General features: G+C 39.7%; 3 protein-coding genes, 2 long non-coding RNA genes and 2 pseudogenes across 5 annotated transcripts; 6 read left to right on the plus strand and 1 right to left on the minus strand.

Annotated features, from left to right (window-relative positions):
• The first annotated feature begins 11,711 nt into the window (after positions 1 to 11,711).
• Positions 11,712 to 13,892, plus strand: LOC126587767 (protein JINGUBANG-like). Its single transcript, XM_050252838.1, has one exon. It carries the CDS (start codon positions 11,850 to 11,852, stop codon positions 13,290 to 13,292), a length of 1,443 nt encoding a protein of 480 aa, XP_050108795.1. The 5' UTR covers positions 11,712 to 11,849; the 3' UTR covers positions 13,293 to 13,892.
• Positions 13,893 to 16,552: 2,660 nt separating this feature from the next.
• On the plus strand, positions 16,553 to 22,392 carry LOC126587765 (extra-large guanine nucleotide-binding protein 1-like). The gene is made up of 8 exons (XM_050252837.1): positions 16,553 to 18,128; positions 18,237 to 18,374; positions 18,464 to 18,568; positions 18,663 to 18,830; positions 19,423 to 19,606; positions 20,484 to 20,725; positions 20,953 to 21,116; positions 21,620 to 22,392. Exons 1-8 carry the CDS (start codon positions 16,980 to 16,982, stop codon positions 22,197 to 22,199), a joined length of 2,730 nt encoding a protein of 909 aa, XP_050108794.1. The 5' UTR covers positions 16,553 to 16,979; the 3' UTR covers positions 22,200 to 22,392.
• A 5,400-nt stretch (positions 22,393 to 27,792) lies between these two features.
• On the minus strand, positions 27,793 to 27,899 carry LOC126588101 (small nucleolar RNA R71; annotated as a pseudogene).
• A 3,917-nt stretch (positions 27,900 to 31,816) lies between these two features.
• Positions 31,817 to 32,816, plus strand: LOC126587774 (uncharacterized). The gene is made up of 3 exons (XR_007611221.1): positions 31,817 to 32,054; positions 32,139 to 32,236; positions 32,412 to 32,816. It is a non-coding gene; the product is annotated as an uncharacterized LOC126587774 (long non-coding RNA).
• A 1,891-nt stretch (positions 32,817 to 34,707) lies between these two features.
• Positions 34,708 to 35,897, plus strand: LOC126587768 (uncharacterized). Its single transcript, XM_050252839.1, has 2 exons — positions 34,708 to 35,023; positions 35,104 to 35,897. The coding sequence occupies exons 1-2, from the start codon at positions 34,796 to 34,798 to the stop codon at positions 35,755 to 35,757; spliced, it is 882 nt and encodes a 293-aa protein (XP_050108796.1). The 5' UTR covers positions 34,708 to 34,795; the 3' UTR covers positions 35,758 to 35,897.
• A 10,146-nt stretch (positions 35,898 to 46,043) lies between these two features.
• LOC126587773 (uncharacterized) lies at positions 46,044 to 47,063 on the plus strand. Its single transcript, XR_007611220.1, has 3 exons — positions 46,044 to 46,301; positions 46,386 to 46,483; positions 46,659 to 47,063. It is a non-coding gene; the product is annotated as an uncharacterized LOC126587773 (long non-coding RNA).
• Positions 47,064 to 47,783: 720 nt separating this feature from the next.
• LOC126587766 (uncharacterized) lies at positions 47,784 to 50,142 on the plus strand (annotated as a pseudogene).
• Positions 50,143 to 71,609: the final 21,467 nt, after the last annotated feature.

Below are 71,609 nucleotides of genomic sequence, written 5' to 3' on the forward strand. Positions count from 1 at the left end.
CTATTCAATTCATATCACAAAGACCAATAGACTGTTGAAGATCTTCGTACCTTCGATTATCTAGGGCTTTAATGAAGATGTTAGCTAGCTATTTTTTCAGATGGCACAAAGGTTAAGGTAAGAATTTTACCTTCCACAAGATCTCTAATGAAATGATGCCTTATATCAATATGTTTGGTTCTTGAATGTTGGACAGAGTTCTTGGAAATATCAATAACACTCATATTGTCACAATAAACAAGAAAGGTGGATTGAGAGATACCATAGTCATTGAGCATTTGCTTAATCCACATTAATTGAGTGCAACATCTTCCAGCATCAACATATTCAGCCTCAGCTGTGGACAAGGAAACACAATTTTGCTTCTTGATGTGCCAAGCTACTAGATTGTTCCCGACATAGAAAGCTCCCCCAGAGGTGCTCTTTCGATCATCAATGCATCCAGCCTAATCAGCATCACTGTATCCCACCAAGTTGGTGTTGGTGTCATGCATATATTATAGCCCAAAATCAATAGTTCCACCCACATATTTGATAATCCTCTTAACTACCAATAGGTGAGACTCCTTAGGACAACTTTGAAACCGAGCACACACCCCAACTGCAAAAGCAATATCCGGCCTACTTGTAGTCAAATAGAGTAGGCTTCCAATCATGCTTCTATACAAAGTTTGGTCAACATCCTTGCCACTTGAGTCCTTGTGAATTTTGGCAGAAGTACTCATTGGTGATCTAGCAGCTTTTGATCCTTTGAGACCAAATTTCTTCACTAAATTCTTGGCATATTTACTTGAGAGATGAAAATGCCATCCTTTCTTGTTTGACTTGAAGTCCAAGAAAGTAATTTAGTTCACCAACAAGGCTCATTTCAAATTCACTAGTCATCATAGCGTCCGTGATGCAAAAATGCCTTTCGCATGCGCATGAGCGCGTGCAAAAATGCTAGTTTTAAATAAAGAGAGAAACCTCTAATTCAACCATTTTCAATACAATCAAACACAAAAGAACTTCTAGCAATAGCGGGTAAGGACCTATCCCAAATATAAATGTCTTGGATCGAATGACCAATACTAGCAATGGCATCGGCAAGAAAATTTGTCTCGTGAAAGGCATGAGACCAAGAAATAAACAAAAAGGAACTGGCCAAAGATTTGATTTTGTCCATGATTGTCCTCAATTGCCAAGATGTATTACACTTGTCCAAAATGGCATCAATGATAAGCTTGGTATTTCCTTCAACACACACCTCCTTAAAAGCCTTGGCATCAACATACTGCGTCTTCTTGTCCATCCACACGTTCAAATTTTTTTTCTTTTTTCGTGGCTTCTCTTCTAATCTCTATTTGTTTTATTTACTTATCATCTTGTCGTCAATATTTGAATTTATTTATTTTTTCAATCATGAATGTGAGTCACCCGTATCATGCATCAAATGCATTGAACTTTTTCTCTCGCATATATTGCATGTTTACTACCCGTATTCAAAACTGAATACAAATTTGAATTCCGATTATAAGATACTCATGTTTATTAAGCATTGTAATTCAAAAGGCAAGTGAGGCCCATACGAATACCGCAAACATCTAACTCCTCATTTTAGAGGAATTTGACTTCTATTGGAGAAGAAGACATTCTGAATCCGGAGTGACGTGGGGTAAATTCAAGAGTACACTTTTGTGGCCTGTAATTCTTGTCTGGTGGAACGACTCATCATCTACAATTGTACACCCAAATATATTATTGTACCAAATAATTGTACACCTGACAGTACTGTTTTGGCAGTGACACTTTGGTAGACTTTGGGTGCTGAGCAATTAATTGTCATAAACCTATCCGTTGACATTGATCACTAGGCCCCAATGTCTATTTTCTCCAGATAAACTACCAGATATGAATTTGAATTTTTGCCTCCTGTTTAGACGTTGATGTGAAATGCAAGTTTCCAACATGTCCCTACTTTTGTCTTGCATTTCTAGTTATCAAATAATCGAAAGGCACCAGCCCTATCAAGAATTATTGTAGCTTCTTTCTCACAGTGGGAAAAAGTTGGTGAGAAAAAGAAAAGAGAAGAAAAAGATTGGGGAAGGCAAATAGATTTATCTACCTTTGTTTAAAACAAAAATCAAGGAAAATGAAATTTGGAAACCAATAAGGAGAAGGAAGGAGCTTTTTAAATTTACTTTGTCATTTTGTTTTCCATGGAACCCCAAAGAGTTAGATCAGTGGCATATGTGTCCATCCGGTCGAAGGCAACATGTTTTTTCGATCACTGAATCACACCAGCCTTTTATGTTTAATGTTAATATAATTGGACGTGATTGACTGTTAATTTTTGAGTCGTGAGTTACATGCTTTTATTTATTAAGCGTTAGAAATAGTCTTAGAAATCATTAGAGTGCATCATTGTGTTCACTTATCACTTTAGCTTGGCTTAATATAAGTTCAACTAATTATGCGAAGGATCCTACATCAAAAGAGTACAAAATAATTTATAATATATATGATCCACTTCTAATTACATCGAAACTTTTTAAGATAAAAGTTGGACTTAATATAAATCACTCAATCCATTACATCTACAGGTATAAGGCATGCTGAAGGGCTAGTTTTTCTATCACATTTTCTAATATTAACAAAAAGAAAAATACCACAATATTTGTGGACGCTAATTTCCAACAAAAACCTGCAAAAAAGACATCAAGGTCAATGGAGAAGATCATGCGGTGTTAGCAAAGGCCTCATATATCCAAGTCAAAGATATTTTCCGAGAAATATGAGAGAGAACTTTGAGAGTTGTGAATTATCCAATTCTGACTTTGGCTACTTGTTAAGGTCGTGATCTGTATATCTTCCTCCAGTCCTATCTCTCAGGTATCGTTTGGTATACTAATGGGACGGGACGGAATGGAATGAAACGGGACAAGACAAGACGGCACGAAATGAAGAGGGAGCAAAGATGTCCTCGAATGAAACAAAGAAGAAGAAGAATGGTACAAAGAGGCTATAATTTTGTGTTCCACGGGTGTAGAACAAGTCGTTCCAGGATGAGGCAGAACAAAAATTCACCGAAAACTCATCCCGTAGAACAGCGCGTTCCACTCGTTTTAAGTGCACCAAATGTGAGACGGAACGCCTCGACCCACTCTTCCATACCGTCTCATGTACCAAACGGTACCCCAAGCCACCAACCTCGAACCCTTCGCTCTTGCCACGCCACGGCCACAATCCACACGCTCCATGCTATCACGACCCTCACAGCCGCCGAGGAGGTGGAGATGGATCATGGAGGTGAAGTGGATAATGCCAAGTCATAAAAAACAGTTCTATCTAGTCCTGCTGTCGAATTTGTTACACTTGTATTAATTTATAATTAGTTACACTAGTTAGGGCCTCAATTGCAAATTGAAGAATAGCACAAATTTAGCTATATACACCAGATTTGTTGTAGTTATTCATTCATATTCATCATTGAATCAAAGAGGAAATCTTACAGAAAACTTTCTTCAGTTTCTATCTTTTTGCAGTGAACCAAGTCTGCTATCTTTTTCGATCTACTAACCCCGTTTTCTACCTGTCCCCAATGGTTCCGACCTCTCTCGATCCTACAATTTCACTGGTCTGCACCTGTTTCTTTCCACCACGTTTCGCGGAAGGTGTGTAGAGCTATTAAGCTCGAGTGTTCACACCACCTCCTTCCAGTTGTGTGCCGATCTGTGGGATGTATTTCCTACCGACTTCCTTTCTCTGATGGCGGTGGAGGGTGGAACTTTCTTCTTTTCCGTTTCGGAGGCTCTGTTTGGTTGAAGTTTTGGTGGCTGCAGGAGATGTTCGTTCAAGGTCGGCGGATCTAACGGCCACAGAGATACTAGGGCTTTTTGTTTTCTTGAGTTTTTGTTTTGTTTGTGCTATAATTGTAATTGGGCTTCTGTTTATGTTGTATGTTGTGTGCTTTGTTGGTAATGAATTACCTTTGTCCAAAAAACAGAGAAAAAAGAAACGACCCATAAACCCACAACAAGCACTAGTTCCGCCACCGGAAGCAGCATAAATATTTGTTAATTTGTTGAGGATTAATGTATTATTATTATTAATTAATGTAACGATCTTCACCATGGTAAGGCTAACGTTTGGGATAAAATTACTTCCAGAGGCATGATTATGTTGCAGCAACGAAAGGCCAAATGATTTCTTTTGTCAATATCTAATCAACGGTTGCATGCTCCCTTTTCTGAATCGAGATCAGATTGGCGTAAGAATTTCGTATCGTGACCTGGGAAGTGCGAACGTGTTTGATGGTTAGCAAACACCACCAAATCTAGCTACTTAATTTAAGAAAACTTTCAGTAATTAAAAAACAAAACTAATTGTTTCTATGACTTTATCAGTGTCGTATAAATATAGAAAGAGTCATCGTCAATTCTTGCATGCCCAGCTGGTTCTGCACTATCAATTTTTAATCCTGTTGCTTATAAAACCTGATGACCTGAAGAATTGAGGCAAAGGACTTTGTTCATCGTTTTGCAAACGTGTTTGATGATTTGGACGCAAAGAGTTGATCAAAGTAAGATTAAGGATTAACTAGTTTACTAATGAACTTCCACTTTCACGACGATTTTTTAAATAACTAGGAAGAGCTGCCTGAGTTCTGCAAACATTTGACTGCCATTGCTAATTAATTAATTTAATCTTCGATGTTGAAGGATTTTTGTTCTTTCTAGTTTTAGTGTCGTGAGATTATCAGACCACATACCCCTAAGTTTAGAAAGTTTAGATGCAAAGAATATCTATATTATAAACAAGTTAATCCAAATTAACTTTAATTTGACTTGTTCTTTCTTTCATTCTTCCTTTGTTTATTCGTACTTTTTTCAAAGTAACATAAAAATCCCCAACGTGGCAATTTAGAAACTCCAAGTTTACACGAAAGAGATCCTCTCCTAATCTCCAGATCTTTACCATCTAGATCATCGGATTAAGTGATTTGGATTTTTCAAATTTCATTCAACGACCCACCTGTTTTGATTCTTTAAAAACTGTGATAATTTTTTGTCATTGGATAAAATTTGAAAGGTCTGGATCACTAGATCCGATAGCTTTGATGGAAAAGATCCGAAGATGATCTCTTTCCAAATTTACACGCACTTTGAGACAAGTGTCAAGGATTGTACGTATCTGAGTGAGAAATAATCTAATCCCCGACATTAGCCATGATATGATTATCATAACCCCTTTGAATAGTCGACACGTTTATTTTTCAGTTGAATTTTTCCAATTGGTTGTGCCCCAACCTCAAAATAAATAAATAATTTACGAATTAATTGTGGAAGGAATACATCTTTAATGGAGAAACGCAAATTTGAGATGTAAAAACTATATTTATATCTTACTTTACATTTCCGAGAGTCTAAATGTTAGTTCTACTTTAATGGGAGAGATGTAAATTTGGAACTTGATTCAGTGTTCTCTTTTGATTGGCGCGACCCACTTCCTAAAAATGTAAAAGAACATGCAAATATACATTTTTATTTACATCTTTCAGCAAAAATAAATATTTTGCATCTCAACATTAGAGTGTTTTTCAACCAACTAAAAATGTAAAATTTCAATTGAAGACATTTTTGCATCTTTCGTTAGATATGCTCTAAATAAATAATTTATGGAAATGGAAGTTTGGATCATGAATGATCTTTACATGTGAAGGCCATGGGTGGGTATAAACAAAAAGGTAAAGAAAATTTTACAAAGAAAGAGCAAAAATAATATTGAAATTCAGAAGCAAGATTGGCAGCAACAGTCCAGGTTCCAACAACACAACCACTTACTATGTTTCTCTTTTTTCTTAGTGATACGATGAAATTTTTGTTTCGGATCGATGTTCACGTTGAATGATATATTTTGAATAAAACATCTATTCCAACAACAAATCACATAACATCATTCTTCTCAATAATACAAGACGAGTAACCAATAATGTACAAAACCTGTCAAATTATATTCACGAATAAACAATATTTACAATTGTAAAATCTAATATAAGGGAGAGTTGCATTTTCGTGGGATCAATTCATCAACCAAACAAGCATACTTTAAATTCACTGTACCCATGCTGAGTGTGCTCTCAAGACGAGTGATAAAGTTTAAAATAGGGCCCTAATCAATTGCTTTTCTCATATAATTGAGATTCATGTTAGAGATAATGTTAGGGAGATTAAATTTGCAAATCAAATTATGTGTCACCAATAGGAAATAAGCACGTTAATCGATATGTTAGTCTTCCCGATGAGGTGCTATCAATTTTTTTTCCACACTAAAAAGTATTGTGCATTTGACATTGTAACGAAAGATTTTTCCATTTAGTCAGAATATAAGTCGATACATATTCACATGTTATAATATAAGTAGAAGAGGGATAGACTTTTCAATATTTTTATTCACTTGTATTATGACACGTGATGTATAATCTCGTTTCACGTAGAAAAATCTCTTCACTGCAACAGGTTGATGAGGTATTCAATAATATTACAATGTATATAATATCTAGAGTCTAAACATTTCACGAAAATTGAATAAGTGAAATATTGCACCGTTTGCTGGGCCTAAAAGAAGTTACGTGTATATATTATTACGTCCATGCAGCCGACCTTAAATGCCGTTTTGGGACTTTTGGATGATTGCCCTAGAAAGTCAGCAGTGAAGTAAAATTATTGCTCAATTATTCAAAAAACGAATTTCTGGTCTATATTTCACACAGCACGTCCTGGATTTGATTCCTAGCGCTGTTGAATCGTACGATGGAGACCAAGGGAAGGTTAAAAATGCCTCTTTGAGTTTTTCCGGCTCCCGAAAAGGTGAACTATCGTAACGAAGCCACTAACTAGTCCCTTTTTTTTTAAAAAAAAAAAAACATATATATTCTTAGACCATCTCCAAATGAGATGTCAAATATGCCAAATAGGATTAAAAGACATTTAGGTGTTCTCCAATGGATATGTCATATATGATGTGGCATGTGAGTCATTTGACTCCTTACTTTCTAACTGCCTTTTTCCACAGCAAACAAAGAAGGAGTCAAATATATTTAATTGAATTTTTTAATACATGGGTCTCATTAACAACCAATAAAATAAAAACTACAATTAATTTTGATTATTTTTTAATAGTTAATGTAACTCTAGGCCCAATAAAATAATAAAATAAATATTTGGCACATGCATTGGACAAGAAGAGAATTTAGCACTTGTATTCAATTTGCCACATCAGCCATCAAATAAAATTTTAACATATTATATTTGACATCTCCTTTGGAGATGCTCTTACTTGCTATCCATTGTAAAATTCATTGAACAAAGACAAGCAACGAGTCCTCGTTTCTTTTCCCACCAAGCACCAAACTCTATGTGTACATTACTTGAGCAATAAAAGTTAAAACTTAAGATTTTGGTGACGCAGTGAGTATGTTTTGCTTGTATCAGCTCACTCTGGTGACTAAACCTACAACACAAATGAGGAAACTCTAAATTATTAACTAGATATTTTTTCTTCCCAACATTTAATACAATATATAGTTTTGTATGTGGATCGAACTATAATGTCGCTTTTATTGGAAGCAATTATTATGATATTTGTCTTGCAATATCATACAACTTAATTAATTATCTTGGATGTATATGTAAGATATATGCATACATACCATGTCATAGATCATAGAGATGCTATTGAACCACAATCATCAAGAACAGATTGTATATGCAGAGATGAGATAGAACACATACCTGTAGCACCAGATGAAGATGATGAAGCCATTAAAAAATCCTTGAAACAGTTAACCTTCTCCTCTTTAGCAATTTTCTAGTGCTCTCAAAGAATAGGGCTTCTAATCAAATTGAGCCGTACATTGCAAGAGCAATGATTAGCGTTTATATACCGAGCCAATCCTCACTGATCTCCTATTAGAATCAGTGTAGGACTCAACTATCCAATGCATACCAAAACATATGAATAATCACAATCCCAGTACTACTTTAAGTGCTATACCATAACTACCAATCTCATAAGGATTATGGCTACTAAAAGTTTATTAACAAGACTTTTCCATATCCAATTCTCACACTATAACCGGACCTAATGTTATATTCATACTCATATACTAACAGTATAATCTCAATGTTTGAATAAAAAATAACGCATGTTATCACGACATGTATGTAATTAGACTTTATAAAAATTGTGCACCAAAATGAAGTTTTATGTAATTAATTAGTGTAGTTCTTTCAACAATGGATTCTTCGTCTCTTTCAACCCGGTCCTGTGACATTCGTAATTATTATTTTGTAGTTTCAAATCTTTGTTTATTCAACCGGTCCTGTGACATTCGTAAAATTATTTTGTAGTTTCAAACCTTTGTTTACACCTATCTTCCTCTTGTAATATAATTTATGTTCTTCAAATGTATGAATTTAATTTCCTTTTCGTAAATGAAACATGTTATTCCCTTAAACAAAACAAAAAGAAAATTAAAGTATTATCAATATTGTTTCTGATTGATTGATTGAGTGGCTCGACCTATATATGTAAAGGTAAACGATACAATTGGAATCCCACCTAAATTTTACAAAGTAACTATGATAGTAGAACCTTCTTTCGTGGCAAACTACACCTAGTTGACATTTGGCTTCTACAATCCATCATGCTTATAAACCATGACCTAATACCACGGACTCGTGTCGCCCTAAAAATTAGACCAATTGGCACTTTATCTTTTACTAATTACGTGGAAATACACGACAAATAATTCTAGTTTATTTTAGGTGCAACGTTTTTGGTCTTTGGGTGTGCTGATTAACTGTTACGTGGCCGCTAGCCGATAGCTTTATTGGGGTCCCGTCGCTGTCACCCTTACCTATATTTCGGTTAACAGGTGGCGGCCCATTTTCATGGAGCTGTTGACTAATCGCTGTAAAGGGTAACCATGAGCGGTTTTGGTGCGCTACGGTTCTGTAAATGTAGAGTGAGTGAGGCCAAAACGCAATTAGGGTTTTGAAGCTTTAGAACCAAATATGTAAATTGTTCACCAACCTGTATGACTTCAAACAAAACAAACAAAAATTGTGTATTATTCGTCATGTGCTTTATTAGGTTTCTGTTTTTTTTTTTTTTCTTTATTCGAAGCTTAGAGATATAGAAAGTTTAGAATGTCAAATAAGAATTTTGAAATATCAATAACAATTTATTTTTAAATTAATAAAAAAATAATATTTATATTCTCTCTCCTACAATACCCAAACAAAGAAGGCTCCCACTCTCTAGAAATATTTTTCAGTATGACCAGTACACAAAGTGGTACATCATATGTCACTATACAAATAGTAGGATATGTGTGTTAAAAAGTTAATAACTTAAAAAATAAAATTTTCCACCACTTATATAAAAACACGTAATGTACCCCATGTTCCGGTTACAATGAAAAATTCCTACTCACTCTCCTCGCTGCAAAACCCAAACAAAGGATAAGGCAAAGCTTCCCCTTTTGGTCAGTCTAGAAGAAGCCTTTGGGTTGCCAGAAGAAGAAGAAAAACGCAACAAAAAACACGGAATCGCGACTTCGTCGCCCTTGCGAATTGTCGCCAGAGCTGGAGCCCGATCCCTTCGAAGACTGTGATCGATCGAGGTAGGGAAGCGGTGATTCGTTGGTGACGACAGCGGAGTGGAAAAAGATGCTGGTGCTGACTCCGTTATCGACGTTGAGGGCACGTGCCGGGCAGGGAAAGAACAAAGTGTCGGGTTAGAAATTTTGCCTAAGCTTGCTCGTTCGAGCCAACCCTCCGTCACCCCCTACGTCTCTGGAAGAAAATTGGACAATTGTTGGCTAATGTCAACATGATGTCAGATCGATCTCAGGCACAGGGTCGGGCAACAATTGCCTGATTGGGTAGTTCGGCACAAATGAACACATCGATTGCCTTACTATTAGGGCTGGGCTGGAGCATCTTTTTTCAATTTGTGGGCAATAATTGCCCAATTGCATTGGTAGTTAGGGTTGGGCTGGAGCTGCGCTTAGGAACTCTCTTTTTCTCACATTTTTTATCGTTTTATTGGGAGTGAATTGATAATTATTTTGTTTTACGTTTATACTTTTTGTTCATTTTATTGGAAACTATAATAACTTTTGGTAATTGTTTTCCGTTTTTAGTTTTCAAAAAAGTTAGTTTTGCGGTCTGAGCATGGTTTCTTTTGTATGAGGACGCTCCAAACATTACTTAATTAGGGAACTCTTCTCAATAATTATTTCTTTGTTTTTTATTCAATAACATTATTACATCGCTTTCTCTAAACATAACACAGTGGAAATTGAGTGCCATAAAATTGGAAGCTTCTACTAGCTTTGCTATTGTTGTACTACGAGACAAGTAATTTGAGAACAAAGCATATATATAAGAATTCATACTTTAACACAGAATTTGACCCCAAACTCTAAAAATTAAACGTGAAATATATCGAACCACAATAAAATGTTTGCGTTTACTTAATTTGCACAGTAGACTCAATATATAAAATGAAACGCAGCTAACAGATCTTTATACTTTGGGACACGATCTTTTGAAGTTGTTTTCACTAATTTCTTGTTTGCCACTAAATCGCCTTTGGCCATCCAAGTGAAGGAAGCAATAATTAAGCATCTGATCGCAGTGGAAATTGGCACAAGTTGTGAACATATAAAACACTAAACCCTACACTAATTTTAGCGAATATTCAAACTTAATTAACCCCATTTACTGTTAAGAAAATTCAATTCTTTTATTATCCATAATATATGAAAAACAATTTGCATGTGCATGCAGAGAACTTAAAAGCCTCCACTTACGAAACATAAAGGAAACGGTGTCGTGTTAACCCAAGAAACGTAAATCCTTGACCAACTCGAAAGTCAAATTAAACGTTGGATATGTGCAGTAAAACCTCCGAGCATGAAAACGCTTTCACATCGGCATACAAATTGTAATAACAATCCACACGCATGCTAAAAAAACCCGTGTCGTGTTTCCCCCAATAAAAAAGTGTGAACATTATTCTCCATTACGAGAAAATCATAGCAATTGCTCCAAAAATTGTAATTCAATTGGAGTAATGGTTTTAGACTAAATTTATGACGATTGGTCTCGTAGCTTATTAAAACATCCAGATATATATAATCTTGTACGTTAACTTCATCAAAATTATGTCAAAATGAGTCATGTTAGATTGACCATTGCTACATTTGGTTAAGTTGAGAGACTATTACTCCAATTAGATTAAAGTTGATGAATTATATTTCTCATTTGGTTTTTTATATTGGCCCCTTAATCAGCCTCATTTGCGTGACACATGACTCATTTTGAAGAAAATTATAACATAGTTGACGCAATGAACTATAATTGTACGTTTTGATAAGTTAATGAATCAATGATCATAAATTTTTAGTTAAGAAGACATTGCTTGAACTGTGTTGAACTTGAAGGGATAATTCCTGCAATTTTCCCGTCCATTAATCTCCAATCCATCCAGCGATTCAACCAAATTCAGCTTTTTCGTTTTAAATTACCGGCACACCCGGTTTCCCGGTACAAAACAACCACGTATCATCCCAACACGTGGCACCAACCCTACCCACCAATCTTTCCTTTCCCTTCGTATTTATATATGCTCCCTTACTCCTCTCCCACCTTTCCAAATCACTATTAACAAAAACTTTCCATCATTCTGTTAATTTCATCAAGAATTTTCCGTCAAAATCCTCTCAATTTTCTCGCACTCAATCCATATTCAAATTCCATTTTGTTCTTTTTCTTCACGTTTTCTCATTAGAATTGTAAATGAGAAACGAAAGAGGAGGAGGCACCATGGTAGCAGAACGCAATGTCCCCCACCACCACAGGCCGAAATTCGGAGCCCTTTTGCATTCCTCCGACCCGTCCTTGACGTCTCCGACAAGCACCAACGAGACCAACAATAACTACAACAGCCACCATAATGATTACTCAACACGGCGTAGCAGTGCCTCGGCGACAAGTCCTCGGTACTACGACAATAGTACCCAAGGCGGCAGCAGCACCGAGGGTTCACCCTATGTCATGTCCCCATGGAACCCTGCGACGGCGTCACCCTACAATAAGTCCCCGTGGATAACGCCGTCGTCGTTGAATCCGCTGGACGAGAACTTCCCTTTAAACGGACTCATTGGATCATTAGTCCGGGAAGAAGGCCACATATATTCGCTGGCTGTCAAAGGAGACTTGCTCTATACCGGGTCGGATAGCAGGAACATTCGTGTCTGGAAGAACTTGAAGGATTTTACGGGTTTCAAATCGAAGAGCGGGTTGATCAAAGCCATCGTAACTTCCGGCGAGAGGATATTCACCGGTCATCAGGATGGTAAGATCCGAGTCTGGAAGCTTTCCGAGAAAAATCCAAGCAATTACAGACGGGTTGGGAGCTTGCCAACTATGAAAGATTTTATTCGGAGTTCCATGAAGCCGAAAAACTACGTGGAGGTCCGGAGACACCGCAGCGTTGTTCGAATCAGACACTTCGATGCAGTGTCTTGCATGAGCATGAACGAAGAACAAGGGCTTCTTTATTCAGGGTCGTGGGATAAGTCTTTCAAGGTTTGGAGAATTGCTGATTCCAAATGCTTGGAGTCGGTCGCAGCTCACGAGGACGCAGTAAACAGTGTCGTCGTGGGTTTCGAGTCATTGGTGTTCACCGGCTCGGCGGACGGGACTGTGAAGGTGTGGAGGAGGGAGTTGCAAGGGAAGGGAACTTCGCATGTGTTGGTTCAGACGTTGTTGAAGCAAGAGAACGCGGTGACGGCATTGGCAGTGAACAAGGAGGCCGCGGTTGTCTATTGTGGATCATCAAATGGGTTGGTCAATTATTGGGAGCGCGCGAAGCACTTGTCCCATGGCGGAGTTTTGCGCGGCCATAAACTTGCCGTGCTGTGCTTGTCCTCAGCGGGAAACTTGGTTTTCAGCGGATCCGCGGACAAGAACATTTGCATATGGAGGAGGGAAGAAGGTGGGGCGCACACCTGCTTGTCTGTCTTGACAGGCCACACAGGACCCGTCAAATGCTTAACCGTGGTGGAAGATCACGGCTCCGAGAACAAGGCAGGTCAGGGTTGGGTGTTGTACAGTGGCAGCCTTGACCGGTCCGTAAAGGTGTGGCGCGTGTCCGAGGACGCTCCGGACTTGAGGCAAATACGGGCGTCGGTGAAGGACGCTTCGATAAGGCAGGAAGCCGCTCGGCTCCACTATTGACAAATCCGGAGAGTCTTGGGAAGAAAATATCGTAGAGTTTGCTCTAACACGACGGTCCTTGAACGAGCGTGTAGCACACGCGCAGTCTGTTCTGGTGGTAGTCTCGCCGACAAAGCGCCAAAACGTCTAGATGAATTAAGCGGGAGGGCACCGTCCAGACCAGGCGGACCACCAGATTTTGCTTTCAAACGAAGCCTTGGAAAAAAGGGTTTTGCAAGTAAATGCAAGATACTATGAATGTGAGAGTCTGAGATAATATGTAGATATCGTTCATGCCAAAAAAAAAAAAAACCAGCATGTATAAGGTCCCAAAGGCTATGTATTATTTGCATGGCCTAATGCAGTTTTATGAAAGCACATGCAGATGGACCGACTATAAACTCCTTAGCATATTATTCTGGGAGATTAGTTAGCTAGCTTTGTTGCCACAATTATAGGGCTTTTTCCCTATTATTAATTTGGCCAGATACAACTCTATATATACACGAGTATGACTACAGAGTAAATGTATTTACGTTCTCATGTATTTACGTTTGTAAATTCAATCTTTTGACTTGAATTATAAGCTACCAAAAGCTAGCCAGCAATTTGAATTAACAAGTCCTTGATTGGTGCTCATTTCAAAAGTCATAACTACAGTCTACATATCACATTGTCACATAAATCTTATTTCAAAACATAAAAATATATTTGTCTTTCAATTATTACATACCCCAAAATAAGAAGCTAGTGAAAAAAAAAACACATTAGGACTACAAATATCAAATGTTTAAGGATATGCAAAATGAAGGAAGTTTTTTTTTCAAGGTTGTGGAGCCATTGTTTAAGTGACGATGTAGCCAGGAGGGTTCAGAGGATTTTAAAAATCTAAACAACGATGTAAGTATTGTCTAAGTGTAGAGGATGCAATCATGAGCGTTTATATATTCTTTCACCTTTTTCAACTTGTACATTAATCATAATGTACTTTTGTTTATTTTGAAATCCCCTAAAAACACTGTTCATAGGGTTTGTAGGTTTTTAAAATTCAAACTACGATATACTCATTGCCACATCGTAGAGAATGCAATCACAAGCGTTTACATATTTTTTTTTCACATTTTTCATACTTGTAATGAATTATTATGAATTTCTAAATGTGCTTTGGTATTTTTAATGTGATCGGAAATTTTTAATCCCTTATGTGAGATTAAGTACTATGGCTATTGTGGTAACTTGTAAGTTTTTTTCTTGTAAGGTTTTTTTTTAGTAGTTTAAAATTATCAAACATCTGAACGGGTTGAAACGAGTTACCTGCGTGTAAACCCGTTAAGAAACCATTATTAACGATGGGTGACTTGATAATAACCAATCGTGGTAACCCGAAACTCATTATTTTCCTATCATTTTTGTGTCATGTTAACGAGTCGTGTGAGAAATTATCAGGTATAGTACTAAAGAATCAGGTGGTGTTTGGGCTTATTTTAGACCAAGAGGAGCAAGAGATGTTGGGCTATGGGGGCCTGCTTTAAAGATGATGGATTGGACTTTTAGGCTATAATTAGAACATAATCTTGAATGCGCATGATAAAAGCATGCATGCACCCAAATCCAAACCCAATGAAAAAAAATCTCTTGCACGTACTGATAAAAATAGAAAAGTAATGCTAGGTAAATCAATTTTTAGACTGTATTTGTAAATTATGTGATATATCACAAATAAAAAAATAAGTTCGTTAATTAATGTTTTAATAATAATCCAATCATCGACAGCCACGTCATATGATTTCCAAAATTTATTCTAAATAATTGGTCTCTCTAGCATTACCCAAAACAGAAATGGTTTGCTCATTGTAAGACTTAGCCCATGCCCCTATCCCTTGGTGTAGATACTATCGTTTATTAAAAAAAAAAAATAGAAATGGTCACCTACGCATTTGTGATGTGCGCATGGTTTGCACATGATCCATGTTGACGACATATCTCTATTTTATTGACAATATAATGACGAGACACTATGTATGTGCTATAAAAATGATGAGATATGTTGTCAATACACTATCTACCTGTGTCATATGCAAACTATGCACAACCCATGAGTACGGGTGAGCAAACCTCACGATAAATATATTGAACTAGAAAAAAAACATAAAAGCCCACTAACTGTAGGCAGATTTAGATTTTATAAGTCGAGAGAAATTTAAATGTGCTTATCTACCCGGTTTCCTTCAAAATTTTCTTCTAGGTGCTTGCATGATACAATAATACTCATTAAAAAGGTGAAGAATGTGTAAGAATCATACGATGTAATAATGGTATGACCTCATTAAAACTTTGCATGAACTTTTAACCCCGCAAAAATGTTGTTTCAAGTGTTAAGTGAGTAATCAAAATTTCAGGTGCATTAGAAGCTCTCTATTCAAATTCCCACTAGATAATCTATAGATTTTCTTGACTCTCCACCGACCAATTGAAAACTTTGAGAGTCCAAAGAAAATTTCTGGATGCTCCTCTCCTCCTATGACTGATTATTAGAAGATTAATTCAACAAACAACTTAATTATTAAACCACGTTATTATTTTTGTTGGGAATTTTAGGTATTAAATTTATTGAGTGGTCTCTCACCCATTTTGTCTGTCTCCTTTATTAAGCCACAAATCAAACATTCCTTCCTTGGTGCACTAAGGTTGGTTTGACATTGCTGAAATTATTTTAAAAGTAGCTTTTTGAAAAAGCTAGAGTTAAAATTGTGTTTGGTAAATGAAAAAAGAGTTCTTTTTGTCAAAATCAAAGTTCCAAAACAACAAAAAGCAGAAGCAGCTTTACTCATACTTTTGAAAACAACGTTTTTCTTCACTTCACCTCAACCCCAAAATATGCATTTCTTTTTTCCATAAAAAGAATTGTTCTTCCTAATCCTAATGGGGGCATAAAATTATAGAAAAAAATATTAACAACTAGATATTACTTAATGATATTTGTTAAATTTTATAAAGTTAGATTAGTTAGTAAAAGGAAAATTTAGCACATTAAACGGGTACGCGTTTCTAAGTTGACCGACAAAATTGCAGCTCCGCCGGAGCTCACCGCGTCAATAATTATTCCATCATTCCATGCACCAATAAGGGACAGAAAGTGATCGTACGGACATATCAGAGGGACGAAAATACCCCTTCCACAACCAGAAAGATGTCGTTTTCGACGAAAACAAGGGAGGACTAGATTTACTTGTGTATATGTAATTGCAGGGAACCACACCCTCTCAGTTTGAAGACTCGGCCTTCCATTTGTTGTTGTGTAGTGTGGCGATTTGCTTCTCTTGTTGTTTCTGTGAGAAATTCTTAGCAATTTCGTGGCATCCGTGACATCACCGCGTGGAGAAAAATGGCAAGTCAACGATTAAGTCTTCCTCCAAGTCTGCATCTCTATACTTGCGACTTCCATCAGAGAGTTTCTGTGTTTTTTGTTATTTTGCTTCTTTGTTTTGGGCAGCGTGAGGAGGTTGTTGGAGGGTTTTACCTCAAATTTCCAGACCTTTCCTTTGATGGGTTTGTGAAAATTTTGAATTTTGCTTCCTGGGTTTTGTTTATTCCTCGTTTGGCTTCGTGGGTTTTCGAATTAAAGGGTTAAGATGGTGGGTTTTTGATATTTGTTTGTTATGTTGTTGGAATTGCTGGTTTTTTGGTGAATTTTTTTTTACCTCTGGTATGGCGTGTGTGATGAGAAAATTGAGTTCTGCTATGGCCGCTTCTGGTGGGGGCGGCGGCGTCGATCCCGTAGATTTTAGCACGGAGTTGGAGTTTTCGTTTGCCGATGAATACAAGGGTCCTCCGGTAGGTTATGTTATCCCAAATGCAGTTCCGGTTGATATTCACCACATCCCAACTGCTGCTCCGGTTTCTTCAGGCTCTCTCTTGAACAATTCGTCCCTCCCTGTTATTCAACCGATTGCGAAATCTAACAAGAAACCGAAAAAAGAGTCGAAACTTGCAATTGAAGCAAAGTTTGGAAAGGAAATTGTTTCTTCCGATTCAGTAACTCCTGCTGAATTGGAAATTAGCAAAGGCGAAAAGGGTGTGTCGACTTTATCAGATAAAGTCGAAAGCTCTGGGGATTTGGCGTTTTCTGGCAGTCTGTCTGGAAGTTCAAAGGGTGTGCTTGAACTACCTGATGATGGTCCAGAAGCTCAAGGTTTTCAGAATGATATGAGCCCCGGTGATTGGGGTTCATCAGAGTCTGGTTCGAGTTCACAGAGTCTTTCCTCTGAGGTTTTTTCTGGTAGAGAGGAAGCTGATGCGGATGAAATTCCTCACCATGTCAAAAGACCATCAGCTGTGACATTCCGTGATCCTGACTCGAATGACATTGTTCAGGAAGAAGAGTATGATCTTTCTGATGGGGAAGAAGATGTGCAAGTGAGGCCTACAGTTGAGAGAAATGGGAAGAAAGGGTCGTGCTATCGATGTGGGAAAGGAAACAGACTCACGGAGAAGGAGGTTTGCATTGTTTGTGGTGCTAAGTATTGCTATAATTGTGTGCTGAGAGCAATGGGGTCAATGCCGGAAGGAAGAAAATGTATTACTTGCATTAGTTTTGAAATTGACGAGTCAAGGCGAAGGAAGCTGGGCAAGTGTTCTAGGATGCTCAAGCGGCTTCTCACTAAATCGGAAGTTGAACTGATAATGAAAGCCGAGATATCTTGCCAAGCAAATCAACTGCCAGGCAATCTTATTTTTGTGAACGACGAACATCTATCGCAGGAAGAGCTGGTTCGATTGCAAAGTTGCCGAAACCCGCCAAAAAAGTTAAAACCAGGATGCTATTGGTATGATAAAGTATCTGGTTTTTGGGGAAAGGTAAAAATTGAATTCAGCTCAACTTTTAAATCAGCTTGTTAATAATAGAACTCTATATTGTTGTAACTTGCACTACAATGTGATGATGTTTCTGCTTGAAATGAACAGGAAGGGCATAGGCCTTGCCAAATAATTAGCCCTCACTTGAATGTGCGAGGTCACATAAGGCAAAATGCTAGTAACGGGGATACAAATATATTGATAAACGGTCGGGAGATCACTAAGTTAGAGGCCTTCATGCTGAAGGTTTTTATACTGGACTCATTCAAGTTCATTGGTCTATTATAAGCTTTGAAAAAACACATCGTTTGATGTTTTTTGTTGGAATTATGCAGTTGGCTGGAGTGCCATGTGAAGGAAATCTTCACTACTGGGTGAGTGCAGATGGGTCGTATCAGGAAGAAGGAATGAAGCAAGTAAAAGGAAAGATATGGGACAAGGTTTGTACGCATGTGATATGCAATAAGTTGAGTGCCTTTCCTAATCAATCTTATGCGTCAAGCATCCCTTAACTGTGAAGTTACTTCTCTACAGACTACAATAAAGCTGGTTTGTAACATCTTGTCTTTGCCAATTCCTTCTGATTCTGCAAATCTTTCGACAGAAGAAGTGAACACCCAGAATACCTTTGAAGAGAAAATGCTTAACAAAATTGTTCTAGTTGGACATCATAAATCTGGTACAAGCACTATATTTAAACAGGTAAGACATTTTGAGGAGGGAATGACCCAATTACCGATTTCTTAATATCATTAAGCTCATAACCTAATTGGTGCATTTCCTATTTCATAGCTTCAGGGTCAGTAAAAATTATTAATTCTACAAAGCTTTAGATGATAGTAATCATTGGTGAAACTTGACAGATGAACTAGAATTGACAGAACTTGAAGTTTTCAAAAAACATTTCCTGATTTATTTTGTATATTTATACCTGTAAAAAGTTGACTCTGCATGCACATCGGAAATGTGTAACCATATATATATGTTTGTATATTTCTGAATGCACTACCGCGTAATGTGCATGTAATTATGTATGGTGCATCCTCTCAGCAGCAGTGTTCTATTGAATAATCAACAAGTGCAAACATGCACACAGATAACTAAACATGACTCGTTCTTCTTTTACCGCAAGTGACTCATTGTTTTCTTTTTCCCATCCATATCAGTAATAGGAACCAATGTTCTATTTCGGTAAAGTTTTCGACTGAGTTCAATAAACTGTTTGAAGGAACTGCGATATTTATTCCAAATGATGCGTGCATTTCTTCTGACAATAAGTACTTACTTATTTTAGGCCAAGATTTTGTACAATGTTCCTTTCTCTGAAGATGAACGGCAAAGTATTAAGTTGATGATACAGAGCAGATTGTACAGTTATCTCGGTATACTGCTTGAAGGACGTGAGTGGTTTGAAGAAGAAAGTTTGATTGAGAAGAGAAAAGGAAAAGGACACCTTCTGGATGAACCAGGCCCGTCAGGTACAAATAAATTGATTCCTTGTTTTCTCCACTCCATATGCTTATGATCTGGCCTTTTTAAATCAATTTGTAATTATTTTTTGGTTTGGATAAGAAACACAATTTGTATTACATAAAGAGGAAGATGGTTACCCAGCATGTGGAAAAAGGCTAACATCAATTTTTCCGTCTTCACATAATTATAGCCCTATAAAAAATTATTTTTAAATGACTAGTGTTAGGCCATACTCATATACCATCTCTAACAAAGGGGGTTAAACATAGCCCTCTCAATAGTTTATTAGTTTTAAGTTTATACTTTAAATTTATTGGATAATTTAGGTAAAATTACCGTAAGATGTTTTCAAATCTAGCCATTGAGTTTGAAGCAATGATTGCAACTAAGAAGCTGGGTCCCAAAAAAGGGGCTTAGTGAGGGGCTACATTTAGGCAGCCTGATGCCTCTTTGGCTAAATAATGGCCGGGTGGACTCTATAGAATTATAGCCTAGACATTGGTTGGAGATGAATTTTTGGACACATCAGGTCATCTTTTTGCTCTTGGACGTTTAGCCCTCTCCATTGGGGACAGCCTTATTATCGGAGGTAGTGCTTTCTAGATGTTGGTTTTACAAACTGAAACATTTGCTTGGTATTTACACCTCAATATTTATTGGAATAACAGATCGTTCCTTTTAGATAACATTTTGTGCTTTTCTCGTGGATTACTCTCTTAATTTCCTGTCAAGTTGATGTATCTTTCTATTATTTGATTGTATTATTGGTTGGGTTATAAGTAACATATTAAACATCAAGTTATATGCTTGCCTTTTGTATGAATTTGTTGCTATCAGTATTGTCATGATGGAGTCGTGCCTGAAGTTATTCAGTTTACACAGGAAATACAAGCCAGCTTGACGATAAAACGAAATATTCCATTGGTCCAAGACTGAAAGCTTTTTCTGATTGGCTCCTCAAATCTATGGTATCTGGTAATCTGGAAGCCATATTTCCAGCAGCTACTCGTGAATATGCACCATTTGTTGAGGATTTGTGGAAGGATCCTGCTATTCAAGCCACATACGACCGGAGGAATGAAATACAAACGCTGCCCAGACCAGCTGCATATTTTCTTAATCGGGTGAGATCATGCTCTGTGTTCCTTGCCCTTTAGTTTTAGCCAATTCACACTCTCAAAGTGCTTCTGCTCTTTTGGTTTTGAGTTTTCAATTACTTGATGGGCCAGATGCTCAGAATGTTTCTTTAGATCTTGTGGATAAATTTGGATATTAACATGGAACGTGGATAATACGCTATCTCTAAATTTTATGCGTGTTACTCGATTCTAATGCTTATTCTTCTGAGCAGGCCGTTGAGATTTCAAGGACAGATTATGAGCCCTCAGACATGGACATCTTGTATGCTGAGGGAATCACCTCATCCAATAGCCTTACGAGCATGGAATTTTCGATTCCCCCATCAGCAGGAAACAGCAATCTGGACCCTCCTTATCAGCATGACCCTTCGTTAAGGTTAGGTTTCGTGATTCATGCTTGAGCAACAATTGCATTAATCTTTCTTCATTGAGTTAGCCAATATCTTGCTTAATATTGCTGATTAAATTTAGTGTCGACATGCTTTGCCCAATGGATAGAAATTGGTATGCAGTTTTATATTAGTTATAACTAGGAGAAGTCGTTAAGATGAAACTTTTATAATACATACACCATAATCAGTGGAATTTTATGAAGGGAAACAAAGGTAAGGAATATAACTGTTTGAGGCTAAACGAGCGATAAGTTACTTGAAAATTAATTTCATTTCCAAGATATGATCTTGAATTCGAAGTTTTAAGCCGGTCCTTTTTTGTTTCAGTTTCTTAATTGCTGAAACGTTGACTAGTATTATGACTATATTAAAAAGGAAAACTTGAGCAATTTTATTTCATGTTTTGGGAAACAGGGTATCAAAGTATCATAAGGGGCAGTGTGATAATTCAGTGTTTTAAAAAGCATTGGCATCGGTTTCTTCGCAGGTACCAACTAATTAGAGTGCATCAGAGCAGCCTTGGAGGAAACTGCAAGTTGGTCGAGATGTTTGAAGATGTTAATATGGTCGCATTTTGTGTTTCATTGACAGACTACGATGAGTTTTATACAGATGTTAATGGGGTTTCCATAAACAAGATGATGGCAAGTAAGCAGCTATTTGAAAATATTGTTACTCATCGGGCCTTTGACCAAAAAAACTTCCTTCTGATACTCAACAAGTTTGATCTTCTGGAAGAAAAGATTGACGAAGTCCCTCTCACTCGATGCGAATGGTTTAATGATTTCAATCCAGTACCCAGCCAGAATCCCAGCAGTAGCCACAATAACAGCAATAACCCCACGTTGGCTCACCGAGCCTTTCAGTATATTGCAGTGAAGTTCAAAAGGCTCTTTCATTCTCTAACAGATAGGAAGTTGTTTGTTTCACTGGTTACAGCGCTAGAGTCTGATACTGTAGATGAAGCTCTTAGATATGCTAGTGAGATTCTAAAATTGGAAGAAGAGGTACCCAGATTAATTAACGAGTTCTCTTCTGCTAGCATCGAGGCCAGTTCTTCTGCTTAAATGTCTTTTTGTAAATGCAACCATTTCTGTTGTGCAAATTGTTCATATTTTTGCACTCGGGAACACAGATACATAGTGAGAGAATAGAGATCATATTCTTTTCAATTTTTGTATTTTATTACTCCTCGTAACATATGTAGAAGTTGTGGCCATGGAAGATTTAATGAAGCAAAACAAAGTAATTTCTTTCCTATTTGTGTTTTTATGTGTTATATATTGTCTTATTTATTTCGTTTTTTGTTATTTTGCAATACTATCAAGTTGATGTATTTTTTTATTTAGTTTTCGGTTATATTATTGAAGAAAAGTAAGCAGCAAAGTACATAGAAAAAACTGAAAGCAACAAAAATTGAGGGTGACGAAGGATTACGTGAGCTAAACTACACGTAAAGGCTTGGTCATTTGCTTAGCAAAGCAAGTCAAAACTGCGCGCTGCATATCTGCGTGCATGCACCACCCAGAAAAGATGAACCACGAAGACCGATAAGACTGCAATACAAGAAACGCCATACCAAAGCAACGAGCGGAAGCACCAGTAAAGAACCATTCACCAAAACTCAGCAAGAAGCAAAGATAGTGAGAAAAAAAGTCTTGCATCTTCCAAAATCTGAATCTTCACAGCTGATGCCCTTAGTAGTCAGTGCTGATTTGATGGTCTTGATCACTGTTAGAGTAGTGGTAGCAGAAGTAGTCAACTTTCGAGAAGAAACAACACAAACATTGGGAGGGTATTGTTGAATTAACCCCAAAGCAAAAAACCACAGCACGGCGACATTAATCAATAGAGTACTTGTAGTGGGTGCAATGGAAGTGGCAAATACACACATCTGAAAGGATATTATTCTCAGGACTTCCTCATCTTTGTAGCACAAGTAGCCATCTTCTTCAAACACTTCCAATACTGCTTTCTTCATCTTTACCTCCAATGGCGTGATACCTTCCCCAGACCTTGATGAGCAGCCAGCATCTTCATCAGCCAATACCTCCGTATAGACTTTTGGTATATCTTCACTGCTGCCATCCAGTGGCATTACCAGGTGGACTCCGCAGCTTTTATAGCGGGTAATCATTTACCAAGAAGGTCAAAATTGAAATGCACTCTGCACGTAAGAGGTGGCTGTGTTGGACGCTTCACTTCCTTCAGCTCCGTTAACACTTGACACAACGGAAAATAGTACAACCACACCAGCTGACTCTAACTCAGTTGGACAAGTCCATCCAAATAAACATTTATGCGTCTCCATGTTCCAAAATGTTTGGCAATTTTGAAATTCTTGCCAAGGATACGCAATCACTGACATCTACATGTCCTACCTTCAGTGGAAGTTTTGGAATTTCCTCAAGCCTGTTGCATCCATGCAAGCTTAGAATCCTCAAGCTGACAAATTTGATAATGCATTCGGGAAGACTTAACAAAATTACTTCCCGATACATCAAGTTTGAATAACGTAGACACACAATCAAGAGTAGCAAGGAAATTCATTTTTGATAAACTGCCTCCCTGGACGTTTAATTGCTCAAGATTGGGAAGCGCTTTATGTAACTGTCATGTGAAATCCTTGTGCTAGTCGGACGCACCAAAGGAAGTGGTTGTACACTACATGAAACTTCAGACTTCACCTTATTTGGTAATGTAACGAGTTTCGGGCATCCACATAAATGAAGACCTTTTCGATGTTGCAACACATAAATGCTTAATGGCAGATCTGTAAGGTTTTCACACTCACTTAAACACAACTGTTCAAGACTACTGAGATATCCAATTGATGATGGCAACTCTTTTATGTCAGTGCAGGATAGGTCCAAGCATGTTTAGAGTTCCATCTTTTCCACAATTTCCGGGAAAGTCTCGAGCCTTCCACAATCAGTAGCATCCCTTAAGACTCAAGTGGACAAGCTTTCCGAGGAATCCAACGGAAGAATGAACCTCAACTAACCTTGTATAGAAGTCTAGATTCAAGTCCTCTAAGTTTCCAGAGAAATTTGGGATTTTTGTTAGGAATTTGCACCTCTCCAAGTTGATAGATGTCAGATTTTTATAAACCCTATGATACAAACGATAAAAAGAAGATCAAACAAGATAACCATATAAAAAAATACTAACCAAGCCTAATTAGTTAAAAAAAAAAAAAACTCTTGAAAATAAGACGAAAAATAATTTTAAATACCATGAATCCCCCTCCAAGTTCTGACAAGCAACTACGAGGCATAGACATTTGAACAAGTTTCTTGGGGTTAAAATTGGATGGCAAAGCTTGTAACGGACATTCAGGCCACCGTAGGAACCTCAACTCATTGGGGAGAGAATCCAAGTAATCTCCAGAAAGGAACCGAATCCCCTCTGGGCCCAAAGGAACTGAGCCCACTCATCAAATGATCCGAGCCATTGAAATTTGATCCAACAGTTACAAACAAGGGGGCCCTCTAAAAGTTATAATAATTGTAGCCGTTTACCAAGCTCTGATATTGGAGTTGATCCTTGAGCTCAGTTCCTTTGGGTCCAGAGGGGATCCGATTCCCTCCAGAAAATCTTGTATTCGAACTCATGAAAATGTTATGATGCCAAATGGCATCATCAAAATGTGCCAAGTGTATGGCTGAGATGGATAGTTTCTAAGTTTGTTAGTCAGTTGTTATAGGTTTCTTAGTTAGCAAGTTAGACAGTTAGCATAAATAGGAATGAACAGTAAGAGAAAGATTGTTGTGTAATCATAACTTTAAGGTTCTCGCGCTAAGGTTGCTGATGGTGATTTTTACCACTTGTAAAACAAGGGTTAAACCATAGAAAATTCTTGCAAGAGAACAAATGTTTATAGTATAGAATGGCTCAAGCAAGGTCGATCTCCTCAGTGACTGATATAAACAATTTACGAGTTTTTGTGTATTTAACTTATTTAACTCTAAGAACTACACTAATTTGACGAAACTAAATACTACTGGATGTGACTTAAACAAATATCTAAAATGGGAATTGGCTTATAGGAATAGTGATCCAACTAAACAAAACAAGTAAATATATAAACTCAAGATAAGATAAATGATTGAAGAAAAATAGATTGACAATATGCTAGAGTTCAACCTTTTACCAACAACACTCCTACGTAGCTCGTCCAATTGCTTAAGTAATCGAAAACATATATGCTTTGAAGGTTGGGTTTTCCTTGTGTATATTTTACTTGTGACATTCAAGTTAAAACGCATACCACTACATGCAATTTATCCATGACATTTGGATTAAATATAAACATGAATGATTCATTAATCTTGATGAAAATCCTTTTGTTAAACCATGTAATCCCTAAGAGTATGATATTTACCTTAGGAGAAATTACAATCCTCAATCACAAGAAGCATAACCAATTTTAACGTGACATTCGTTCAAAATTGCATCCAATGACTTTTCTAAGCATCCTAATGGTGATCAATCATCAAGACACATAGATAGTTTAATTTAGAGATTGAAAATATCAAGGCAAGCATGTAACAACACTTAAGCAGTTGAAAGAGAAATCTACGTAATCATGTTGCGGCTCATGGCCTCACTCTAGCGAAAAGAAATTAGTTACACATAATTATTTGAATACATAAGAAATTATCCATGAAGAATCAAAGAAAGAGACAACCCTTTTTTACAAGGAGGTTATCTCCTAATGCTCTCCGATCCTCCTTCCATGTGGAGATGCGGCTCCCTTATTTTTCTGCTATGTTACTCTCCCTTCTTTTGCTCTCTGCCGTCCGCCCTTTCCTTTAATCTCCGCCGTGCTTTCCCTCTATGGTTCTAATCCTTTGCTCTCTGCCCTTCTCCTTTGTCTTGCCATGTGTTGCCTTAAACAAAAGGCAATGATTTTTCAAAGCACCAATGCCACAAGTGGAAGACAAGCCTCATCCCACTTCCTAGTGCTCCACTTTATCCTCACTCCCCCACTTTGCTTTCTGATTTCTTTTTCAAACACCACCCGTGGAGACAAGCTCCACTTCCAATTCTTTTGTTTGTTTTTATTATTTCATTTTCTCCTTTTTGCTTGAAATTGATCCTAAAGAAAATTTAACTGCACACTAACACAAGGTAAGGTAAAATGCAACCATTTTAACACTAAAACATCACAAAGACTTTAGAAATGGATGGTATAAATGCATGAAATATATGAGTGATCAAATACCCCCAAACTTACATTTTTGCTAGTCCTCTAGCAAAACAAAACATAAAACAAAACCACTCAACTAAGACTAGACTCAACAACTTAGTAGCCAACTTCTCAATTTCGATTTTAGAGATAAGTGCTAACCATGAAACAAACAGCCAAGAACTAAGCAACAAGAGCTCAAAACATCATCCAATAGTTAACCAAATTTCCTTCAAACAAAACGTTGAAATGTCATGTGTGAGCTAGCCATGTCAATGCAATTCCAAGCTCCTTTAAATCATCATATGCAAACATGTGAGCTTCTCACAAGACATACGATCATTCACTCATAAGTTTTGGTTAATGTGTTTCACTCAAGTGATCTCATTGTACATGCCGCCATATGCTTGCTTGTCCACCTAACTCGCTATCAATATTTAAGTAATACCTTAGATCAATAGGACTTTATTACGGTTGTAATGGGGCTAAAGGTGATAGGCTAATGAAAGAAAGGATATGGAAATAAAAAATATTGAGAAAGTACACTTTAGTTGTTTTCCAACACCTCAATATCACACCACCTCAAATTGAAAGCAAAATAATAAAACCTCGAGCACCTGTTACTCCCCAAATTCAACTTCAAAAGGAAATTTATACTCTGCAAACACATTTTCAACAAATCAACACTCTCCAATTTTTTTTTTCTTTTTTCAAATTTTTTTTTAAAGAAACAAATCTGCAAAGCTATGCATAAATCTGCAAAAGCTACATCACCCATCAAATTCACATTTCATTGTAATACACATGCTCCATCCATCTTTCTACATAAATGAAACCCCCAAGAGCACAACCCATGTAATACTTTCTCAAAACAATAAGGAATCGATTTCTGTGTATGGGCTCAACTCCAATATCAGAGCTTGGTAAAGAGATGTGGCTAACAAAGAAATGGCTTAGTTAAAGGCTCAATGGGCTACTATGGACACACATAGCATATAAGGTAGGCATGAAAGGCTCAAACGATCCAAAGATGGCCTATATCACTTCCAAGTTATTACATGAATTGATGAATGAGACGAGAAGTATAAAGCAAGTTCTAGAGATACATGTACAGTGAGATCATACACACAAGAAGGAATGAGATTGATGCATAATGGTTCAATCATGTATAGGCTCAAAAACTCACAAGGTTTACATAATCTCACATGATTCACATATGAAACGTTAAATCATGCTCAAGTTTCACATTGACAAGACTAGGCACATTTATTTTTCAAGTTGATTGCTACAATTCAAACTTTTCCTTTGCAAGGATTAAGTGAAGATCAATTGCGGATGAGGTGTTTTCCATATACTATGAAGGACAAGGCTAAGCAATGACTATGTCTTAGACACCCATATCACTTGCAACATGGGAAGCAATTTATAATAAGTTTGTTGGAAAATTTTATTAGCATCAGAAGATTATTGAACTCAGGAGTAAGATCGCCACTTTTGCCCAGATGGAGGGTGAGCTACCCCATGAAGCTTAGGAACGCTTTAAAATGCTTCTAATCCAATGTCCTCACTATCATTATCCTTTAGAATTAGCATCAGTTTTTCTATGATGGATTAACTCAAGCCTATTAGGCTACTGTTGATAATGATGTAGGTGGTGCCATGGGTGGAAAGACTGTACAACAAACTTGTGAGCTATATTAGATGTGTTGATGCACAAAATCAGCGAAGACTTTGGTACAACAGAAAGTGTCAGGTTTTGTGACCTTCGCTTGGTTGCTTCGGTCACTAGTGAGGATAAGTACGTAAATGAATAGAGACAGAGAAGCAAACACAGGATGTACGTGGTTCACCCAGATTGGCTACGTCCACGGAGTAGAGGAGTTCTTATTAGTAGTGAAGGGCTTACACAAGTACAAAGGATCAAGCTCTCAATTTAGTGAGTTATTGTGAATGATTTAACCCAAATGGCATTAGGCCATATTGTGGGGGAATGACCCCTATTTATAGAAAAACTTGTAGCTTTGTCACATTGACATGTGTCATGTTATGATTGGTTCTTGATGTCGACACGTGCTGCGCTCTGATTGGCTTCTAATCTTGACACGTGTCGAGTAGTGATTGGCCTCCTGGTCGGAGGGGAACTCTTCTGGGTCCTTGACAGTATAGCGTTGGCCGGTGCTCGGTAGTTTCGGGATTGGTCAAGTATGGTACAAACAGTGCTCCCCTAAGTTCCCGAGTGAGGGAAACTCCTCGGTTGGGGACTTGCAAGATCCAATCCCTTGAGTAATCACGAAACTTCTAAGTACCGAAGTGTGGTCTGATCTTCATCTGCCCTTCTCTGGAAGTACCTTTCCTCCATCCGGGAATGGTGTATTTAGCTGATGAAGATGCACAAGGTAATGTATCAATTTCACTTTGAAGCTTACTTGTAGTTTCGGGCTTGGTCAAGTGCGATACAAACCCTATAGTAGGAGTCCCCCAAGTCGCCGAGCTAGGAGATCTGCCGAAAGAGGTGACAGACAAGGTAAGCAGTCAAACTTCCAAGTAAGCAACCCAGGATCAGAGGTTTGACTTCGGCTTCCGGTTGATTGTTCTCCTTCTCCTTGTCTCTTATTCAACTGCCAGGATAAGGAGAAGCAAATGGATAAGAGATGATATGAGATACTTTTGCTTTTGAAGAAGTAACTTTCCACAGGCTTATTCTTGAACTGTGCTGGAGGGTTTTCTGGTGCCCTTCAGAGTATAAGGCCGACTCAAAAATTTGAGGGTCAAAACAAGTCCATCAAATCTAGAGTACGTTCGACCTTGATGATATGGGATACTTTTGCTGTTGACGGAATAATGAATGTGGTATGGAAAGGTGTCGTGCTGTAGTGATCTGTTTCAGCTCACCGTTGAACCTTCTGCTTCAATCTTTTGCATGGCAGAAGTGGTGTGCAACCTTTGCATTTAAATGGTCCTTCAGAACATTCCTTCATAGTGACTCATCCACGCTTGGCAGCTTCAGTGTAAAAAGCCAATATCTGATCAACTGTCATGAGGTATTTGCCGGTGGAATTCGTGACCTTGACAGCAGTTGAGGATGAGTACTCGAGAGCAATGCTAAGTAAGCAACTAGGCAAAGGCTCCAGGCAGTCAGTTCCAAATTGGAGGTTTGATTTCAGGTTCCGACTGACTGCTCTCTTTCTCCTTGTCCTGCAGGTGTGGACAAGGACAAAGACAAAGACAGGGAGAAAGCATGATATGGGATACTCTTGCTTTCGACCCTGATGATATGAGATACTCTTGTTCTTGGTGTGGCTTATTTGCTGAGGTATTATCGGGGGGAAATAAAGCTGAGTATTTCGAGAGGTTATGTTGAGGGTGCCTTTTCGAATGCGAGAAAGGGTTGAGCATTTTTGCAGGTTTGCCTGTCCGTTGAGGAGGGAGGTCAATGTATATAGGGATTTCCCAATAACAAGTAGTAATGCTATTCCTTTACCCTTCTTGGTCACAGCAATGTAGTGGGAGCTGCCAGCTTCACGTGTTTTAATTTTGTCAGAGCACTTTGAAAAAGTGGTATGTGGTATCTGGAAAGCTGATATTACGTGTGAAGATTACAGACAAGCTTTATCTAAGGAAATCTGGCTCTCGAAGTTCTGAGAGTTGTGCCTCTTCGGTTTTCGAACAAGCAATCCCGTCGAGGATCTGACTCTCGAGATTCGGAAAGCGGTGCTACTCCGGTTTTTGAGAAAGTAATTATGTTGGGAGTCTTTTCTCGAATGTGAGTAAAGGTTGGACGTTCTTGCCAACCTGTCTTGCCGCAAAACACGGAGGTCGACACACATAGGGACTTTCCAGTTGTCAAGCAGTGGTGCTGTTCCTTTACCCTTATGGGTAATAGTAGGGTAGCTGGAACTTCGAAATTCTCGTGCCTAAACTTTGTCAGAGATCTTTGACAAAGTTATATGTGGTACCCGAGGAGTTGATGGTGCATATGGAGAGCGGTGATTGAACAGTAAGATTCACGTGCTTTCTACTTCACCAGAAATCTTCGACAGATTGCCCGTAATTTCCGCAAAGCTGAGTGTGCATGTGACAGGTGCTGACGAGGCTGAAAAAGCAGGTGCTTCTTCGATTTCTGAGATCGGCCCTCGTGGTCTCTGAGCAGCCCAGCTTTTGAGAAAGCAAACGCCTCTTCGATTTCTGAAGCTCCGTCGAGTGCAGATTTTTATAGAGGCTGGCATTAAGTTCCACAGCACACTTGAATCTCTACCAGTAGAAGCTCATTTCTTGCACTTCTAAGATCTTGATTTGTCTGACCTCTTCCCTCTTCAACACATTTGAAAATGTCTGGACCCTCCGACCGTCGTTTTGACTTGAACCTTGGAGAAGAGACAGCCACGCCTTCTCCAGACAACATATGGCGCCCATCCTTCATATCCCCTACTGGTCCTCTTACCGTTGGGGATTCTGTGATGAAGAATGATATGACCGCTGCAGTGGTGGCCAGGAACCTTCTCACTCCCAAAGATAACAGACTACTTTCCAAACGGTCTGATGAGTTGGCTGTTAAGGACTCTCTGGCTCTTAGTGTTCAGTGTGCAGGTTCTGTGTCTAATATGGCCCAACGCCTATTTGCTATAACCCGCCAAGTTGAATCATTGGCTGCTGAAGTGATGAGTCTCAAACAGGAGATTAGAGGGCTCAAGCATGAGAATAAGCAGTTGCACCGGCTCGCCCATGACTATGCTACAAACATGAAGAGGAAGCTTGACCAGATGAAGGAATCTGATGGTAAGGTTTTACTTGATCATCAGCGGTTTGTGGGTTTGTTCCAAAGGCATTTATTGCCTTCGTCCTCTGGGGCTGTACCTGGTAATGAAGCTTCAAATGATAAACCTCCAATGCCTCCTCCTTCTGGGGTTTTGTCAAGTACTGAGGCTCCGGATAACCACCCTCCGGTGCTTTCTCTTTCTGGGGCTCTACTGACTGCTGAGACTTCCCCTAAGCAACCTTTGTGAAGGCTCCCTTTTGTTTGTTTATTTTGACTCATGTATATGTACATATTTGTGGCTTATCGAAAATATTAATAAATAAGTTTTGCTTCATTTCAACATATTGTGTTAAATACACCAAAGCCTTCTTCATAAAGTTCTTTGAATTTTTGCTTCTGTTGAAACCTGTATTGTTGAAGCTTTGTGAGTGAAGCATGTAGTTTGAGGTAGTGTTCCCTTAATTTCCCGAGTGAGGAAAACTTCTCGGTTGGAGACTTGAAAAATCCAAGTCATTGAGTGGTTGTGAGACTGCCGAGTATCAAGGTGCAGTAGCATATGGTGGGAGTCCCCCAAGTCTTCAGGCGAAGAGAGTTGCCGAATGAGGTGTCTAGCTAGTAGTCAATGTCATGAGTAGGAAAACTTCACTTGTTTCTTTTCGAAGTGGTAACCCAGGGCTCTTTCTTCATATATTGTTTTTTTGTCATGATTTTGGAGGATGGGTGTATTCGACTCCAATGAGGGGTAGGGTATGACTCATTATCATGTGCCATGATTTTGTCTTCCTTTAGCTTTTCTTTTGCTTTGCTTTACCATTTTTGCTTTCCTTTAGTCTGCCTTTAGCTTTTCTTCAATATAACACCATTTTCTGTGGCTCAGATCGAAAAACCATCTTCATGAAAGTTGTTCCTTAGCTCGTGAACTACAACATATCCGAATTGGAGATCCATCGGAGCAGTACAACTCCAGAAATTCAGGTATGATGAGTGATTGCTCGTCATTTGTATATCAACGCGTCAGACTTGTTGTGAGCTTCAAAAACTCCATTTTCTCTTGCTCAGATCAACATACTTTCTTCATCAAAGTTGTTCCTTAACTTGTGAACTACAACATATACAAAATTGAGATCCCTCGGAGCTGTATAACTCAAGAAATTCAGGTATGATGAATGACTGGTTATTATTTTTCTGTCAACCCGTCAGATTTGTTGTGAGCTTCGAAACTCCATTTTCTATTGTTCAGATCAGCATGCTTTCTTCATTGAAGTTGTTCCTCATCGTTTCTTTCATAACATATCAAAAATTCAGAATGAACTAATGGTTAAATATTTCCAGATCTTCGAAACATCACAGCAGCTTCGAAATCTGCAAGAATCCGACTGTCATGTTTGGAGCTTCAACACTTTAATTTCCGTCACTCAAACAGAAATGGTTCCTTCTTGAAAGTTGTTCATATGCTCAAAAACTATAGGGTGTCCAAAATTCAGCTCCATTGGAGAAGAGCAGAGGTTGCAGAAATTTGATAGATGAAAGGAGGCGGAAGAGGGAGAGAGAGAAAAAGTCTCTTGGGTTGGATTTCTATTTTGGGGCAGATTCCAATTTTTGTAGCACCTTCATTATTGATGAATTGCTTGTACTTTTGTCCATTAAGAAACCTGGGACTTTGGCTTGTTGTTGGATCTATTATAATATGTTTGGGAACATATATAAGTGAATAAATAAGAAGGAAGATTTTGGGCCCTTGTGGGTGTAAAACAAAAAATGTTTATGTTTACCCAAGTGTTTTTGTACAAGTTCAAGGGCATCTTGGGTTTTGTGAACAAAATTTGTTTATTTGGAGCAAGGTTTTGTGTTGAAGCTTTGTAGGTGAAGCTTTGGTGTTGAAGCTTTCTAGGTGAAGCTTTGATGGTGAAGCTTTGTAGATGAAGCTTTGTAGATGAAGCTTTCTAGGTGAAGCTTTGATGGTGAAGCTTTGATGGTGAAAGTATGTAGAGGGAGCTTTCTAGGTGAAGCTTTTTTAGGTGAAGCTTTTGGGGTGAAGTTTTTTGGGTGAAGCTTTGTGGGTGAAGCTTTTTAGGTGAAGCTTTGTGGGTGAAGCTTTTTAGGTGAAGCTTTTTGGATGAAGCTTTTTGGGTGAAGTTTTGGAGGTGAAGCTTTTCGGGTGAAGCTTTTTGGATGAAGCTGTTTTTTTTTTTTTTTTTTTTTTTTTTTTTTTTTTTTGGCGCTTGACACGGTCTTCATTTGCTTGTTTTGTAGTGACTGTGGAAGACGGATTGCTTTCTGATTGAGAAGGGTTCCAGCATCGCTTTGCACCATCTTCATGTGGGTAATATAGGAACTTCCTTATGTTTTGATCATGCATGTAGTGATAGAATTTGTTTCTTCTTATTGTAGATGTCAGAGCCTGGAAGTTCTAGTGATGAGCGCTCTTCTAGCTTTAGCTCTAAGTCTGAGTTTGCAATGTCGGAGTCTTCAGGGTCTTTGTTAGAGTCCTGTACTAGAGAAACATTGGATGATCTTCCCAACCGTCAAACTTTAGCTATTGCTAGTTCTTCCTCCATGGCGTTGGGTGAGGGGGTTGTTTTTGATGCCATACCCATAGTTCGCTCTGAGTTCACAGCAGACCATCTAAAGAATAACTTGTTAGATAATGAGAAGCAGGTTGAGGCGCTAAGGCAGTCATGTAATATCCCTCGTAGTGTAGGGATACGTTTGGTACATGATGAAGAATGGCCTTCTGAGCCTCCCCAGGGTCATGTTATGTTCTACACCCAGATATTACTGACTTTAGGGGTGAGACTACCTTTACATCCGTGGTTGCAAAAGATGTTATCTTTGATCGGATATGCACCTGGGCAACTCAATCCTGGTTTCTGGGATACTTTGATTGGATTTTATATCATTTGGATGGAGTGTGGGTTGTGTGAGCCTTCCTTCCATCAGTGGCGTTACTGTTACAAGATGCGCCCAGCAAAATCATGCACTGGTTATGCCGAGTGTGCATGTCGGAGTGAGAGAGAGCGTATTGTGTATGGTAAGAAAAAGGCATACTACACATGGAAAAATCGTTGGTGCTTTCTGTATAATGATTGGGAGTATGATAAGGGTGTCACGCCTGAGCGACGTGTGCTTACTCACTTCCAGACTGTAGGTTGTAACGTATCAACCGTTCGTACTATTTGCTATTTGTTGTGGTCTTTTCTTGCTTCTAACACTTTGCTTCATGTAGTGACGCGGGGCACCATCAAACTGTTTGGGCAGGAGCTATCTGACATAGAGAAGGTGTTGAGGGTGCCCAAAGAGGATAGACACTTAAGCAAGCTACGACCCTTATTTCGTCGGTATGGTTTCCAACCCTTAGTTTCCGAGAGCCAGGGACGATCGAGTAAGTTGTATCCTTCATGTAAACTTTGCTCTTTTCCTTACTTTATTTGGAAAGTTGTATTTCTTATTTTGATTTTCCTTATGCAGTGGAGAAGGTAAGCAAGAAAACAGGGACTAGCACCCATAAAAGGAAAGCACCAGTGTTAGTTCCTTCGGAAGACATCCTACCGCATAAGAAAATTCATAAGTTCTGAGGGGAACCATCCGTTAGACCTAAGTCCCAAGATGGGGTCCTTAAGGGGCCTGCCTTTAGGAAGACTGAAGTCGAGGCCGTTGAAAATGCTGCTGCCGTAGTTGCAGGAGAAGGGAGCCGACTGTTGCCTCATCCTCTTACTATGGAGCACACTGTCCAGGAAAGTGATCCTGGTTCCCGCCATGAGGGGAAAGGCAAGGAAAGAGCTGGCAGTGTCCCGTGGAAGGACTTGAGGGTTGCCACGCGGCCAAAGGATTTTGGGGATATCAACAATTGCTTGGCAGGGCGTCGATTCGCCTTCGATGAGCTCGGAGAGCCCTTAGCTAAGGATGAATCGGATTGCGACCGGATGTTGAAGCTGTCTTCATATGTGAGTGTTACTTTGTCATTTCCTTACTTTTTCCTCTTTATTATCATTATTTAGGTAGTGATGATCGTCTTGCCATGCAGGTCATGGCCGAGTATCACGACAGACTGCAAGAGGTTGAGCGGTACAAGGCAAAACTGAAGGAGAATAAGCAGCTTGTGGACGAGGCCCGAAGGAATAAGGGACTTTTGACTCAGGCTCTCCAACTGAAGGACGAAACCATGGAGAGCTTGAAAAGGCGAAATGGTGAGAACCTAAGGCTTAAGAAATTGCTTGAGGCAACTAAAAAACAGTTGGAGGTAGCTACCTTGGAGGTATCCAAGGTTAGGGGAGAATTGGATGGTGCCTTAGTTGAGATTTCTGAACTGGAGAAGAGCATTCCAACTGAAAGGGAGGCTGCTGTGCAAGAATACTTAAGTTCTTCGACCTTTCATCTTGCTATTAAACCCTACTGTGCTCAAGAAGCTCGCTTTGAAAAAAGGAAATGGATGGCCGTCCTTGATCGTTATGATGATGAGAGCATTCTTCGAAAATACCACGAAGATATAGATGAGCATCATCGAAAGGGCGAGACATTTGTCCTTGCTGTTGATCCTAGCAGCGAAGATGAGTCTGATAATGAAGGTAGTGCTGATGCACAGACTCAGCATGGTGAAGAGGATCTTGGGGATGCAGAGGATGATGGTAGGACGCGGAGTGATACTGCCAGGGGTTCGGCTTCAGATGAGAATGAATAGCAGTGTCTTTACTATCTGCATGTATTCTGGATGTAGTAGTCTGATGTGTGTATAACATGTGCCCATGTTATAAGCTTGAGAGTTTTGGATTTTAGGTGTTTATGAGTGTTTGCACTATTATTAATGCATGTTTGGCTATGTATGAATAGATCCATTGTTTGGATATAAGCCATTGTTTGGTTGTTCCTTTCTTTGTATAGTCTTGTCGACACATACTTAGATTTTGTTTCGTGTTGGATATATCTGCTTTGAGGTTTCAACACTTGAGTGTTCCATTGCTAGGAATGTAAAAGAGTGAGGGCTGAGTTGGCTAAATTACCTCTTTATTGAATTCATTGCCAAATGGCCTTCATTACATAGGATGCCGAACGGCTATAGCTCAACACTTGTACATCGTGAGTCTATTTGTAGTAGTACTTCAAGTGATCAGCGTTCCATGGATGGCCAAGGGTCTTGCCATCGGAGCTTCTAAGTGTGTAAGAGCCAGGGCGACTGATGCCAATGACTTCATACGGTCCATCCCAGTTTGGACTAAGTGTGCCTTCACTCGGGACTCTGTCGCAGAGTAATCTTTTCTTTAAGACCCAGTCTCCTATTTTGAAAGAACGAGGCTTGACCCTAGAGTCATAATAGTTGGAGATGCGCTGCTTGTAGGCGACATTCCTCAAGTGAGCTTGGTTTCTGTGTTCCTCGACTAAATCCAAGTTGAGGGTGAGTTGTTTGTCATTTTCACTTTGAATGTAGTTCTGGACTCGGAATGTTGCTTGCTCGAGCTCAACAGGGACAACCGCCTCTGTGCCAAAGGCAAGTGAGAATGGAGTTTCTCCTGTTGAAGTCCGATATGAAGTGCGATATGACCAAAGAACTTGGGGTACAAATTCTGGCCAACAGCCTTTAGCTTTGTCCAAGCTGGTTTTCAAAGTGCGCTTGATTATTTTGTTGATGGCCTCAACTTGTCCATTAGACTGGGGATGAGCTGGAGAGGCAAAGCATAAGTTGATGTTGAACTTAGAGCAGAACAACCTGAACTTCTTGTTGTCAAACTGTCGCCCATTGTCAGTGACTATCGCATTGGGAATGCCGAATCTACAAAGGATGTTCTTCCACACGAAGTCTTATATCTTTGCCTCAGTAATGGTTGCCAAGGGTTCTACTTCGGCCCACTTTGTGAAGTAGTCCACTGCAACGACTGCGTAACAGACTTTGCCCTTCCCTGCCGGCATTGGGCCGATCAAATCAAGTCCCCACTGGTCGAAGGGCCAAGGGCTGATCATAGGAGTAAGAGGCTCTGGAGGGGAATGAGGAATAGTTGCATATCGTTGACATTTGTCACATGAGCGGGATACTTTGATGGCATCCTGGTGGAGTGTTGGCCAGTAATATCCTTGGCGAAAAGTCTTGTGTGCTAGGGACCGAGATCCAGCATGATCTCCACAGACTCCCTCATGTATTTCCCGAAGGACGATTTTCGCCTCGGCAGGCGTAAGACACCTTAAGTATGGCAGGCTAAAACCTCGCTTATAGAGTTGATCATTGATGATCAGGTAGCGGGTAGACTTGTATCGAATTTGCTTAGCCTGGACTTTATCATTTGGGAGGGTGCCATGAGCAAGGAAATTATAGATCGGGGTGATCCAACTATCCCCCTGTTGTAAGTTGCATACTTCTGCGGCCATGGTGCTTGGTATTGCCAACAGTTCGACATGAATTTTTCTTCCAATCTTGTCTTCCACAGCTGAGGCGAGGCGAGCCAGGGCGTCTGCATGACTGTTTGCCGCTCGAGGAACTTGGGTGATCTGGTAGTGGAAGTGCTTGAGCAAAAGTTGTGTTTGCGCAAGATATGCTGCCATGGAGCTGTCCTTAGCATCAAAGTTGTTGGTAACCTGGTTGACCACTAATTGGGAGTCACTGAAAATATCAATTTGTTTAACCCCGAGGTGTTTGGCCAAACGTAATCCTGCTAGAAGGGCTTCATACTCGGCCTCATTGTTTGATGCCTTGAATTTGAAACGAAGAGCATACTCCATTGCTACTTTGTCGGGCGTAGTTAAGACTAGTCCCGCTCCACAGCCCTGTTGGTTGGATGAGCCATCAACATACAGACTCCATGCTGAGGTCGTTGATTCTACTTTCTGAGCTTCCGATGGTAATGAAGCTACTGCTTCAGGTGTAGAAGCAATGTCAACAGGATATGTGAAGTCGGCGATGAAATCTGCTACTGCTTGACCTTTTTCGGCTGGTTTTGGTTGGTAGGAGATGTCAAACTCACCCAATGCTATCGCCCATTTGATCATTCGTCCAGACGTGTCAGGACTCTGGAGTATCTGTCGAAGAGGGTGATTGGTAAGCACGATGATGGCGTGTGCTTGGAAATAAGGGCGAAGTTTCAGAGCAGACATGACCAATGCTAGAGCTAATTTCTCAATGTTGGAGTATCGTGTCTCCGCATCTTGTAGGGCCTTGCTAGCGTAGTAGACGGGCCGTTCGACACCACTGTCCATTCGAATAAGAACAGAACTGACTGCTGAAGCCGAAACCGATAGATAGATGATGAGAGTGTCACCAACTTCTGGTTTGGAGAGCAGAGGGGCTTTACTCATGTACTCTTTGAGGTTCCTGAATGCCTTGGCACATTCCTCCGTCCATGTAATGTACTTCTTATTTCCCTTGAGTGCTTTGAAGAAAGGAGCACATCTGTCTGTGGCCTTAGAGATGAATCTGGTTAAGGCTGCCACCTTGCCAGTAAGGCTTTGGATGTCTTTTGAAGTTATTGGCTCTTTCATGTCGAGGATTGCTTTGATCTTTTCAGGGTTAGCTTCAATGCCTCGTTGGCTAATCATGAAGCCTAAGAATTTGCCAGAGCCCACGCCGAAGGCACATTTGTTAGGGTTCAACCTCATTCGATACCTCTTTAGAATGGTGAAAGTTTCAGATAGGTTGGTGATGTGTTGGTCAGCATGTTTGCTTTTGACTAGCATATCATCAACGTAAACTTCCATGTTCTTCCCAATTTGTTCGGCGAACATTGAATTGACTAGTCTCTGATAAGTTGCTCCTACATTCTTTAGGCCGAAAGGCATGACTTTATAGCAATATAGTCCCCTGTCAGTAGTGAAGGCCGTGTGTTCTTGGTCTGAGGGGTTCATGAGGATTTGGTTGTATCCTGAATAAGCGTCCATAAAGCTCAAGAGCTCACACCCTGCCGTAGAGTCTATAAGCCTGTCAATAAGAGGAAGAGGGAAACTATCTTTCGGACACCCTTTGTTTAGGTCGGTGTAGTCAACACACATCCTCCACAAGACCTTTTGAAGCGAAAGACTTTCTTTGGTCGGATTTTTCCTAACAAGGACCACATTTGCTACCCATGTCGGGTAATTGACTTCGCGGACAAAGCCTATGCCTTTGAGTTTTTCAACTTTTGCTTTCATTGCCTCGTATCGTTCAGCGTCATAAGATCTTCGCTTCTGTCTCACCGGCTTGATCTTGGGGTCAATACTCAAACGATGACAGATGACATCGGGAGAGATGCCTAGCATGTCCTCGTATGACCAGGCGAAGACTTCAGTGTTCTCTTTCAAAAAAGATATCAATGCTAACCGAAGGGATGGTGACAATGTGGTGCCAATATTCACCATGCGGTCTGGATGATCTCTTGAGATAGGTACCTTCTCCAACTCTTCAGCAGGTTGGGCTTGCTGGGTGAAAGAGTCATCTCGAGGATCATCGGGTTGATTGTTGCTATCAGGAAGATCCAAGTTCGCTTCATCTAGGCTGGTCTTTGTGACTTGGTCATGTACAGACAGGGTTTCCTTGGGTCCGGGCAAGTGTTGTTGCTTAACTGAAGTGTTGTAACATGATCGTGCACTAAGCTGATCTCCTCTGATGTAGCCGTTGCCATGGGGGGTTGGAAATTTCATCAACAGCATATGTGTGGATACCATAGCCTTGAGATCATTGATGCCTGTGCGCCCAAAGATGACATTGTATGCCGTTGGGCAGTCAACCACTAGGAAGTTAGTGGTAATGGTAGCCGTGTAAGGGCCTGTACCAATAGTAAAGGGTAAATGTATGCTCCCTAAGGGTTGCACGATATCACCGGAGAAGCTTATCAGAGGAGAAATCGAGCGATCGAGCAAGTGTTCAGCTACACTGAGTGCCCTGAAAGCTTCGGCAAACATGATATTGACCGAAGCCCCTGTGTCTACGAGGATTCGTCGAACATCAAAGTTGGCTATGTGAGCCTCCACGATCAATGGGTCGTTATGAGGGTAGATGATGCCTCTTTCTTCCTCAGGGTAGAAACATATCGGATCCCAGTTAGGCTTTTGATACTTCCCTCCCCTGATGTCTTCCACGTGAAACACTCGGTGACCAGGCCTCAGAATTCGTTCACTGTTTTTCATGGCCCTATTGGAAGATTCAGATATGGGTGTGCCGCCGCTTATGGAATATATGACATTCACCTGGCGTTGGTTACGGTTATCCCTTTGAAGGTGAAGAAGGAATTGATCAATTTTTCCTTCTCGTGCCAAAGCTTCAATACGATCACGGAGGATGATACATTTCTCGCTATCATGGCCGTTATGCTCATGGTAGCAACAAAACATGCCCGCGTTATTCGGGGGCGTGTAATCTGGGTGCCTCGGCTTTGACTTTGGTATCAGGTGAGCTATGCTGGGGTAAATGGCCGCGCATGTGGCATTCAAGGGCGTGTATGTCTCATACCTTGGGGTAGGGGGTATCTTGACGCGGGTTTGACCCACTGCATTGACTGCCTGGGGGCGAGCGTTATTGTGGCGATACCCTTGGTTATCGGGATAGTGTCCCTTACTCTTTTTACTGAAAGGAGAGTGGTGAGGATGGAAATCCTTCCTCTTGCTTTGAAATTGATATGTCTGTTGATTCGGTGAAGCATTATGCAAGGCATGGGGAGGTGCCACTGCTGTTTGGAAAGTCGAGGTCTTCTCATTTAGGTGAGTCTGGCTTCCACCTCCCACTTGTTGATAAAGGATGGTTGTAGGGGGTTTCTCCTGATATGTCTTTGCCTCGGCGGAGGCATGGTTATAAGCCTGCGCCATCACCTCAGAGTAAGTCTTCCAAGTATTGGCATTGATCATGTATTTAAAGAAACAATCACGTAGGCATGCCGTGAAGGCTTTGAGGGCAGTCTTGTCGTCTGCCTCGGCACACCGGGAGTATTCATGGCTGAAGCGACCAGCATACATACGTAATGACTCGTCTGGCTTCTGGCGGATAGTGTACAAGTCATCTGCAGAGTGCAAGCGATCGGTTTGGAAAATGTGTTGGGAAACAAATAGTTTCCTCAATTCCTCAAATGAGTCTACCGTCTCAAGTGTAAGACGACAATACCAATTTAGAGCTCCACCAGAGAGGGTGGAGGGGAAGAGAAGACATCGCTCTTCGTCGGTGTGCATCCGGTATGCCATGGTGGACTCAAAGAGGTTAAGGTGCTCAATCGGGTCCTCTTTTCCAGTATAAAGTTGCAAGCCAAGCTTTTGCTTTGTCTTTGCTTGAAGGGGGGTGTTGAGGATCCTCCTTGTAAGAGGGCCAGGCCTGGGTTGGTTCCAGTCAGGTATTTCAGCCTGACGTTCAGCCTTCAACTTGTTTACTTCCTCAAGAAGTTGTAGGACAAGGGGGTCCTGAGCGGAGTTATGTGTCACTGGAGCTTTCTTTCGTAAATCTCCATCTCCTATTGGAATTAGGAAGGTTTGATCAAGGGCATGTGATTTTTCCCTGGACTCGTTGTACTGGCTTCCAGGGTATGTCTGTCGGAACACCTCTGAGTCCCCTGTACCCTCATGTCTCTCTAGGACTTGTTGCCCCTTCCCCAAATTGGTGGCCGGCTTGGGCCGTGGCAGGGGACCGAGTCTCTCAGAAATCCTTGGGTCATTAATCTTTGAGCTTATATGGATGGAATTCTCTCGACGTTGCTTCAGGAAATCCCGACAATCGCGAAAGACGGCTTTCGATCCTTCTGCCCCTTCAGCAAAGAGGTGTCTCCCTCCACTTCTCATGGTTCGGGTCGAAACAACTGGGTTAAGAGAAGCCTCATGTTGATTATCAAGTCGAGGGGTAATCTGTTCCCTATCAAGGATATCTATGTCGAATGCATGTGACCCTCCATGTTGGAGGGCACCCAGTTGATGGTTGACTTCCACGGGGGCAACAAGCTCGCGTGTCTGAGCTTGCCTAGCTTCGTGGAGTGTCTCGAAGAGCTTCTCATATTGCTCCTGGAGGACCTCATTCCTCATTGCTATCTTGTTGTTCTGAGCTTCCAACTCATCGACTTTAGCTTGAAGAAGAACTCGTTTTCCTTCATTCTTTCGTTGTTTCGCACTATGTGCAAGGGGGGTGTCATTCTGTGTGTTGTGGCTTCCTTCGCTTCCCATGTTGGAGAGGGATGCCTGATCAAAAGAAAGTGTACGAATGATAGAAACCAGCTTGACACAGCTGAAGAGAGTAGGAATAAGTGTCGTTTCCCACAGACGGCGCCAAATGTTGATGCATAAAATCAGCGAAGACTTTGGTACAACAGAAAGTGTCAGGTTTTGTGACCTTCGCTTGGTTGCTTCGGTCACTAGTGAGGATAAGTACGTAAATGAATAGAGACAGAGAAGCAAACACAGGATGTACGTGGTTCACCCAGATTGGCTACGTCCACGGAGTAGAGGAGTTCTTATTAGTAGTGAAGGGCTTACACAAGTACAAAGGATCAAGCTCTCAATTTAGTGAGTTATTGTGAATGATTTAACCCAAATGGCATTAGGCCATATTGTGGGGGAATGACCCCTATTTATAGAAAAACTTGTAGCTTTGTCACATTGACATGTGTCATGTTATGATTGGTTCTTGATGTCGACACGTGCTGCGCTCTGATTGGCTTCTAATCTTGACACGTGTCGAGTAGTGATTGGCCTCCTGGTCGGAGGGGAACTCTTCTGGGTCCTTGACAGTATAGCGTTGGCCGGTGCTCGGTAGTTTCGGGATTGGTCAAGTATGGTACAAACAGTGCTCCCCTAAGTTCCCGAGTGAGGGAAACTCCTCGGTTGGGGACTTGCAAGATCCAATCCCTTGAGTAATCACGAAACTTCTAAGTACCGAAGTGTGGTCTGATCTTCATCTGCCCTTCTCTGGAAGTACCTTTCCTCCATCCGGGAATGGTGTATTTAGCTGATGAAGATGCACAAGGTAATGTATCAATTTCACTTTGAAGCTTACTTGTAGTTTCGGGCTTGGTCAAGTGCGATACAAACCCTATAGTAGGAGTCCCCCAAGTCGCCGAGCTAGGAGATCTGCCGAAAGAGGTGACAGACAAGGTAAGCAGTCAAACTTCCAAGTAAGCAACCCAGGATCAGAGGTTTGACTTCGGCTTCCGGTTGATTGTTCTCCTTCTCCTTGTCTCTTATTCAACTGCCAGGATAAGGAGAAGCAAATGGATAAGAGATGATATGAGATACTTTTGCTTTTGAAGAAGTAACTTTCCACAGGCTTATTCTTGAACTGTGCTGGAGGGTTTTCTGGTGCCCTTCAGAGTATAAGGCCGACTCAAAAATTTGAGGGTCAAAACAAGTCCATCAAATCTAGAGTACGTTCGACCTTGATGATATGGGATACTTTTGCTGTTGACGGAATAATGAATGTGGTATGGAAAGGTGTCGTGCTGTAGTGATCTGTTTCAGCTCACCGTTGAACCTTCTGCTTCAATCTTTTGCATGGCAGAAGTGGTGTGCAACCTTTGCATTTAAATGGTCCTTCAGAACATTCCTTCATAGTGACTCATCCACGCTTGGCAGCTTCAGTGTAAAAAGCCAATATCTGATCAACTGTCATGAGGTATTTGCCGGTGGAATTCGTGACCTTGACAGCAGTTGAGGATGAGTACTCGAGAGCAATGCTAAGTAAGCAACTAGGCAAAGGCTCCAGGCAGTCAGTTCCAAATTGGAGGTTTGATTTCAGGTTCCGACTGACTGCTCTCTTTCTCCTTGTCCTGCAGGTGTGGACAAGGACAAAGACAAAGACAGGGAGAAAGCATGATATGGGATACTCTTGCTTTCGACCCTGATGATATGAGATACTCTTGTTCTTGGTGTGGCTTATTTGCTGAGGTATTATCGGGGGGAAATAAAGCTGAGTATTTCGAGAGGTTATGTTGAGGGTGCCTTTTCGAATGCGAGAAAGGGTTGAGCATTTTTGCAGGTTTGCCTGTCCGTTGAGGAGGGAGGTCAATGTATATAGGGATTTCCCAATAACAAGTAGTAATGCTATTCCTTTACCCTTCTTGGTCACAGCAATGTAGTGGGAGCTGCCAGCTTCACGTGTTTTAATTTTGTCAGAGCACTTTGAAAAAGTGGTATGTGGTATCTGGAAAGCTGATATTACGTGTGAAGATTACAGACAAGCTTTATCTAAGGAAATCTGGCTCTCGAAGTTCTGAGAGTTGTGCCTCTTCGGTTTTCGAACAAGCAATCCCGTCGAGGATCTGACTCTCGAGATTCGGAAAGCGGTGCTACTCCGGTTTTTGAGAAAGTAATTATGTTGGGAGTCTTTTCTCGAATGTGAGTAAAGGTTGGACGTTCTTGCCAACCTGTCTTGCCGCAAAACACGGAGGTCGACACACATAGGGACTTTCCAGTTGTCAAGCAGTGGTGCTGTTCCTTTACCCTTATGGGTAATAGTAGGGTAGCTGGAACTTCGAAATTCTCGTGCCTAAACTTTGTCAGAGATCTTTGACAAAGTTATATGTGGTACCCGAGGAGTTGATGGTGCATATGGAGAGCGGTGATTGAACAGTAAGATTCACGTGCTTTCTACTTCACCAGAAATCTTCGACAGATTGCCCGTAATTTCCGCAAAGCTGAGTGTGCATGTGACAGGTGCTGACGAGGCTGAAAAAGCAGGTGCTTCTTCGATTTCTGAGATCGGCCCTCGTGGTCTCTGAGCAGCCCAGCTTTTGAGAAAGCAAACGCCTCTTCGATTTCTGAAGCTCCGTCGAGTGCAGATTTTTATAGAGGCTGGCATTAAGTTCCACAGCACACTTGAATCTCTACCAGTAGAAGCTCATTTCTTGCACTTCTAAGATCTTGATTTGTCTGACCTCTTCCCTCTTCAACACATTTGAAAATGTCTGGACCCTCCGACCGTCGTTTTGACTTGAACCTTGGAGAAGAGACAGCCACGCCTTCTCCAGACAACATATGGCGCCCATCCTTCATATCCCCTACTGGTCCTCTTACCGTTGGGGATTCTGTGATGAAGAATGATATGACCGCTGCAGTGGTGGCCAGGAACCTTCTCACTCCCAAAGATAACAGACTACTTTCCAAACGGTCTGATGAGTTGGCTGTTAAGGACTCTCTGGCTCTTAGTGTTCAGTGTGCAGGTTCTGTGTCTAATATGGCCCAACGCCTATTTGCTATAACCCGCCAAGTTGAATCATTGGCTGCTGAAGTGATGAGTCTCAAACAGGAGATTAGAGGGCTCAAGCATGAGAATAAGCAGTTGCACCGGCTCGCCCATGACTATGCTACAAACATGAAGAGGAAGCTTGACCAGATGAAGGAATCTGATGGTAAGGTTTTACTTGATCATCAGCGGTTTGTGGGTTTGTTCCAAAGGCATTTATTGCCTTCGTCCTCTGGGGCTGTACCTGGTAATGAAGCTTCAAATGATAAACCTCCAATGCCTCCTCTTTCTGGGGTTTTGTCAAGTACTGAGGCTCCGGATAACCACCCTCCGGTGCTTTCTCTTTCTGGGGCTCTACTGACTGCTGAGACTTCCCCTAAGCAACCTTTGTGAAGGCTCCCTTTTGTTTGTTTATTTTGACTCATGTATATGTACATATTTGTGGCTTATCGAAAATATTAATAAATAAGTTTTGCTTCATTTCAACATATTGTGTTAAATACACCAAAGCCTTCTTCATAAAGTTCTTTGAATTTTTGCTTCTGTTGAAACCTGTATTGTTGAAGCTTTGTGAGTGAAGCATGTAGTTTGAGGTAGTGTTCCCTTAATTTCCCGAGTGAGGAAAACTTCTCGGTTGGAGACTTGAAAAATCCAAGTCATTGAGTGGTTGTGAGACTGCCGAGTATCAAGGTGCAGTAGCATATGGTGGGAGTCCCCCAAGTCTTCAGGCGAAGAGAGTTGCCGAATGAGGTGTCTAGCTAGTAGTCAATGTCATGAGTAGGAAAACTTCACTTGTTTCTTTTCGAAGTGGTAACCCAGGGCTCTTTCTTCATATATTGTTTTTTTGTCATGATTTTGGAGGATGGGTGTATTCGACTCCAATGAGGGGTAGGGTATGACTCATTATCATGTGCCATGATTTTGTCTTCCTTTAGCTTTTCTTTTGCTTTGCTTTACCATTTTTGCTTTCCTTTAGTCTGCCTTTAGCTTTTCTTCAATATAACACCATTTTCTGTGGCTCAGATCGCAAAACCATCTTCATGAAAGTTGTTCCTTAGCTCGTGAACTACAACATATCCGAATTGGAGATCCATCGGAGCAGTACAACTCCAGAAATTCAGGTATGATGAGTGATTGCTCGTCATTTGTATATCAACGCGTCAGACTTGTTGTGAGCTTCAAAAACTCCATTTTCTCTTGCTCAGATCAACATACTTTCTTCATCAAAGTTGTTCCTTAACTTGTGAACTACAACATATACAAAATTGAGATCCCTCGGAGCTGTATAACTCAAGAAATTCAGGTATGATGAATGACTGGTTATTATTTTTCTGTCAACCCGTCAGATTTGTTGTGAGCTTCGAAACTCCATTTTCTATTGTTCAGATCAGCATGCTTTCTTCATTGAAGTTGTTCCTCATCGTTTCTTTCATAACATATCAAAAATTCAGAATGAACTAATGGTTAAATATTTCCAGATCTTCGAAACATCACAGCAGCTTCGAAATCTGCAAGAATCCGACTGTCATGTTTGGAGCTTCAACACTTTAATTTCCGTCACTCAAACAGAAATGGTTCCTTCTTGAAAGTTGTTCATATGCTCAAAAACTATAGGGTGTCCAAAATTCAGCTCCATTGGAGAAGAGCAGAGGTTGCAGAAATTTGATAGATGAAAGGAGGCGGAAGAGGGAGAGAGAGAAAAAGTCTCTTGGGTTGGATTTCTATTTTGGGGCAGATTCCAATTTTTGTAGCACCTTCATTATTGATGAATTGCTTGTACTTTTGTCCATTAAGAAACCTGGGACTTTGGCTTGTTGTTGGATCTATTATAATATGTTTGGGAACATATATAAGTGAATAAATAAGAAGGAAGATTTTGGGCCCTTGTGGGTGTAAAACAAAAAATGTTTATGTTTACCCAAGTGTTTTTGTACAAGTTCAAGGGCATCTTGGGTTTTGTGAACAAAATTTGTTTATTTGGAGCAAGGTTTTGTGTTGAAGCTTTGTAGGTGAAGCTTTGGTGTTGAAGCTTTCTAGGTGAAGCTTTGATGGTGAAGCTTTGTAGATGAAGCTTTGTAGATGAAGCTTTCTAGGTGAAGCTTTGATGGTGAAGCTTTGATGGTGAAAGTATGTAGAGGGAGCTTTCTAGGTGAAGCTTTTTTAGGTGAAGCTTTTGGGGTGAAGTTTTTTGGGTGAAGCTTTGTGGGTGAAGCTTTTTAGGTGAAGCTTTGTGGGTGAAGCTTTTTAGGTGAAGCTTTTTGGATGAAGCTTTTTGGGTGAAGTTTTGGAGGTGAAGCTTTTCGGGTGAAGCTTTTTGGATGAAGCTGTTTTTTTTTTTTTTTTTTTTTTTTTTCTTTTTTTGGCGCTTGACACGGTCTTCATTTGCTTGTTTTGTAGTGACTGTGGAAGACGGATTGCTTTCTGATTGAGAAGGGTTCCAGCATCGCTTTGCACCATCTTCATGTGGGTAATATAGGAACTTCCTTATGTTTTGATCATGCATGTAGTGATAGAATTTGTTTCTTCTTATTGTAGATGTCAGAGCCTGGAAGTTCTAGTGATGAGGGCTCTTCTAGCTTTAGCTCTAAGTCTGAGTTTGCAATGTCGGAGTCTTCAGGGTCTTTGTTAGAGTCCTGTACTAGAGAAACATTGGATGATCTTCCCAACCGTCAAACTTTAGCTATTGCTAGTTCTTCCTCCATGGCGTTGGGTGAGGGGGTTGTTTTTGATGCCATACCCATAGTTCGCTCTGAGTTCACAGCAGACCATCTAAAGAATAACTTGTTAGATAATGAGAAGCAGGTTGAGGCGCTAAGGCAGTCATGTAATATCCCTCGTAGTGTAGGGATACGTTTGGTACATGATGAAGAATGGCCTTCTGAGCCTCCCCAGGGTCATGTTATGTTCTACACCCAGATATTACTGACTTTAGGGGTGAGACTACCTTTACATCCGTGGTTGCAAAAGATGTTATCTTTGATCGGATATGCACCTGGGCAACTCAATCCTGGTTTCTGGGATACTTTGATTGGATTTTATATCATTTGGATGGAGTGTGGGTTGTGTGAGCCTTCCTTCCATCAGTGGCGTTACTGTTACAAGATGCGCCCAGCAAAATCATGCACTGGTTATGCCGAGTGTGCATGTCGGAGTGAGAGAGAGCGTATTGTGTATGGTAAGAAAAAGGCATACTACACATGGAAAAATCGTTGGTGCTTTCTGTATAATGATTGGGAGTATGATAAGGGTGTCACGCCTGAGCGACGTGTGCTTACTCACTTCCAGACTGTAGGTTGTAACGTATCAACCGTTCGTACTATTTGCTATTTGTTGTGGTCTTTTCTTGCTTCTAACACTTTGCTTCATGTAGTGACGCGGGGCACCATCAAACTGTTTGGGCAGGAGCTATCTGACATAGAGAAGGTGTTGAGGGTGCCCAAAGAGGATAGACACTTAAGCAAGCTACGACCCTTATTTCGTCGGTACGGTTTCCAACCCTTAGTTTCCGAGAGCCAGGGACGATCGAGTAAGTTGTATCCTTCATGTAAACTTTGCTCTTTTCCTTACTTTATTTGGAAAGTTGTATTTCTTATTTTGATTTTCCTTATGCAGTGGAGAAGGTAAGCAAGAAAACAGGGACTAGCACCCATAAAAGGAAAGCACCAGTGTTAGTTCCTTCGGAAGACATCCTACCGCATAAGAAAATTCATAAGTTCTGAGGGGAACCATCCGTTAGACCTAAGTCCCAAGATGGGGTCCTTAAGGGGCCTGCCTTTAGGAAGACTGGAGTCGAGGCCGTTGAAAATGCTGCTGCCGTAGTTGCAGGAGAAGGGAGCCGACTGTTGCCTCATCCTCTTACTATGGAGCACACTGTCCAGGAAAGTGATCCTGGTTCCCGCCATGAGGGGAAAGGCAAGGAAAGAGCTGGCAGTGTCCCGTGGAAGGACTTGAGGGTTGCCACGCGGCCAAAGGATTTTGGGGATATCAACAATTGCTTGGCAGGGCGTCGATTCGCCTTCGATGAGCTCGGAGAGCCCTTAGCTAAGGATGAATCGGATTGCGACCGGATGTTGAAGCTGTCTTCATATGTGAGTGTTACTTTGTCATTTCCTTACTTTTTCCTCTTTATTATCATTATTTAGGTAGTGATGATCGTCTTGCCATGCAGGTCATGGCCGAGTATCACGACAGACTGCAAGAGGTTGAGCGGTACAAGGCAAAACTGAAGGAGAATAAGCAGCTTGTGGACGAGGCCCGAAGGAATAAGGGACTTTTGACTCAGGCTCTCCAACTGAAGGACGAAACCATGGAGAGCTTGAAAAGGCGAAATGGTGAGAACCTAAGGCTTAAGAAATTGCTTGAGGCAACTAAAAAACAGTTGGAGGTAGCTACCTTGGAGGTATCCAAGGTTAGGGGAGAATTGGATGGTGCCTTAGTTGAGATTTCTGATCTGGAGAAGAGCATTCCAACTGAAAGGGAGGCTGCTGTGCAAGAATACTTAAGTTCTTCGACCTTTCATCTTGCTATTAAACCCTACTGTGCTCAAGAAGCTCGCTTTGAAAAAAGGAAATGGATGGCCGTCCTTGATCGTTATGATGATGAGAGCATTCTTCGAAAATACCACGAAGATATAGATGAGCATCATCGAAAGGGCGAGACATTTGTCCTTGCTGTTGATCCTAGCAGCGAAGATGAGTCTGATAATGAAGGTAGTGCTGATGCACAGACTCAGCATGGTGAAGAGGATCTTGGGGATGCAGAGGATGATGGTAGGACGCGGAGTGATACTGCCAGGGGTTCGGCTTCAGATGAGAATGAATAGCAGTGTCTTTACTATCTGCATGTATTCTGGATGTAGTAGTCTGATGTGTGTATAACATGTGCCCATGTTATAAGCTTGAGAGTTTTGGATTTTAGGTGTTTATGAGTGTTTGCACTATTATTAATGCATGTTTGGCTATGTATGAATAGATCCATTGTTTGGATATAAGCCATTGTTTGGTTGTTCCTTTCTTTGTATAGTCTTGTCGACATATACTTAGATTTTGTTTCGTGTTGGATATATCTGCTTTGAGGTTTCAACACTTGAGTGTTCCATTGCTAGGAATGTAAAAGAGTGAGGGCTGAGTTGGCTAAATTACCTCTTTATTGAATTCATTGCCAAATGGCCTTCATTACATAGGATGCCGAACGGCTATAGCTCAACACTTGTACATCGTGAGTCTATTTGTAGTAGTACTTCAAGTGATCAGCGTTCCATGGATGGCCAAGGGTCTTGCCATCGGAGCTTCTAAGTGTGTAAGAGCCAGGGCGACTGATGCCAATGACTTCATACGGTCCATCCCAGTTTGGACTAAGTGTGCCTTCACTCGGGACTCTGTCGCAGAGTAATCTTTTCTTTAAGACCCAGTCTCCTATTTTGAAAGAACGAGGCTTGACCCTAGAGTCATAATAGTTGGAGATGCGCTGCTTGTAGGCGACATTCCTCAAGTGAGCTTGGTTTCTGTGTTCCTCGACTAAATCCAAGTTGAGGGTGAGTTGTTTGTCATTTTCACTTTGAATGTAGTTCTGGACTCGGAATGTTGCTTGCTCGAGCTCAACAGGGACAACCGCCTCTGTGCCAAAGGCAAGTGAGAATGGAGTTTCTCCTGTTGAAGTCCGATATGAAGTGCGATATGACCAAAGAACTTGGGGTACAAATTCTGGCCAACAGCCTTTAGCTTTGTCCAAGCTGGTTTTCAAAGTGCGCTTGATTATTTTGTTGATGGCCTCAACTTGTCCATTAGACTGGGGATGAGCTGGAGAGGCAAAGCATAAGTTGATGTTGAACTTAGAGCAGAACAACCTGAACTTCTTGTTGTCAAACTGTCGCCCATTGTCAGTGACTATCGCATTGGGAATGCCGAATCTACAAAGGATGTTCTTCCACACGAAGTCTTATATCTTTGCCTCAGTAATGGTTGCCAAGGGTTCTACTTCGGCCCACTTTGTGAAGTAGTCCACTGCAACGACTGCGTAACAGACTTTGCCCTTCCCTGCCGGCATTGGGCCGATCAAATCAAGTCCCCACTGGGCGAAGGGCCAAGGGCTGATCATAGGAGTAAGAGGCTCTGGAGGGGAATGAGGAATAGTTGCATATCGTTGACATTTGTCACATGAGCGGGATACTTTGATGGCATCCTGGTGGAGTGTTGGCCAGTAATATCCTTGGCGAAAAGTCTTGTGTGCTAGGGACCGAGATCCAGCATGATCTCCAAAGACTCCCTCATGTATTTCCCGAAGGACGATTTCCGCCTCGGCAGGCGTAAGACACCTTAAGTATGGCAGGCTAAAACCTCGCTTATAGAGTTGATCATTGATGATCAGGTAGCGGGTAGACTTGTATCGAATTTGCTTAGCCTGGACTTTATCATTTGGGAGGGTGCCATGAGCAAGGAAATTATAGATCGGGGTGATCCAACTATCCCCCTGTTGTAAGTTGCATACTTCTGCGGCCATGGTGCTTGGTATTGCCAACAGTTCGACATGAATTTTTCTTCCAATCTTGTCTTCCACAGCTGAGGCGAGGCGAGCCAGGGCGTCTGCATGACTGTTTGCCGCTCGAGGAACTTGGGTGATCTGGTAGTGGAAGTGCTTGAGCAAAAGTTGTGTTTGCGCAAGATATGCTGCCATGGAGCTGTCCTTAGCATCAAAGTTGTTGGTAACCTGGTTGACCACTAATTGGGAGTCACTGAAAATATCAATTTGTTTAACCCCGAGGTGTTTGGCCAAACGTAATCCTGCTAGAAGGGCTTCATACTCGGCCTCATTGTTTGATGCCTTGAATTTGAAACGAAGAGCATACTCCATTGCTACTTTGTCGGGCGTAGTTAAGACTAGTCCCGCTCCACAGCCCTGTTGGTTGGATGAGCCATCAACATACAGACTCCATGCTGAGGTCGTTGATTCTACTTTCTGAGCTTCCGATGGTAATGAAGCTACTGCTTCAGGTGTAGAAGCAATGTCAACAGGATATGTGAAGTCGGCGATGAAATCTGCTACTGCTTGACCTTTTTCGGCTGGTTTTGGTTGGTAGGAGATGTCAAACTCACCCAATGCTATCGCCCATTTGATCATTCGTCCAGACGTGTCAGGACTCTGGAGTATCTGTCGAAGAGGGTGATTGGTAAGCACGATGATGGCGTGTGCTTGGAAATAAGGGCGAAGTTTCAGAGCAGACATGACCAATGCTAGAGCTAATTTCTCAATGTTGGAGTATCGTGTCTCCGCATCTTGTAGGGCCTTGCTAGCGTAGTAGACGGGCCGTTCGACACCACTGTCCATTCGAATAAGAACAGAACTGACTGCTGAAGCCGAAACCGATAGATAGATGATGAGAGTGTCACCAACTTCTGGTTTGGAGAGCAGAGGGGCTTTACTCATGTACTCTTTGAGGTTCCTGAATGCCTTGGCACATTCCTCCGTCCATGTAATGTACTTCTTATTTCCCTTGAGTGCTTTGAAGAAAGGAGCACATCTGTCTGTGGCCTTAGAGATGAATCTGGTTAAGGCTGCCACCTTGCCAGTAAGGCTTTGGATGTCTTTTGAAGTTATTGGCTCTTTCATGTCGAGGATTGCTTTGATCTTTTCAGGGTTAGCTTCAATGCCTCGTTGGCTAATCATGAAGCCTAAGAATTTGCCAGAGCCCACGCCGAAGGCACATTTGTTAGGGTTCAACCTCATTCGATACCTCTTTAGAATGGTGAAAGTTTCAGATAGGTTGGTGATGTGTTGGTCAGCATGTTTGCTTTTGACTAGCATATCATCAACGTAAACTTCCATGTTCTTCCCAATTTGTTCGGCGAACATTGAATTGACCAGTCTCTGATAAGTTGCTCCTACATTCTTTAGGCCGAAAGGCATGACTTTATAGCAATATAGTCCCCTGTCAGTAGTGAAGGCCGTGTGTTCTTGGTCTGAGGGGTTCATGAGGATTTGGTTGTATCCTGAATAAGCGTCCATAAAGCTCAAGAGCTCACACCCTGCCGTAGAGTCTATAAGCCTGTCAATAAGAGGAAGAGGGAAACTATCTTTCGGACACCCTTTGTTTAGGTCGGTGTAGTCAACACACATCCTCCACAAGACCTTTTGAAGCGAAAGACTTTCTTTGGTCGGATTTTTCCTAACAAGGACCACATTTGCTACCCATGTCGGGTAATTGACTTCGCGGACAAAGCCTATGCCTTTGAGTTTTTCAACTTTTGCTTTCATTGCCTCGTATCGTTCAGCGTCATAAGATCTTCGCTTCTGTCTCACCGGCTTGATCTTGGGGTCAATACTCAAACGATGACAGATGACATCGGGAGAGATGCCTAGCATGTCCTCGTATGACCAGGCGAAGACTTCAGTGTTCTCTTTCAAAAAAGATATCAATGCTAACCGAAGGGATGGTGACAATGTGGTGCCAATATTCACCATGCGGTCTGGATGATCTCTTGAGATAGGTACCTTCTCCAACTCTTCAGCAGGTTGGGCTTGCTGGGTGAAAGAGTCATCTCGAGGATCATCGGGTTGATTGTTGCTATCAGGAAGATCCAAGTTCGCTTCATCTAGGCTGGTCTTTGTGACTTGGTCATGTACAGACAGGGTTTCCTTGGGTCCGGGCAAGTGTTGTTGCTTAACTGAAGTGTTGTAACATGATCGTGCACTAAGCTGATCTCCTCTGATGTAGCCGTTGCCATGTGGGGTTGGAAATTTCATCAACAGCATATGTGTGGATACCATAGCCTTGAGATCATTGATGCCTGTGCGCCCAAAGATGACATTGTATGCCGTTGGGCAGTCAACCACTAGGAAGTTAGTGGTAATGGTAGCCGTGTAAGGGCCTGTACCAATAGTAAAGGGTAAATGTATGCTCCCTAAGGGTTGCACGATATCACCGGAGAAGCTTATCAGAGGAGAAATCGAGCGATCGAGCAAGTGTTCAGCTACACTGAGTGCCCTGAAAGCTTCGGCAAACATGATATTGACCGAAGCCCCTGTGTCTACGAGGATTCGTCGAACATCAAAGTTGGCTATGTGAGCCTCCACGATCAATGGGTCGTTATGAGGGTAGATGATGCCTCTTTCTTCCTCAGGGTAGAAACATATCGGATCCCAGTTAGGCTTTTGATACTTCCCTCCCCTGATGTCTTCCACGTGAAACACTCGGTGACCAGGCCTCAGAATTCGTTCACTGTTTTTCATGGCCCTATTGGAAGATTCAGATATGGGTGTGCCGCCGCTTATGGAATATATGACATTCACCTGGCGTTGGTTACGGTTATCCCTTTGAAGGTGAAGAAGGAATTGATCAATTTTTCCTTCTCGTGCCAAAGCTTCAATACGATCACGGAGGATGATACATTTCTCGCTATCATGGCCGTTATGCTCATGGTAGCAACAAAACATGCCCGCGTTATTCGGGGGCGTGTAATCTGGGTGCCTCGGCTTTGGCTTTGGTATCAGGTGAGCTATGCTGGGGTAAATGGCCGCGCATGTGGCATTCAAGGGCGTGTATGTCTCATACCTTGGGGTAGGGGGTATCTTGACGCGGGTTTGACCCACTGCATTGACTGCCTGGGGGCGAGCGTTATTGTGGCGATACCCTTGGTTATCGGGATAGTGTCCCTTACTCTTTTTACTGAAAGGAGAGTGGTGAGGATGGAAATCCTTCCTCTTGCCTTGAAATTGATATGTCTGTTGATTCGGTGAAGCATTATGCAAGGCATGGGGAGGTGCCACTGCTGTTTGGAAAGTCGAGGTCTTCTCATTTAGGTGAGTCTGGCTTCCACCTCCCACTTGTTGATAAAGGATGGTTGTAGGGGGTTTCTCCTGATATGTCTTTGCCTCGGCGGAGGCATGGTTATAAGCCTGCGCCATCACCTCAGAGTAAGTCTTCCAAGTATTGGCATTGATCATGTATTTAAAGAAACAATCACGTAGGCATGCCGTGAAGGCTTTGAGGGCAGTCTTGTCGTCTGCCTCGGCACACCGGGAGTATTCATGGCTGAAGCGACCAGCATACATACGTAATGACTCGTCTGGCTTCTGGCGGATAGTGTACAAGTCATCTGCAGAGTGCAAGCGATCGGTTTGGAAAATGTGTTGGGAAACAAATAGTTTCCTCAATTCCTCAAATGAGTCTATCGTCTCAAGTGTAAGACGACAATACCAATTTAGAGCTCCACCAGAGAGGGTGGAGGGGAAGAGAAGACATCGCTCTTCGTCGGTGTGCATCCGGTATGCCATGGTGGACTCAAAGAGGTTAAGGTGCTCAATCGGGTCCTCTTTTCCAGTATAAAGTTGCAAGCCAAGCTTTTGCTTTGTCTTTGCTTGAAGGGGGGTGTTGAGGATCCTCCTTGTAAGAGGGCCAGGCCTGGGTTGGTTCCAGTCAGGTATTTCAGCCTGACGTTCAGCCTTCAACTTGTTTACTTCCTCAAGAAGTTGTAGGACAAGGGGGTCCTGAGCGGAGTTATGTGTCACTGGAGCTTTCTTTCGTAAATCTCCATCTCCTATTGGAATTAGGAAGGTTTGATCAAGGGCATGTGATTTTTCCCTGGACTCGTTGTACTGGCTTCCAGGGTATGTCTGTCGGAACACCTCTGAGTCCCCTGTACCCTCATGTCTCTCTAGGACTTGTTGCCCCTTCCCCAAATTGGTGGCCGGCTTGGGCCGTGGCAGGGGACCGAGTCTCTCAGAAATCCTTGGGTCATTAATCTTTGAGCTTATATGGATGGAATTCTCTCGACGTTGCTTCAGGAAATCCCGACAATCGCGAAAGACGGCTTTCGATCCTTCTGCCCCTTCAGCAAAGAGGTGTCTCCCTCCACTTCTCATGGTTCGGGTCGAAACAACTGGGTTAAGAGAAGCCTCATGTTGATTATCAAGTCGAGGGGTAATCTGTTCCCTATCAGGGATATCTATGTCGAATGCATGTGACCCTCCATGTTGGAGGGCACCCAGTTGATGGTTGACTTCCACGGGGGCAACAAGCTCGCGTGTCTGAGCTTGCCTTGCTTCGTGGAGTGTCTCGAAGAGCTTCTCATATTGCTCCTGGAGGACCTCATTCCTCATTGCTATCTTGTTGTTCTGAGCTTCCAACTCATCGACTTTAGCTTGAAGAAGAACTCGTTTTCCTTCCTTCTTTCGTTGTTTCGCACTATGTGCAAGGGGGGTGTCATTCTGTGTGCTGTGGCTTCCTTCGCTTCCCATGTTGGAGAGGGATGCCTGATCAAAAGAAAGTGTACGAATGATAGAAACCAGCTTGACACAGCTGAAGAGAGTAGGAATAAGTGTCGTTTCCCACAGACGGCGCCAAATGTTGATGCACAAAATCAGCGAAGACTTTGGTACAACAGAAAGTGTCAGGTTTTGTGACCTTCGCTTGGTTGCTTCGGTCACTAGTGAGGATAAGTACGTAAATGAATAGAGACAGAGAAGCAAACACAGGATGTACGTGGTTCACCCAGATTGGCTACGTCCACGGAGTAGAGGAGTTCTTATTAGTAGTGAAGGGCTTACACAAGTACAAAGGATCAAGCTCTCAATTTAGTGAGTTATTGTGAATGATTTAACCCAAATGGCATTAGGCCATATTGTGGGGGAATGACCCCTATTTATAGAAAAACTTGTAGCTTTGTCACATTGACATGTGTCATGTTATGATTGGTTCTTGATGTCGACACGTGCTGCGCTCTGATTGGCTTCTAATCTTGACACGTGTCGAGTAGTGATTGGCCTCCTGGTCGGAGGGGAACTCTTCTGGGTCCTTGACAGTATAGCGTTGGCCGGTGCTCGGTAGTTTCGGGATTGGTCAAGTATGGTACAAACAAGATGTTTAGTGCAGATTCTCAGCATAAAAAGTGTTAGTGGTAAGTGTTTAGGCATTTATGAAATCATTTCTAATAATGACCTTACTATGCAGATGGCAAACTTAACCAAAGAAATCAAAACATTGAGCAATGTAGTCATGAATAATGGGTTTGCTTCTTGTGATGTTTGTGCAATATGTGGTATTTTTTGTCATGTTTCTAATGTTTGTCCATCTAGTGAGGCTTTTTTGGAATGTTTACAAGAGCAAGCTAATATGATAAATACCTACAATCCGAAATCAAAATTTTATCTTTTTTAAATACTTATAATCCGGGTTGGAGGTTTCATCATAATTTCATGGAAAATCAAGCTAGCTCTTATTTCCAACAAAGAATACCCTCGTTAGATGACACGTTAAATCATTTCATGCAAGTACGCCAAAATAGCCAACAAAACAATGAACAAAAATTTAAACTGCAAGTGGCATCTCTAAGGAAGCTGGAAGTACAAGTTGGACAGATGCTCTGTGAAGCCATGTTCCTGGAAATTTCCAAGCTAACCAATGCAAGCTAAGACAATAACAATACTTTGGAGTGGTAAGGTAGTTAATACTAAACTAAATTCTAAATCCATTGAAGGAGATCACGGGTAGCAACCCAAAATTAGACATGAATGGACCTATTCTGATTGCTGGGATAACTCCTCAAGTGAATGAACAACTACCTTTAGCTACACCCAATCTCCACAAGACACCCAAGCGTTCCACCTGTTCCATTTTCGAGCCGCCTAAATAAAAGCAAATGGGATAAGTCCTTCGCTAAAATTTACAATACATTATCTAAAGTTAATGTGAACTTACCTTTGCTTGATATGATTAGGAACATGCAGGCTTATGCAATAATTTTCAAGGGACCTAATACTTATAAGCGTAAGTATGAACCACACAAATAGGTAATGGTTTCTGAAACGGTAAGTGCTATGCTTTGTAAGAAATTGCCACCTATATTGAAAGATTCTGGGAGTTTTAATATACATATTATTGTTGGTAATACAAAGCTTGAAAAACCCATGCTATATTTAGGGGCAAGTATCAATTTAATGCCTTACTCAATATACATTTAATTGGGATTGGGGGTTTTGAAGCCTACAACAATGTCTCTACAACTGGTTGATCGTTCAGTTAAATATCCAAGAGGTATTGTAGGAAATATTTTTGGGCAAGTCGATAAGCTAATCATTCCTGCAAATTTCATAGTCTTAGATATGGAGGATGCACCAATTCATGATCAGGAATTTCCTATTTTGCTTGGACGTTCATTCGTGGCAATTGCCAAGACAATTATTGATGTTTAGAATGGCAAGCTCACTGTGACAATCCTTGATGTGAACGGAGAATTTAAAATGTTTGATTCCCTACCTCATCCTTCCAATGTGTATGATTGATTGTTTTTCTATTAACTCTTTGGATTCGGCTGTTGCTTCTAATTTGACGCATGATAAAATGAAAAATAAATTGGAAGAAACCTTAACATTGGTAGAAGAAGGTGGGAATTGTGATGAAGATATAGGGGAGTTCATGGAAGCAATAAAAACTACAGTACTGCAGCCTCTTAATGTTGCACCTACTGCCCCTGTCGAGCTTTCCGACTCAAAAGCAGTGCCAAAGAAATATGGAATTACGATGGTCAATAATGACAATAAGGAAGTAGTGCCAACAAGGGTGACTAGGGTTGGAGGATTTGCATTGATTATAGAAAGCTTAATGTTGCCATTAGAAATGAGCACTTCTCGTTACGCTTTATTGATCCAATCATATTTGAATCAAATCCTCCACTTGAGGTGGTTGATTTCTTTGACCTAAACAAGCCTTAAACCGTGCATTCCATCTTGCCTAGACGTTAACTAAAGCGTTTGGTGGGAGGCAACCCACCTCGGTAACTTTGTTCTTTTATTTTTGTTTTTGTATTTGTTTGTGTTTCCATACTTTCTATACTGTTTCTACTCATTGCATAATTTTTTATCATAAACATTGAGGACAATGTTTAGTTTTGGTTTGGGGGTGGAAAACTTTTGTTTTCTTATTTTAATTTTTGTGTCAGAGAACAAAAGAATTTGTGTTTGAGAAGTATTGGTTGCAAATGATTTTATGACCCATGAGAAAATTCCAGGTTGTCGAAATGTTCAAGGAATTTTTTTTTGTCGTCATTAGTTGGGTTCAAGATAATCATATCATTTCAAAAAATTGCATTTTCAGTTCATAGCATATTTGAGATTCTGAGTATATTTTTCTTTAGGAATTTTTTGAAGGATAATTTGAGGCTGTAGACATGCTAGAATGAGTTAATTGATTAGGACCAGGTTTGAGCTTCTCAGATGACCACATTTTTTTTTGAAATGGATCAAAAGCTCATAAGATCGAAGAAAAAGAAAGAAATGTTGTTGTTGCCCTACTGGTTTTTTGCCACATGTGAGAGCTCGACTGCTTTTTTAAAAGGTGGTTACCATAATTCTCAATAAAAATGCCTACCTATAAAGCGATGAGTTGAAGAGAGAACAAGTCAGTCACGTCGGGTTTGCCGCTCAGTTAAAAATTATGAAACAAGAAGATGGGGAATCGCCCACATGAGGACCAGAATACGCATTCTAACGCTCTAAAGAGCTCGAAAGACTGCATTTATGATCCCGGCATGCAGAAGGTAAGTACCTCTTGTCGCCCGATCTCAGTACATCTATATTAGGCTTACAGTAACAACAACTACATGCCAAACTAGACTACTTAACAACAAGAAATCCACATGTGTATACCAGCGTACAAAAGTGGTTTGAGCTACCATTCCTCCACAATTTGGAGCCATGATAGATGTATCATTTTCCTTTGTATAATTTATCTGTGTTGTCTTCTTTTTATAGTCATACGTTGAGGAATTGCATAGGATTTTGCATTGAGGATGTCTTAAAATTAATTAAACCATGGGTGGGGCTTAAAGAAAAGCACAAAAATAAAGTGTTTTCAAATATGAGATGTTATGGGTGTCACTTTAACTTATTAATGGCAATGTATATGATGTGCTAAATCATTCTAACTTTACTAATGGGTTGCCTAAGAGGTTTGTGCATCATACTACTTTTAATCATTCATTTTGCCATGTTTCAAGTGTTTTGGCGAACAAATTGTCTATGTTTAGATATTTGGAGAAATAATGGAGACTAACCTTGTGAGATTTTGAGCCTATGCTTTTGTTGAGAGTGTTTCATTGTTTTTACTCCTAAACACCTTTTCTAATTCTTTCGTTGATTTTTATAATTTGCATTGGATGCTAAAGAACTTTTCTATATGTTGGGTACTTTTGCCATTGGGTTAGATGGAACTATAGAGATGAAGTTAGGCTATGCATGTATCCACCACTAAATGGCCTTATTTCCTCCCTTTTGTGTGCACCAATATCCCATTTGAAGCCAAACACTTCGCCAATTCTTTCATCTCATTCCCCACATTATACTCTACCTATTTTGCACTATTGTAGCTATACCTTATAGCTTGGTAGATACCAAGATGATGAAAATGAAAATAAGGGTTGATATCTACACCAAAGAAGTGATGTGTACCGAGGTACTATGTGTCATATCATTATTTTTCAGTTTCTTGTTTCAAGAAAAAAAAATAAGAAAAAGAAAAGAAAAGAAAAAGAATGAAGAAAAGAAAAACAAAAGGAAGAAAAATGTAACAAAGAAATTAGATAAACTAGAAATTGTTCCTTTCTTATTACATGAGTCCTAGACATTGAAAATCATACATCAAGTTTCAAATGAGGGCTAGCCAAACTGCATATGAAAAAATCTTGGTATATCTCAAGTTTTAGTTTTTCTCTATCCCTTCTTTCGTAGCCTTTACCCTAGCCTTACATTACGACCATAGTAAAGATCTAACGGATTTATTTGGAAGCCTTGCTTAAATGATGAAGATAAATAGCTATGTTCTTAGTATTCGATTCCTTTCATGAGATCTATTTTCAGAAATTGTCGTTCTTTTTAATATTACTCAGATGTGATTATATTTTGATTCCCCTTGAATAACTTCATCACATATGCTTGTTAAGAGTGAAAGCCTAGGTTTTGAGAGAAAATTGAGAAATATCCAAGTGAGAATGAAGTCAAGGCAAATTTGTGCACACACCGAGTGTGGATTCTTTTAAGCTCGAGTGCTTGAGATGTTGGCTACATACTTTTTTATGTGGTGTGCTGGCTTTTAAAGGCACAACTTTAGTTTTGGAAGTGTGATTGGCATACGTTGGTTTAATTTATGGAAGTGATATCTTTAACAACTTTGTTTGCAGTAAAACGTTTGTGGGTAACATAATTGGTAAACCCTCAAGAGACACTACTCCTCCTACTAGGGACACCTAGGGGTTAAAGGCTTGTGGCACATGCTAAGTGCCATCGTGATTCCCTATGAAAGTGGCTTAGATTAATTCTTCATTTTATTGTTAGTTTTAGTTGTGTCTTGTTTAAATTTTTCTCTAGAACTAGCAAAAGACAGGTTTGAGGGTATTTGATAACACAATATTTATACATTTATATTGTCCTTATTTCCTAAGTTTTATGCTATGTTTTCTTGTGAAATTGGTGGCTTGATGTGTCTAGTGTGTATTTTGTAGATAATGGACCGTAGAGAAGACTTTGGAGTCTTTTGGTGATTTAAGGCTAAAAGGACCAAAGCTGGAAAGAAATGAAGTAAAAAAGGATTTTAATGATCATCAGATTCTAATTGGATGTTCAATCTGCAATTTAATGGCTACTGTTTGGAAATTATAACTGTTGCTGGAAGGTGCTGGGTAGAACTGTCTTTTTACTTTGGGTAGTCAGAAATTCAATAGGACATATTGGGTGTTGTGCCACATATGTATGGAAAGCTCCAAATGTCTAGTTTTGGCAGAATTTTATGGATCATGATTCTAAAGTTTCTAGAAGAAATTATACCAGCTTTAGTGCAAGAAGGTCAGTTCAAGAATTCTACGTGATTCTGAATAAGTGGAGTACAAGTTGTTGCCTTTGGATGATCAAGTTGCGGACGATTTTTGGGCAGATAGGAGGCATCAAACTCTTGTCTAATTCAATTAGAAGACACTTATAATTGCTCATGGTAATTGGAGTTCAGTTTGAGCAAGGAAACCAAAGTCTAATGGTATTGGTACTCCTATTTGGGCTGGAATTCAACAGGGCAGCAAGGCCGACCTAAACTCTATTTTTCTACGTTTATTTTAAGGAGGAGAAGCAGCAGCGTTTAGGGGAGACTCACTTTATGAGATTTTTTTAGACGATTGACTCAAGGAGAATGCCAAACACAAAGGGTTCTCTAAAGGTTTTTCAATATCTTTTTCAGACTTTGCATGTATGATTTTCATAACTATGACATTTTGTAATTTGATGGCTATGAGTAACTAAATTCTTTACTATTATTATGGAAACTACACATAATTGTTGTTATCCAAACCTTTTTCATCTTAATAAAAACTAGAATAAAAAGTTGAGAGAGATGGAGATTTGAAAAAGAGGCAACATCGGCAGAGTAAAGAAAAACAAAGAGCAGATAGCTTTTCGAAGAGTGGTTTTTATTTTTATTTTATTTTTTTTGTATTTAGATTATGTTCCCAATCCATAGGATAGCTGCCAAGACAATTGGGCAGCTCATTACATTTCACTTCTGCCATACATGTGGCAGCAAATTAGAGTTCATAAAATATTACAAGTTTACCAATTGGAACAGTTTGTACATCAAAATATAAAGGGGCAAAGTATTTACTTTAAACATTCCCTTTTAATGCTTTGTTGCTTCACTCCCGGAAGTTCTCTTAGGTATATGAATTTGTCCTTTGGTAAAGCCTTGGTGAAGATATCAGCAACTTGATCTTTTGCCCTGCAGTAGACCACATCCACTTCCTTGTCTTCAACACCACCTCTGATGTAGTGATGCTTTAAAGCAATATGTTTTGATTTACTATGACATACAAGATTCTTGCTCACGACAATAGCTGACTTGTTGTCACAAAGGATAGGACTTGCTGATTCTTGTTCTCACCAAAGTCTTGTATAACTCTTCTTAGTCACACTGCTTAAGAAGTTACAATTGAAGCCGACACATATTTAGCCTCTGCTATTGATAGTGCAACTAATTTCAGCTTCTTAGATACCCAAGAGAATACACCAGTCCCTATTGTAAAAGTATAATGAGATGTGCTCTTCAAGTCATATGCACTATCTCCCCAATCACTATCATATAACCCAAATAATTTTGGCTCAACAATCCTTTCATACATAATAACAATGTAAAGTGTACATTGTATGTAACTTAGGATCCTCTTTGCAGCCCCATAGTGAATGTGAGTAGGCTTGTGCATAAATCTTTACAACAAGCTTGCAGCATATATGATATTGGGTCGAGTTGTTGTCAAATAAATCACACTACCATCTTCTCTTTGAAACTTTTCATTCACAACTAGAGGTGTTGCAATAGGCTTACAACCAACCATTTTGAATTTCTCTAGAAGTGTTTTTGCAATCTTTTTTAGTAATAAAGATACCATCATTTGATTGAATGATACCAATTCCTGAAAAATAATGCAACATGCATAGTTCACTCATCTCATATTTCTTCATCATGTCATTCTTGAAAGTCAAGATCATTCTATCACTACTTCTAGTATAAACCAAATCATCAACATGAAGGAAACAATAAGGATAACTGAAGTACAATTAGTTTTGGCTTAATGAGCAGGTTCATTGTCACTTCTTTGAAATCCCCTTCATTTGCACTTCTTAGAGCTTATTTCAAGCCCTAAAGTGCATTTTTAAGCTTGTACACCTTGTTCTCTTGTCCTCTAAGCGCAAATCCTTGAGGTTGATTAACAAACACATTTTCTTTTAGGACCCCATTTAGGAAAGTGGACTTGACATCAAGTTGGTGCAGGAACCACCCCTTCTGTGCAACTATAGAAATAAAACCTCTGACGGTTTCATGCCTACCTACTTGTGCAAAGGTTTCTTGAAAGTCAATCCCGAGTTTTTGAGAATAATCCTTTGTTACCAATCTAGCTATGTTCCTCTGAATGGAACCATCTTGATTGAGCTTAGTCGTATAAATCCACTTCACTCACAAGGTCTGTCCATTAGCTCTCATGTCTTGTTTTTCACAGTAACATTGATCTCTTCTTGCATTATAGCCTTCCATGTCTCTTTTTTCACTGCTTCGTCAAGGTTTTCTAGTTCTACAACATATAAATTGCAACTTTCATAAACTTCATTTAAGCTCTTTAACCAGACCAGCATTGAACTTGACCTAAAAGTGTGGGAGAGTGAACTTGAGGGCTATTTTCAATTGACCATTGCAAGTTTCAGGCTCCATTTCCTTTTCATTTAACTGATTTTCTTCTTTAATTTTGATTAGTACATATTTTTCTCTGGTATTAGTTTGATTCCAATTCCAAGAAGATTTCTGACTAAAGAGAACATCTCTACAGGTCACCACTTTCTCCTTTTTTAAAATTGTAGAGTCTATACCTTTTTGTGTGTGAAGTATAGCCTATGAAAATGCATCGTTCACTTAATTCATCAAGTTTTTGTTTTAGCTTTTTCGGAACATAAGCAAAGCAGATTGATCTAAACACTCTCAAGTGATTCATGGAAGGTTTTCTTCCACTTCATGCCTCAAACGATGCCTTGCCTTCAACTTCCAATGTCGAATGCCTATTCATCAAGTAGACCGCTATATTAACTAACTCACCCCATAGATATTGAGGCATTCCCTTATCATGCAACATTGCTTTAGCCATTTTAACAATTGTTCTATTTTTTTCTCTCAGCTACTCCATTTTGTTGTGGATTGTAGCTGACAATAAGTTGCCTTTCCAAACCAATATCTTGAAAAGACTTATCAATTTATGTGGATGTGTACTCCTTTGTCACTTCTAAGAACTTTGATTAGAATGAAGGAAAATTTTTTGTCCTAACTAAGAACATACAAGAGCATTGAACACATAAGTGTACATATAACACTTTAAAGTAGGCATTGATTCAAAACAATTCTAAAAACCATGACTTTCAATGCTTAGTGAATGGTGAACCATAAGGCTCTTTAACAAATTAAGGAGAAGAAAAAGTTTGAGTTTCATTACCCTTGAAGCTTATCCTTGTTTACACAAAGGATTTACTCAAGTGGAGGGCCTTCAAGTCACTTTCTTGCTCCTTGGATATTTGCTAGTGGATGGCCATTCCCTTATTGTTTATCCATCTTATTTACATTTCTTTACTTTCATCCTTACTCGGTGTACAATCCATTTAGTTCCAATTAGTAAGGTTGTGGGCAACTATTACTCTTAACTATCGATTGTGAATTGAAATCGCATATCAATTCTCTCTTTGATGAAGATCAGTGTTTGCTAATCTTTAGAGCTTCCACAAACCATGAGTGATAACTAGCAGCATCTCATAGCTACCCAAGCTAAGTAGAAGTGGTTGGAGAACCAATCCAGCTACAACTACAATGCAATACAATCCTTTCTCTAATACAATAGTCTTGATCACATTGTTTATGTAATAGTTTGTTTTTTGTCTACTATCCAATGTGATACTTCTCTCTGTGATTCAATTGAATATGATTTGGAACATTCTTCCTAAGTCATATTTATATGCTTTGGCAAAAGACCCTTGAATCATATCTAAGAGTATTCTCCTTCCACAATGGAAGGTTAGAGATCCCTTGTTGTGCAGTCACATGCCTATATGACTAGATAGTTTGACCGCAATAATGCCTTGGACACTCTTAATGGAATGTCTTAACATAGTCAAGGGACCTAATCATTAGACAAATATGATGCCTCAGGTCAAAGTTTACTTTGCTTATTGCAACTTATGAGTTCTTACGTGGCATATATGTTTGCACTCTCTTTTGATCGTAGTTCAGTGTACTCAATTACCTTTTTGAGCACCTATGTGTTTGTCTTAGTGTCCAACATTAAATGTCTTGAGACTAGTCATATTCATGCTTGAGTCAATATAACACATACTAACCTTAGAGGATTGTCATGCCCAATCCTATGGCTATGAACGTTTTAGGAATGAACAGAAGAGAAAAGTTTCATTAATCTGACTTACTTAGATCATTTCTCTCTTAGATTGAATGCATTCCTTTATTTGTTAGCACATGATACAATAAATAGTGATTAAAAATAAGTTTTGCCCTTCATTAAACAAATAAGAGTTTAACATAATGAGTATTTCGAAAGCTATTACATCAATGAGTAGCTTTATGGGCATACTTCCAACAATGTTCTACTTGCACTCAAAGCCACAGTTCCATATATCTAATACCAATCTTTTTCATATGGCGGTCAAGTTGGACTTGAGACATTGGCTTCATTAGTGGCACTACTACAATATTAGCTTTAGGTGGCGGATATTAGAAAAATCTTGTCGGATAAATTATATCCGACACATCATTTAATTAGTGGCTGATATTAGAAAAATCATGTCGGTTATATCCGACATAAAGTCTTGGCGGATATCAAAAAAATCATGTCAGTTATAACCGACAGTATTTTTTAAATATTTTTAACATATTCTGGCGGTTTTTAAGTTAATGGTAGCGGTTATAACCGACAGAAATTGACTATTTTATTATTTTACTTTATGGCGGTTATTACTTTAGTATTCTGGCGGTTATAACCGACAGAAATGAAAATTTTATTATTTTAAAATGTTATATTGATTAAAAGTAAATAAATAAACACATTTTAAATATATTTTTTTCACTCATGACCCTAAAGTCTAATGAACCCAATTCCCACTAGCCATAAATTTTCTGAGAGAAATAATAACAACAAACTACAATATGAAACTCAATCATTTTTGTAATAAGGATTATGCTCCCTCACAAGGAAGCAATAAGATACAAAGAACTTCAAACAATTTTTTTTCAATGCGTCACAAAGAACATTGTTTGACACATAAACACACATGAACATCTGGTTTACTCTATCATGTCTAATTTTATTATTTTAAAATGTTATATTGATTAAAAATAAATAAATAAACATATGTTTTTAATTTTTTTTGTCACCATGGCCCTGTCGGATATAACTGACACGAACAAAATAAAATTTTGGACGGCTGCCAAAATAATCTTTGAATGTTTATTTTTTGGTGATTTTTTACACATGCTATCTTGGAGTATATACAAACATATTTGATGGTTGGATCGTTGAAATTAGTTTCGTAGAATGCATATCCTATCAAATTGGTAGATTTAACAAACACTTAAGAGTTAATGTTATACTTCCATTAAATATAAAATAAGATTTATCAACTAGTGTAAATATTTTAAATTGAGGATCGAATTCATTCATTGCATTCTTATAGGGTCAACGAGTGTAGCTGTAAAAAAATCATCAAAATCAGAGCTAAAATAACCGTTAAATTGTGATTTTTCGTTTATAACCATCGAAAACTTTTGTACCATTATCTAATCTCTGAATGTGTACAAACAAGTTTGACGGTTGGATCGTTGAAAAACGTTTCGTAGAATGCGTATCGCATCAAAATGGTAGATTAAACAAACACTTAAGAGTTAATGTTATACTTCCCCATGAAGTATAAAATAAGATTTTGTGGTATCCACTAGTGTAAATATTTTAAATTGAAGATCGAATTTGTTGAATGTATTCTTATAGGGTCGAGGAGTGTAGCTGTAAAAAAATCATCGAAATCGGAGCTAAAATAATCGTTAAATTGTGATTTTTCGTTTATAACCATTGAAAACTTTTGTTCCGTTATGTAATCTCTGAATGTTTGTTTTTTGCGATTTTTTACGTATACAATCTCGAAGTGTGTACAAATAAGGTTGATAGTTGGATCATTGAAAAACGCTTCGTAGAATGCGTATCGCATCAAAATGGTAGATTAAACAAACACTTAGAGTTAATGTTATACTTCCCCATCAAGTATAAAATAAGATTTTGTGATGTCCGCTAGTGTAAATATTTTAAATTGAAAATCGAATTCATTCTTTGCATTCTTATAGGGTCAAGGAGAGTAGCTGTAAAAAAAACCATCAAAATCGAAGCTAAAATAACCTTTAAATTGTGATTTTTCGTTTATAACCATCGAAAACTTTTGTTCAGTTACCTAATCTGAATGTTTTTTTTTTGCGATTTTTTACTTATACCATCTTGGAGTGTGTACAAACAAGCTTGACGGTTGGATCATTGAAAAACGTTTCGTAGAATGCAAATCGCATCAAAATGATAGATTAAACAAACACTTAGAGTTAATGTTATACTTTCCCATCAAGTATAAAATAAGATTTTATGGTATCCACTAGTGTAATATTTTAAATTGAAGATCGAATTCGTTCAATGTATTCTTATAGGGTCGAGGAGTGTAGTTGTAAAAAAATCATCAACATCGGAGCTAAAATAATTGTTAAATTGTGATTTTTCATTTATAACCATCGAAAACTTTTGTTCCGTTACATAATATTTGAATGTTTATTTTTTAAGATTTTTTACGTATGCAATCTTAGAGTGTGTACAAATAAGTTTGACGGTTGGATCATTGAAAAAAGTTTCGTAGAATGCATATTGCGTCAAAACAATAGATTAAACAAACACTTAGAGTTAATATTACACTTCCATTAAGTATAAAATAAGATTTTGTGGTATCTACTAGTGTAAATGTTTTAAATTGAAGATCGAATTTGTTCATTGCATTCTTATAAGGTCGAGGAGTGTAGTTGTAAAAAAAAATCATCACAACTGGAGCTAAATAACTGTTAAATTTTGAAGTGGGAAAAGTAATTTGTGCTAAATTTTTATTTATGTTTTTCAAGATTGATTAGACAATATTTGAGTGACGACATTTTTATTGTACAATTATCTTTTTGTTTCTGTATCGCATATTTTACATGGGTTTTTATCTATTAAGCCAAACAATTATTTATTTAATTTTTAAAAAGTATTCTATTTAAATACATATTATTTATTTATTTATTAAACCAAACAATTCTTATTTTATTTTTTTAAATCATAACAAAATTTGGGGGGGGGGAATTTAAAATTTTGGGAGGATTTTTGCCACCATTTTTTTCTGTCTGTTGTAACTAACAGTAATGAAAATTTTCTGTCAGTTTTTATTTAAAAAAATGTTTATGTTGGTTTTAATTGATAGTAATGAAAATTTTCCAAAATAAAACCCCTCCATCTCACATCACATGGCCTTTATGGGTTTGGGGTCGAATTATCAACAAGCAAAAGCACAGCCACAGCGACAGCCAGACCACAGTGAGCCACTTAACCAAGTGACTCGCCAACCCCCCCAAATGGACTCCTACAAGGTACTCTCTCTTTCTCCTCACTCTCACACATTTCTCAGCCACCTCTTTGAGCTCTGCTCCTCTTAGAGGTTTGCTTCATCCGCGTAAAGGTAGGGTTTTGGTGTTCAGATCGCCCTTGATCCACCTCAACTCTTCACTTTCGTCACTAATTCTAGTCGATCTGCAACTTTCTGCGTCTTTTGAGGTCCTACCCACCTCGCCGGAGCTTCTCTCCAGCCAGATTTTGTGCTTTTTTTTTTTCAATTTTTTTGTTTAATTTTGGTATTTCTTTTATTATTTCTGTAGTTATAATAATTTTTTCTAAATTATGTTTTCCTGAATGAAGTGGAGCTACTTTAGGACAATTAGGAGAAAAAATTATAGAAAATGTGGGATTGGGTTAAATTATAATTGCATTTATAAGCTTGTTAAGTTACTTAATATGGAAATTAAAGCTTAGTTGAGTTTAGAAGTTCTGATTGCTCGAACTTTCCCACTCAGCAGCCAATTTGAGCAATTGGGATTTGTTGTTTTTGAATTGTTTCCTTTTGTGCAAATTCATATTTTGGGGTATCACCCGTAAGGGGCTTACTGGTTTCAATTGCATTTAGGCAGGGTGAATCCTTAGCAAGCACTAGCCTGCCAGTCATATTTTTTTCAAAGCAAGCCTGAAGTTTGTGCTTGTGTTTGAACTTTTGTGTTTCTGTAAATTGCAAGAAATGTCAACTCCTGTTATGGAGGGAAATGATGCAGTCACCGGTCACATTATTTCAACAACAATAGGTGGTAAAAATGGCGAACCCAAGTGGGTTAGTACTGGTTCTTTCTTCCATCCTTTACCCCTTTTGATCCATTTGATGGCTAAAACTATGATCAAACCTTTCTTCATCCCATTTAATTCCTTTTATAACACAAAAAAGCTGTGCAGTTTTCTCATTCATAATCAAGGATTACATGACATGAGAGAGGATAAATTCCATGTGAACACTATTTTTGGTCAATTTTTTATCTCATGTTCATAAAAAAGAAGTTCTAACAGTTGAGGCTTTTTGTGAACATTATAATTTTTCAGTTTCCATTTATTTTTGTATTCTTAAGTGTTCCTTTTGTTTTTAATTACAGATGATCAGTTATATGGCATAATGTGTTGTAGGTACTGGATCATTTGGAAGCGTTTTTCAGGTATATATTTACTTTAATGACAACTAAGCACTCTCACATTCTAATCATTATTTCAAGCAGAAGGGGAGAAGAATGCTCAACGAGAAGAAGGGAGAATGCTCTCATGTCTTTTTTTATTTTTTTTATTATTAATATATTTGCTGTCGATTTTATCCAACAGAGAATGCTTTACTTATTCATTATTAATATTTCCTGTCGGTTATAGCCGACACAAGTTATGTCGGTTATTTGTATTTTCTGTCGGTTTTAGAGTATTTTATGTTGGTTTTATCCGACAAAAAAAATACTCTTATTTATTCATTATTAATATATTCTCTGTTGGTTATATTCGACACAAGTTCAATCGATTTTAGAGTATCTTCTGTTGGAAAATTCATTTTCTGACGCTGGCAAATCTGTCGGTTATTATATCCGCCACTGCATCCATTTTCTATCAGATTTTGCATAATATCCAACAGTAATTTATGTTTCTTGTCAGTTTTTGGACAGCCAGCAATAGATAATTTTGTAGTAGTGTGGATTTGCTACATTATAGCAGAGGCAACCTTGAGAAATAGGTCCAAACCACATAACACACTCGGGATTAGATTGAGGCATTCACTTTACGAATTGAAACAATCCGGACGGATGTGGTATAACTGTTTGAGTAGGTATCTGATTGATCAAGGAGATATGAATTACAAAATATGTCTTTGCGTGTTTATAAAGAAGTCACATTCCAGACCCGTGATAGTAGCAATTTATGTTAATGACATGAATCTTATTGGGATTAACGAAGAGCTTGAGAAAAACATCGCTGGGTTTAGTGATTTATCCGACAGCCTTACTGGGAGCTCCAGATCGAATAATTGGTCCTCATATTCCATCTTTTTACTTTTCTTATAAAAAGCTTTGACCTACTCCCTGAGCAGAGATGTACGCTTTATACAGGTAGTGGGGTCATGTATACTCATGGGATGGCTTTTTTTTTTTTAGTAATGAAAAATTTTCATTTCATCCAAATCAATCAAGATCTAAGTAGTTGTTCAGTAAACTATTATGCTTCTCACCCCAA

Source organism: Malus sylvestris, chromosome 10, assembly GCF_916048215.2.
Source record: "Malus sylvestris chromosome 10, drMalSylv7.2, whole genome shotgun sequence".
Taxonomy (NCBI): Eukaryota; Viridiplantae; Streptophyta; class Magnoliopsida; order Rosales; family Rosaceae; genus Malus; species Malus sylvestris.

What these genes read in the sequence shown, in the direction of transcription:
- LOC126587767 (XM_050252838.1), top strand. Translation starts at nt 11,850, where the DNA reads ATGAGAAACGAAAGAGGAGGAGGCACCATGGTAGCAGAACGCAATGTC.
- LOC126587765 (XM_050252837.1), top strand. Translation starts at nt 16,980, where the DNA reads ATGGCGTGTGTGATGAGAAAATTGAGTTCTGCTATGGCCGCTTCTGGT. An exon ending in AAGGAAAGATATGGGACAAG is followed by an intron (nt 18,569 to 18,662) that starts GTTTGTACGCAT and finishes ACTTCTCTACAG; the next exon opens with ACTACAATAAAGCTGGTTTG. An exon ending in GGATGAACCAGGCCCGTCAG is followed by an intron (nt 19,607 to 20,483) that starts GTACAAATAAAT and finishes CAGTTTACACAG; the next exon opens with GAAATACAAGCCAGCTTGAC.
- LOC126587768 (XM_050252839.1), top strand. Translation starts at nt 34,796, where the DNA reads ATGGAGCACACTGTCCAGGAAAGTGATCCTGGTTCCCGCCATGAGGGG. An exon ending in TGTTGAAGCTGTCTTCATAT is followed by an intron (nt 35,024 to 35,103) that starts GTGAGTGTTACT and finishes CTTGCCATGCAG; the next exon opens with GTCATGGCCGAGTATCACGA.